At 40.5% G+C, this 72,089-nt stretch overlaps 2 protein-coding genes and 1 pseudogene across 9 annotated transcripts; 1 reads left to right on the plus strand and 2 right to left on the minus strand.

Moving 5' to 3' along the window:
• Positions 1-411: 411 nt before the first annotated feature.
• Positions 412-34,897, plus strand: Nbn (nibrin). 3 transcript variants are annotated; one of them, NM_138873.2, is given in 16 exon segments: positions 412-483; positions 4,861-4,994; positions 6,446-6,594; positions 6,926-7,085; positions 8,139-8,242; positions 11,536-11,653; positions 12,828-13,021; positions 13,778-13,875; positions 17,020-17,149; positions 20,698-20,970; positions 25,362-25,803; positions 26,359-26,427; positions 29,194-29,346; positions 31,599-31,712; positions 33,288-33,337; positions 34,532-34,872. In NM_138873.2, coding segments are annotated over 16 exon segments (2,253 nt in total). In that variant the 5' UTR covers positions 412-446; the 3' UTR covers positions 34,560-34,872.
• Positions 34,898-41,150: 6,253 nt separating this feature from the next.
• Osgin2 (oxidative stress induced growth inhibitor family member 2) lies at positions 41,151-60,087 on the minus strand. Of its 6 annotated transcripts, XM_039110950.2 has the most exons (7): positions 59,887-60,087; positions 52,445-52,599; positions 49,970-50,106; positions 48,965-49,156; positions 45,737-45,828; positions 43,450-43,482; positions 42,916-42,935 (listed from the first exon to the last, which is right to left on the minus strand). In XM_039110950.2, the coding sequence occupies exons 1-6, from the start codon at positions 59,928-59,930 to the stop codon at positions 43,464-43,466; spliced, it is 639 nt and encodes a 212-aa protein (XP_038966878.1). In that variant the 5' UTR covers positions 59,931-60,087; the 3' UTR covers positions 42,916-42,935; positions 43,450-43,463. The 6 variants fall into 6 exon arrangements, with proteins under 6 accessions (NP_001386498.1, XP_006237981.1, XP_063143649.1 ...); NM_001399569.1 differs by lacking the exon at positions 43,450-43,482 and having other exon boundaries at positions 41,151-42,935; positions 59,887-60,051; XM_006237919.5 differs by lacking the exon at positions 43,450-43,482 and having other exon boundaries at positions 41,151-42,935; positions 59,716-60,045.
• On the minus strand, positions 52,609-59,707 carry Tuba2l-ps1 (tubulin, alpha 2 like, pseudogene 1; annotated as a pseudogene).
• Positions 60,088-72,089: the final 12,002 nt, after the last annotated feature.

The following is a 72,089-nucleotide window of genomic DNA, read 5'->3' on the forward strand; positions in this document are numbered from 1 at the left end:
GGAAAGAGTGGAGAAGATTAAACATACTGTTGGCTCTGACGTGAAATGTTCATCTTTGACTGACACTACCACAAATGATGTAAATTAAGGCATTTTAAATACAGCAAATAATATACTCAACCAGCACTTTGATGCATTTAATTTAAAATCCACATCATTTCCGAGATTTTAAAAGACTATTACAGTTCGTTGATAAAAGCGTGAAGTGAGTTTGGGCCATCACCTTCCTCCCAGGACACTTTCTGCACTGCACCGCTGCATCTTCAGCACCAGGTGGCGCCCGCGCTGGCGGCGCGCTCTGGCCCCATTCCCGCGTTTCCGACGAACTTGGCGGAGTCCTGGGAACGCGCACGTCCCTGAGCCCGCGCCAGTGCAGCTCGGTGGCTGCGCACGCTGGGCAGCCGCGGTTGGCGTCGCATGTCGCAGTGTTCTGAGACGCCGGACTCATGTGGAAGCTGCTCCCGGCCGCAAGTGCGGCTCCAGGTAGGCGCGTAAAGGAGACGGCGGGGAGTTCTTGCCCGGGAACTGCTGAGGGGAGGTGGGGGTGGGGAAGCAGTGGATGCGCTTCCGGTCCGTCCTCCTAGCCTTCCGGCGGACCCCTAGGCGGCCGAAGCTGACTGAACACGGAAGCTGGGTGGTGGGAGCAGAGATAGGAGCCCACCGTAATTCGGGCGGTGAGCTGTGCGTGCCCGGGTTGGACGGCTCCAGCTAGGCTGCGAACTGAGGGGACAGAACTTAAGCCCTTAATGGAAACACTACGCGGAGTTAGCCCAGGCGCCCAGCCAAGGGTGGGGACTGACACAGACCACAGCATAGTTGTGAGAAATCACGTGACCCCATAGGCTCACTTTAAAGTTTTCACAATTTCGCCTTCCACCCCACACAGTTTTCCGCAGTGAAAAAGTTATCACGTGTTAAGTGGTTGTCCCCTTATATAGTCAATATTGATGGAAGATTAAGTACTTGCCTGCGACTGTATCTTGTTCGTAGGGAACTTAATGAAGATGCAGTTTACTAATAGCTTAAAGGGAAGGATGAAGTCTGAAAGATTGTCCATGTGGGTTGGGCCACTGCATAGGTAGAACGCAAATTTGTGTTGCTGAACAAGTAGGACTCTGAATAATTAGCCTTGAGCTTAGCTAGCTCTGTGGGTGTCTGTAAAATAGAAACATTCTAGAAATGGTGGTGCAGGCGCCCAGCACTTGGGAGGTTGAGGAAGGAGGACCCGGAGTTAGAGGTTATCAGCTACATAAGTTTGAGGCCTGTGAGCTACAAGAGAGCCTGTCTCATAACAGATAAAAACCTGCCAAATTGGGTAAAGGGAGGATATTCGAATTGCTTGTCATCTTGAACGAGTAGAGTTTCACAGAGTTCCACACGACACCATGGTCAGGCAATATTTTATAGACAGAAAAGGAAATAACTTAGAAAAACACCTAGATTCAATTTTACTTCAGCCACCCCACTTGAGGGGTGTTTAAAGAGGCATTTACAGTATAAGGATTCTATCTGTTCCTTTCATAGTCTGGACTGGCTGATACCTGGCTGTTAGAAGGTATCCTTAACCCTTTGTTAACATGAGAACAGAATAAATATGCTTTTAGAACCAATATCACAGATGCATTTCAGAATCTGATAGAAGCTAAGGGATTAGTTTTCTTTTTTTTTTCTTTTTTTTTTTCCGGAGCTGGGGACCGAACCCAGGGCCTTGCGCTTGCTAGGCAAGCGCTCTACCACTGAGCTAAATCCCCAATCCAAGGCATTAGTTTTCAAGTTAGTTGGTCACCTTTGTGTTACAGCAGAAACTAACAGAATATTTATTTGCCTTCCTTGAAACCTTTCAAGTTCATCTCTGGTAAACTGAGAGTGACAGTTCCTGCCTGTAATCCAGCTCCAGGGAAGCTGAGGCTGGGGGATCTTGAGTTTGAGGACAACCTGGGCAGCATAGTGAGACTTCCTCTCAAAAATGAAATAAAACAAATGGAAATCTCATTGACAGGACTTAACTCAAACTGTTTAGAAGGATGCCAGGGTTCTGCTGGACTCTTGCTATTTATCAAGTTGTGATAATTACCAACTGGAATCGAAGCCCACGCCTCCAAATGCCACAGGTCTCTAGCATGACTGCTGTTAGTCCAGCAGTTGCTGATTTACAACTTTAATATTTTATTGACTCTTTGTGAATTTCATAGCCTGCACTTCAGTAACTCATCTCTTCATCCCTCTATATCCACTCTCCACCCTCCCCCTCACAAAAACAAAACAAAACAAACAAAACAAAATCTCACTCTGGAAGCTTCAGTGTGTCACACAGTATAGCCCTTTACCCAAACAGCTATTCTTGCAGATGTTCATTGCTGTCAGTCATTGGTCTGGTTCGAGTCCTCTGTCTTCTGCTACACTATCAATACTGGATCCTTACCAGGACTCCACTTGGATATTCTGTTGTTGCTGTTTGCTGTGGAGATCCTGCAATTTTGGTTCTGGGGGACCAGCCCCTTACTATGCTTCTACATCAATGGGCTAGATGTAGGGTGAGCCAACTCAAAGCCCTGGGTCTGGGTCAACGTTGTAGCTGAGTTGGTCAGCCTGACAGCTCTTCAGAGTACCACAGCTGGTGAGGGGCGGGGCCAGCTTTTACAGCCCTTGGACATCAACATGGCCCTAGCTGGTAGCCCAGACTAGGGATGTCCCCATGGGCTATGGACATCAGCACAGACCCCCACTGCTGCAGGGCCATGGACCCAGACATGGGCCTCATGTGGTATCACAGGCACTCACTTCAGGCTGTTTCTCACTACTTTCCAGTCTCCAGCTCTGCCTTTCTTCATTGTAGCACATCCTTCTGCTTCTCTTTCTCTCCATCTCCCTACTTGCATCTTACTTGTACCAGGGCCTCTGGGTGTCTTCTTAGTGGTCCTTGACAGAGGTCATCTCTGAAGTGCTCTCTGCCCCACCATTCGTCTAGGCACTGGGTAGGGGGTCAACACAACTTTTTTAAAAAATAATTTTCTCACTAATTTGAAGTGCAACTGTTAATAGTAGAGCATAAGTCTTCCAAAGGTATAGTTGCATCTAACCTGATTTTAATTGTATTAATTTAGTTTTTTTTTTCCTGATCCATTGAAATATCTTTAGACTGTAGCGTTTTGGCAAATTTTGCAATCTAATAAGGCAAATTCCTTTAATATGATTATAAATTTCAGCATCATAAGAGCACTGGCTATCCTTCCTGAGGATCTGGGTTCAAGTCAGCTATAATCTGAATCCTCTGGATTCTGAGCACTGCATGAGTGTGCTACACAGACATTCATTCAGGCAAATGCTCATACATATAAGTAAATTATTTTTTTGATAATTATTTTCTTGCCAACCTTTTTTTTTTTTTTTTTGAGAGGGTCTCAACTATATCAACCTGACTGGCCTTGAACTCACAGAGATCTGCCTGGCTATGCCTCCTGAGTACTGGCTTGAAAGGCATGTGCTTTTTAGGTCCAGCTTGCTTGCTTTATTTTTAATATATTTTCCCTCTTACATTTTACAATCATTTAATCAACTCCAAAATCAGTAGTGTGATTTTGTTTTATCATATATTAAATTTATGTTGTGTTGGAGGGAGTATTGATTCAGTATTCCCTCTGTAAAATGATAAAGGTACCCATGTATTTAGATAACCTTTCATATTCTTCGGGGAGGCTTTATTAGGAACGAGGACATGGAGCTAGAGAGATGGCTCAGCAGTTAAGATCACTTGTTACTCTTGCAAAGAACCCAGGTTCAGTTCCACATGGTGACTCACAACCATCTATAACCAATTCCTGGGGAATCCAATGCCCCCCTTATGACTTACAGGGGCATCAAACACATGATCGTAGAGGACACAAAAATCCTTGTGCATACAAATAAGCACTAGGAAAACCAGGAAAGTAAAACATGAAGGCTTATCTCTTCAAAGGAAGGAGATGTTTGTCCATATCCATTTTCCACTTGGAATGCTGGGGAAAGATGTAGTTCACCTTCAAAACCTGGTGCTCTTTCCTCTCTATAGGGCCAGACCTCACCCACATCTCCCAGACTAATGTTTGTTTATCCGGCATCCTTCCCTAAATCTTGAGCATTGCTTCTTGGTCCATTAAAGCCATCCTTATGAGCAATGTCACTTGTACTTTTCAACAGCCTAAGTGACTTCTATGTTGTCTTAGGGCCAGGCCAATCCTGACTCCCACAGACATTGTGTTACCTCAGTCATTCTCCCTAGACCCTTATCTTAAGCAATGTCTCTAAGTCAACACAGCCCATCTTTATGGAAGAAGCCATGTGTACTTTATAAAGAGTTTCAGTGTAAACAGGTCTTAAGCTTTGTTGTACAAGTAGAACTGAGTTAATTGTCATCAGGAACTTTTTCAAAGTTGTGCTGCCCTTAAATATGGCTAATGTCAACCACCTGGTGTCAGATGCTAGAAGTTTGGACCAGGACAGGCTAACTAAGTCAAACTGAACCGGGGTTCATCTTTGCCTCTCTGTGAATTGTTCTGCTGTAGCACTGGCAGGGACCCCCACACACGATGCACACGATGCACATATGTAGATGTAGACAAAACACATAAAGCTAGCAAATTTTTTGATAGGAAAAACTCACATTGGATATATATAATTTATATAAATATACACATGCATAATGTCAAGTTGCTTAGTATTTAAGTGGCAGAAGTATGAGTTATTTGTAATACATATATAGTATGTCCTGTATCATGGATGTGTGTGTGTGTGTGTGTGTGTGTGTGTGTGTGTGTGTGTATGTGTGTGCATGCACATACGTGTATGTGTACCTTACATTCATTTACTTCTGTTTTCCCTTAGGAGAACCATGTCGACTTTTGGCTGGCGTAGAGTACATTGTTGGGAGGAAAAACTGTGCCATTCTAATCGAAAATGATCAGTCAATCAGTCGAAATCATGCTGTATTAAGAGTAAACTTTCCTGTAACCAGTTTGGTATGCTGCTAACTCTATTTTACTGTCTTTTTTTGCTTGTTTTAAAATTTATAATTTTATGCATATGAGTGTTGTATCTGCATGGACACCTGAATGCCAGAAGAGAGCATCAGATCATGTAGATAGTTGTAAGCAACTATGTGGTTGCTGGGAATTGAACTCAGGACCTCTGGAAGAGCAGTCAGTGCTCTTAACCACTGAGCCATCTCTCCAGCCCCTATTTTACTGTTTTGTTAGCAGATAAGACAAAGCAAAACAAGAAACAACAACGGAAAAAAAGAATAGAAAGCTTCCATTTGAATAGTTAATTGCGTGGGGGGTGTGATTTTGACATCAGAAAAACTGTTAGAAAACATCCCATGTTAGTTTTTTTGCCATCATGATAGACTACCTAAGAAAAAACAGATTAAAGAGGGACATACAGACTGTGGCTCAAGATTTCAACCTGTGGTCTTTTTGCCCACTAAATTGGATCTGTGTCCCGTGCCATAAATCATGGAACACTTAACAGGAAGTTACTTTCATCCTGACAACTAAGAAACACAGCAAAGAGTGGAGGCCCCAGAACTTCTTCCAGGTTACCCTTCCAGAGCTTACTTCTGTCCACTGGCCCCAAGGCTGACAGCTAAGCCTTTGACCCATGATTCTCTGGAAGACACTCAGATCCAAACTGTTAGGCAGTGAATGGTTTGCACCACTTCCAGGAATACAACAGTGAATTACCTTTATAACCCACTGCCTTAAAGGACTTCATGTGCTATATTGACACTGGCTTTTCCTGTGTAGCATATTTTCAGAGTAGGAATTTATATATGTTACTAGGCCGGATCTGAGTATGTTTTATCACAACCATAGGTTGTAAAGGTGGTTAAGTATTTTTAAATACCTGTGCTTCTGTCAGTATTTGTGGTGCAAGAACAGCTATTTTTTGTGCACAGAGTGCACATGTATAAATGCTGGATGTGCTTGGAGAAATTCAGGTTTTAATTCTGTTCTTTTAGGGATGGAGAAAATATTTATTCTTGAAATTCATCTAGATGAAGAAAACAGTTGCATTCAGTCAGAAACTCTAGCCTTTTAACCTCCTCGTATTCTCATGGGGTTAGTTTTTACTGATATGGTGTTGATAGTGTAAACAGTGTGCAGGAGAGAATACACCTGGCATGTTAAACACAAAGCAGCCTCTACCAAAGGAAAAGCCTCAGAAGAACTGGTTGAAGTTCTCGGGAAATGCCCACAGCCTTAGCAGTGAGATCTGTTCTCAGGGTAAGGCTTTACTTTACGAAATGACCTTAGGGAAAAATGCCAGGTGAGTGACTTCGCTGAAGGGGGCCTAAGTGGAAGCATCAACTACTTAGTTTCTGCTTCCTTAGAAAGTTATTCATCTTGTGAGATCTACTGTAATTAGTAAGTACTAAATGACTTTAAATCATTTGATTTTTTTTTTTCAGAGTCAAACGGATGAAATTCCTACATTAACAATAAAAGATAATTCTAAGTATGGAACCTTTATTAACGAAGAAAAAATGCTGAATGGCCTTTCTTCCACTTTGAAGACAGGAGATAGAGTTACCTTTGGGGTGTTTGAAAGTAAATTCAGGTAAGAAGTTTCAGAGTTAATGTGAAATCCACAGCTGTGTGTGAAACTGTAAAGGAAGAGACTTTGGATAATGAGTTGTCACTGTGTAACTGAATGGGTTTGTATGGGCCCTGACAGTTGTAACAGGGAACTCACTTGTTTGGGTCCTCATGGGTTACATGTTAATGTTAATTTGGGTCATTGCTTTTACTTCAATAGGACTCAAGACTGAAGAAATGATAATTTCTTAGGAAAAATAGATTAAAATTACGATGCCTGAGATTTTAAAATCCTATACGCTGCTGTCCCAAGCGCCACAATCTGACTGGATGTAACTCATTTTCCTTTGCAGAGTAGAATACGAGCCTTTGGTTGTTTGCTCTTCTTGTTTAGATGTCTCTGGGAAAACTGTTTTAAACCAAGCTATATTACAGCTTGGAGGACTCACTGCAAACAGCTGGACAGAAGAGTGTACTCACCTTGCCATGTCATCAGTCAAAGTCACCATTAAAGTAGGTTGGAAGTCTGTGTGTGTCGGGATCAAGTTCTGTCAGTTTACCCTCAGTTACTTAATATGCACAGACTTACAGTCATTTACTTTGAAACCACCAAAATGGCTGTAGATTTATGCATGGCTATCCCATGTTTGTATTTGGGCTTGAATGGCTTTTCTTTTTTTCTTTCATTCTGTATTTTTTATTTATATTTCAAATGTTATTCCTTTTCCCAGTTTCCCCTCCAGAAACCTGCTATCCCATTTGCCCTCCACCTGCTTCTATAAGGGTGCTTCTCCCACCCACCTGCCTCCCCACTCTGACATTCCCCTACACTGGGGCATCGAGCCTTGACAGGACCAAGGGCCTCTCCTCCCATTGATGCTCGACAAGGCCTTCCTCTGCTACATATGCGGCTGGAGCCATGAATGGCTTTCATAGTTTATTATCTCAGAGAAGCAGAAGCATAACAAATTATATTTCAGATTTCTATTTGACATTTTAAAAAGGGTTTTATGTGGTCCTCTACTATGAAATGTATTTGATTGTATAGATCATGTTTCAGTCTAAGGCAGAGACTACAATTAGTGGGCTTGCCGCTCTTGAAGGTTGGCATCTTATTTCTCCTGTGTCAAGTTGTCTCTCCTGTCCTCATACCATTCATTTCACCTACTATTCATTTCATGATACCACACTCCTCTTTTGCATTGAAGGTTCTATTCATGAGGACTGTGGAGTCCTTGTAGTTTAGTATTACCTCAGTAAGTCTCACCAACCTGGATCTGTAGATATGTGTGTGTGCTTTTCCAATAGTGATTGAGGGATCTCTAATTTAAGTCTTTGTGTAATGGTTTTATAAACCTAAGCTATGACCAAGGACTGACTTATTTTAGAATGTGTCTCCTTTGTGCATTAAGGAATTGGAAAGGAGAAATAGTGTAAATTTTTTTATTACATAATTTATATATAATTAATTTATAACATAACTGTCTTTTAAATAAATGTATGTATATTTAAATATTATTTATTTGAATGTATGTATTTATAATTACATTTGATTTTCCATTTTAGACTATATGTGCACTCATTTGTGGACGTCCAATTGTAAAGCCAGAATACTTTTCTGAATTTCTCAAAGCAGTTGAGTCCAAGACACAACCTCCAGAAATTGAAAGGTATGTAACTCAGGTTAAATTTAATAGCCTAGAAATGAGTAGGCATTGGTTTTACTCATATTAATCCCATGTTAAATATTTCTTGTTGCTATGGAACAAATCTTAAATAAGTGTCAATATTTAAATAGCACAATGTAAGGACAATGAATGATCCTCATGTGTGGTCAGAAGAGCATGCATGACAGTACCTGGTATCATCCGAGAGGATGCCCAAAACTGTGCTGTACAGCAAGACTCTTGAAGTCAAAACTCTGCTGTCTGTTTCCTCATCCAAAAATGTGGCTAGGCTGATATAGAGGCTTAGCCTCCACACTCCTGCTCCAAACTCAGCAGGAGGCTTAGTCAGAAGGATGGTGAATTCACAACTAGCTCGAACTGCTTGGTGAAACCCTTTCTCAACCAAACGAAGCACACCTGTGTGTCATGGGTGACAAATACTTCCTAGCTGAGCTATTTTCGATATGATAGTAGTATGCAGTGTGTAAAGTCTGAGTATGTTGTCTGATACAAGTGCTTGCTGCTGCTAACTAAAAATATCTGAATAGGTTTGTGCTCTTACTTGCTTTTGCTATTCTGTCAAATATTGACCAACCGTCTTAGGAAATTTATATATATATACTTTGAAGTAATACACATTGTGATTAGATAGGAAGAAACCTGACGCTTTTCATAGGTTCCATGGTAAAGCTGACTGTTGGTGAGCTTATCTTTATAGGTTACTATGTAATGTATGGTACGTGTGCCACGGTAGACGAGAGGATATCCTTCCACCACATGGGTGCCAGAGATTGAGCTCAGAGCATCAAGTTTAGTGGCCAGTGAATTACACACAGAACCATCCCTCCTGCCCCGATGTTGTCTTTGATTCAGGGTCTCATATGTCCCAGGCTGGCCTGAAACTCATGTGTTTCAAAAGATGACTTTGAACTTGTGACCATCTTTCCTCCTCCTCCTGGCTAGCAGGATTACAGGTGGAGTTCCACAGTTCCCAGTTTCTGTGGGGCTGGAAGTGAACCCAAAACTTTCTTGCGTACCAGGCAAACACTCTACCAATTGAACTACGTCATCAGCCTTAAAGAAAAAATTTTAATTAAAATGTTTTGCAAGTTAATTTTATTATCAATTTTAAACTACCTAATTCAAGTAATTTTTTTTCCAATACAGATTTTTTTTTTAATAACCCTGGCTGGCCTGGGTTGTAGCCTAGTATGTAGACCAGGCTAGCCTTGAACTCACAGAGATCTTTGCTTCCTGAGTGTATTTTTGGCTCCACTGCTTGTTTTAGGAACTGCTCATGGCCCTGTTGATCATAGGTGTCTTTGTTTAACTTAGCCAAAAATTAGATCCTTCTGATTTTTTGGTTGGTTGGTTGGTTGGTTGGTTGGTTGATTGGTTGGGATGATTGATTTGGATTTTTATATGTACATAATTTTTATCTAGGAGGTTTATTTTATAATCTGTTTATCAAATAACACAGTATTTTGGATTCTGATCAACAGTGATTCTTAACCTTGAGTCTTACAGCCTTCTCAAAACAGCTTCAGGAAGCATCCCTTACATATTTTAATTTGGCTTGTGTTTAAACAAAACATACTGTCCTTCAGAAGTCTGTCTCTCTGTCTCTGGGGAGTCTATTAAGTCCTGTCAATAGCAACTCTGACTACAAATCAGAAGCCATTGTTGATTTCAGGCTGCCTTAGGTAAGAGAGCCTGGTAAATGTTTACTACTGGATGTATGTATGTCCTGTTGTTGGACTTTTAGAATTAGCCATTGAATCATCCTTCTATTCAGATTTCTATCCAAAATTAACACATGACCATAGTGAAATAGCTTTACTCTAGGAGAACTTTGAATAACTCCTAACTCACCGCCTACTATAGGAGTCAGTTTTCTACTGGCAATTGACAATCATGTTTCTTATTAAGAGCTGGCATGGTGGTGCACTCTGGAATCCTAGCGTTCAATATGGCAAGATGAGGCTAGCCTATGCTCTGTAGCAAGACACTGTCTCTAAAAATACCAAACAAAATTAAAACATATGTAGTCATTCACCCAGTAGTAGATCCTTATATCTGTATCTGTTTTTTTGTTTTTTGTTTTTTTGGTTTTTTTTTGAAATAGTATATAGTCCAGCTATTCTTTGAGAGGACCCTAGGTTTCTTTCCCAGCCTGGAAATGGTAAACTCACAATTGTCTGTAACTCTAGTTGAGGCCTACACATAGCACACCCACATGTATGTAGGTAAACACTCATAAGATTGAAAACAATAATAATAGAAACAAATATAAAAGGGATAGCAAATAAGCTATAGTAACTCTTAATATCACTACTGTTTTAGTTCTGAAAAGGTGTTGACTAGGTCTGAATTTAAATCAGGGCCGTGATACAGTGTTAGTATGCAGCAAGTGCTGTCCTGCTTAGTACAGTTATGTCTGCATTCTGCAGGTCATCAAGAAAAAACAGTAAGACAGTCCCCAGTGTGTGTTCCTGATGTGATTTGTGATTCCTTGTTTCTGTCACCTTTAGAAGACTCGTAAAAGACTGTTAAATTGTATCATGTATATTCTGAGAGCAACGTCTACATTGTGTATGTAGGGAGGATGTTCCCATTCAGTTAGTACAGAACTCTCATGTTGTGGCATGTTCTCTCAGTTATGTCAGACAAGCCACTCACTGTCGGGAGAGTCCACAGGTCTCTAGCATGCATGTATAGCTTGCTGGCTATGTGAAGACTACAAATTCTGCCAGCCCTTTGCACAGCCATTTCTGAATGATGTTCGTAGTGGGGAATCTTGGGAGATGAAGTGGTGTCTCCTGAAATAAAGAGTGTGCTTGCTAACAGCAGTCGGATTTGTAAACGCAGTGCTCTTAACTCTGTAGCCCAGGCTATGACTGTGCCTTCTATACATTTACCAAGGAACTTGGCTGAGAAGAGATGTGCCACTAACAACTCACCTTTATTTCTCCTTAAACATGTGTCTTGTGTAATCATCTTTCCTAGTGTATTCATTTTAAGAAAATACAGGCATTATATGCGGAACTGGTATCGTATTTTAGGAAAAGTCATTTTGGTTATTTTGTTCCAGATAAAAACTCTTTGCCCAAAACAAACCCTTCAAAGTACTAGCTTTTGTTTCTACCTCCTGGGGGGTACAGACCTGTGTCAGTGAGCCTGGCTCAAGTAATACTGAAATCAGCCTTTGTGGTATCACGTAGTCACTCTGTTTGCCCACTTAATAGTGATCAGAGAGAATGGTGCATAATTAGAGTACGTTTTGATTATCTTTACAGTTTTTACCCACCCATCGATGAACCAGCTATTGGAAATAAAAGTGTCGATCTGTCCGGACGACGTGAAAGAAAACAAATCTTCAAAGGAAAAACATTCGTGTTTTTAAATGCCAAGCAGGTGACTTTAAAGCTAGCATACATTAGTATTGCTTTTTAAAAAAATTTTGTTTATCTATCTATCTGTGTATGGGTGTGGGGTTTGCTTTGTTTTTCACTTTTATTTATTTACTTGCTTTTAGTTGAAATCCAGGAAGGGTACAGCATCACACAGATTCTGTGTCCATGGCCTTTGCGGGACCATGCCACCGTTTCCATAGACCTGAATTCCTTTTCGCCAAATCACTCTTTTGGTTTGCCTCCAGGAGTCACCGTATTGTTTTTTGCTTTATACACATAAGCACATCTCTTGTCTAAATAGAACTCAGATTCATCTTGGGCATAAATATCTTCAGTTTTAAGATGAGCCCTGTGTTCTCTTTGGCTCTGGAAACCTTGCCTGTAGCCAGCAGAAATGGCCTTGTACCACAGCCTTTCAGACATATTTGCCTTTTAGCAGTCCTATTCCCAGCCAAGGTACCAAGATGTGAAAAGACGTGTATGGGTGGTTTTTCTGCATGTCCAGCACATGCATGCCTAGAACTCTTGCAGGTCAGCGGAGGGAGTGAGATCCCCTGGGACTAGAGTTACAGATGGTTGTGAGTTATTACCATCTCCGGTCCTCTGGAAGACCACCCAGTGCTCTTAATCCCTGACACATCTGTCCTACTGATACAGTACTGCTCTTATCGACAGCTGGTAGTGCTTCCCACTTGGGGTTTTCCTATAGATGTGTGAAGGAAGATAAAAAGCTACCTGTGCTAGGCCCTGCCCAGTGATTATGTGTCTGACTCTGGTACTTCATAACACTGGCTAATGGACCTATTTCATTTACGTGAACACCTTAGTGGGGAAGACAGAAAATAATTTAAGTCCTAACTGGTTTCCTAACAGAACATTTGTGTTTGTCTTTTGTGTTCCAAAAATGTGGATTTCAGAAGTTGATGTTATGAACTATGGAGTTCACCTACCCCAGGAGAACCGTCGGGGGGTGATGAGAAAACAGTGTAGACATGTGGGCTACAGACGGGGCTGCTGACCCAGGGGCTTTCAAATGGACGCCCAAGTTCCCAACTGGGAAGGGGATGACACTTCTGTTTTCCTTGCCAAGTTAAATGTGTGCAGAATGAGAGTGTATTTAGAACCCTCACTGCAGCTGGCTCTTTGCCTTTTAAAACGCTTCTTCCCATTTCCAGCATAAGAAACTCGGCTCGGCAGTTGTTTTCGGAGGTGGGGAAGCCAGGCTGATGGCAGAAGGAGGTGAAGAGGAACAGAGCTTCTTCTCAGCTCCCGGAACCTGTGTTGTTGACGTAGGAATAACAAACACACAGCTCATAATTACAGACTCCCAGAGGAAGTGGATTCATTTGATAATGGATATACTTCAAAGGTACACAGCTCTTCACTAATTACAAGTGAAAGTAGGTTTTACATCAGCCCGGTTAATACAAAAGAATAAACAAGGGCTTATCATGCCATGTTCTCGAGAACTGTGATTTGAGGGGCTAGGTAGTGGAATATCTGTGTAATTTTATCTAGGTACTTTCTGTCTTTTGCTTCTCTAATAAAATCTATAGAATTTGCTTCTTTTGGTTGTTTTGTTTTGTTTTGTTTTGTTTTGTTTTGTTTTGTTTTGTTTTACTGAGACAGGACCTTACTGTGTCGCTCTGGCAGTCCTACAGTTCACAGTGTGGATCCAGCTGGTCTGGATCTGCCTGCCTCTGCCTTGTCTGAGTGTGAAATGAAAGGCATGTGCCACCACACGCCGTGGTTTGTTAAACGTAATCGACTAGTAGTTTTTAAGTGCTGTATATTGCAGCTGGGGTTAAAACTCAGAAGAATATTTTCTAAAAGTATGTACAATTGAAAAGTTTGCCCTTCATAACCACTCGTACTTATATATTTGATAATATATAAAATTTGGAGGGTATTGTTTTGTTTTTGGATTTTTATTTTATTTTACTTTTTGAGACAGAGCTGGTTTCAAACTTGCTATGTAGCCAAGGATGACCTTACTTTTCTGTTTATATCATAAAATTTTAGCATCTCTTTGGGAAGAAAAATACATTTTTGAAACTCAATATTAAATTAATGAAAGTTGTTAGTTTTAATATACGACTATATTTAAACTATTTTCTTCTCATAGGCATGGCCTCAGACCTATTCCTGAAGCAGAGATTGGATTGGCTGTTATTTTTATGACTACAGAGAGTTACTGTAATCCGCAGGGCCAGCCTTGTACAGGTAAATCAAACATTTTATTAAATCTTTACAAAGTGTGTGTGTGTGTGTGTGTGTGTGTGTGTGTGTGTGTGTGTGTGTATACACACTTTACTCTGGTCATACTTGGCAAAGTGTGACTGTATTACCCTTCTTTTAAAGCCCATCTATTTATACGTCCATTAATTTACTCACTCGGTACCTGGTTCTGCTGTAATGCTGACGCTGCTCTGGTTGCTGAGGGTTCATTAGTGAGTGGAATAAGCAGGGCCCCTGCCCTTCTGAACTCTCTGTTCTAAAGGTCAGGATGCAGACAGTGCACAGGCAGAGCACACACCTCAGTTCAGGAGAGCCAAGTGTGAAGAGGGAGCTGGCGAGGCTTCGTAACCCTGACTGGAAGTGTGCAGGCTCAGACTGCATGGAGGACGAGGCACTTGAGTCTCTGCAGCCTGAAGTGCTTAGGCAAGGCGGCTGCACGGGGCCTGACAGAATTCCAGGCAGAGCGATCGCATGGCTCTGGTGTAGCAAATGGATCCTGGGGGTCCAGAATGGAAATGCAGACTGAAGACTACTGTGGAGCTACTCAGAGATGGCCTCAAAGATTGCTCTGCTACGTTTGGGTCTCTGTCTACAGTTCCACCAAGTTACCAATCCAGTCAGAATTACTAAAGATACTTAGTATAAAGGCAGGGGAATCATAAACCTAAGGTGTTTGGATTCATATGAGTTCCAGGCTAGCCTAGACTATACAGCAAGACCCTATTTGAAAAATATAAAAATAATGTTCGTTTTTGGAGAAGAGTTTTGCATCTATTTATATCAACTTATTTTTTTCTGACATATTTCCCCAACCAATAGGACAATAATTGACTTAGCATTTACAATGTAAGTAATCAAGGTCTGCTATACACATACTGTGCCATTTTTAACACAAGGGACTTGGTAATACCTGCTATGAGGAACAGTGTCTTAGAATACAGAACAGCTGAGGAAAACAATATATTCCTATATCGGTCTTTTTGGAACTAAGTTGATTCATTTATAATTATTATTTTTAAAGAGTTTGATTTTTTTCATTTTACTTTCGAGACTGTAATATAATTACATCTTTCCTCTTTCCTATCTTCCCTCCAAACTCTCCCATAGATCCCTCCTTGCACTCTTTCAAATTCATGGCCTCCTTTTTCATTAATTGGTGGTGGTGGTGGTAGTGGTAGTGGTGGTGGTGTGGTGTGTTTGTGTTTGTGTGTGTGTGTGTGTGTGTGTGTGTCTAGTTTTATTTGTATGTTTGTAGGAATGACCACTTGGTACTGGATAACCAGTTGGTGTGCTCTTCTCTAGAAAAGACAATCTCTCCCACTCAGTTGCCTGCAGTTCTTTATGTAGGGTTGCGGCCTCCTAGGCTTTCCCCTGACCACTGTGGCATGTCTATTATTGTTGACCTTATTTAGGTCACATTTCAACAGTCGTGTTGGTGAGGCTATGGGCGTTTGTCTGGCATTTCTAGGAAGCGCAATCTCTTAGCAAACCCCTGATCCTTTGGGTCTTGGCTTTGGCTCTGCCTCCTTTTCTGCAGTGTCCTCGAGCCTTAGGTACAGGAGTTGCTATGTCCCACAGGACGGGATTTCAGAGAGGTTTATGTGTATTTCTCCTGATAGCTTTTCTTTGCCTGCTTTCATGAACAGTTTTTGGACTTCAGCTAGAGGACATGGTTCCTACTTATACTTGGGGCTGCTGTAGTGTGTTGACCTGTACCCGTGCAGTTGGACACTCTAATTTAGTATGTTCTGCAACCTTGGTTTAAATGGATAGGGAATATTTGAAATTAGAGTTTGGAAGGAGTGAGCCACTGAAGGCTTAGTGACTAGGGTTCAGGTATAGAGAGACTGTGGTACTGATTAGCAGTAGTCACTGCTGCCTTTGCATGTACAGAAGCCATCAGAAACATTTTACATGCATCAGTACAACTCAGCTTGAAACAAGAATCTTTTTAAGGGTGTTTTATACATTGTATAGGTAAGGAAACATTGTAGAGAGAAGGTAGCAGAGTAATGGGAGTTCATAAACCAGCCAGTCCACTCAGCCAATTCTCACCTCCCAGCTGTTGTGACATCGTGCTGCATTGCAGCCGTTGTGACATCGTGCTGCATTGCACACTTGTAGTCTGATGTGCTCGCTGAAGCACACTCGTTTCTTCTCCTGCTGACCAAGTCCTACAGACATAGAGTTTGAAGTGCTTGGGTTGTTTCAAACATGTAATGTAACTTCTTCTGCTGGAGTTGTGTCATGATTAATATTTTCCCAAAGTTCATGAATAAAATTCCCAGAATTGATCCTTAGATTAGAAGCTAAAGATGAACTCTTTACCCTTTAACGAGAAAACTAACATAGCTCCCTGCAGATCACCACATTCTTGGAGAGGCCATCCCTTCCAGTCTGTTACAAATCTGTCCGACTTTTAGAAGTGGCATGTGCTGTTTGTTTTGTGGTTATTATGGGGGTGGGAGCCAGAAGTATCAATCATTTAAGGCATAAACCATAAACATGAAAATAGCTGCTGGTCCTGTGTCAGTACCCCCTTTGTGGCATCTGCTTTCTGTTTCTTTTTAATTCCCAACTATATATATATATATATATATATATATATATATATATATATATATATATATATATGTATATGTATATGTATATGTATATGTATATGTATACACACACACACACACACACACACACACACACACACACACACTGCAGAAACAGTTTTTACTTTAAATTGGGATTCTTTAGTTCAGAATATTCTAGGAAGTAGCCCAGACTATATATATATATAAGTAGCCCAACTATATATATATATATATATACACACACACACACTGCAGAAACAGTTTTTACTTTAAATTGGGATTCTTTAGTTCAGAATATTCTAGGAAGTAGCCCAGACAGCTGGGTGCTTTATTTGGTTGTAAGTGCATGTTTTGCACAGTACTCAAGAGCCACTGGCTTTTATGTTCAGGATGACAGCTAACAGTGAGACAGTCCCGCTGGCTTCTCAGCGAGTCCTTATTGCCGTCCATATATCTGTTTATGCTGCCCCCAAAACATAACTTTGTATAATTGCTTCTGTCTTATGTGTAATAGTTGTGATTTTGTTTCTTGCATGATGTACAGAGGTAAAGACGACGACTCCAGGACCAAGCCTTTCCCAGGGCCTGTCAGCCAATGGAAAAGTCATCCCCAGTGCGCCAATGAATATGACCACATACGTAGCTGACACAGAATCAGAGCCAGCAGATACATGGTAAAGCATCTCTTAGCTTGCTGTTGTAATTGTTTTATCAATTAAGAGCATATTCAAGAAAAAGTTGCTGTCTTTATCAAGACAAAGCATGGAAGACGGGGCTGCCAGGGAAAATGATATCTCATAGGGATCAGCAAATTTTTTTCTTTTTCTTTTCTTTCTTTTTTTTTTTTTTTTTGAGATAATTATATCATTTCCTTATTTCCATTCCTTCCTCCAAATATTCCTGTATCACTACCCCAAATTCATAACCTCTTTTCTTTATGATGCGTGCCTATGTGTCCTCCTAAATGCATACCTACAAGCCGGTCCGTCTGTACAGTGTCACCTGTATGTGTGTTTTCACAGCTGACCATTTGGTGTTGGATAACCAACTGGTGTGCTCTTCGTTTCACGGGGAGACTTTCTCCGACTCAACACTCCTCTGTTGGATGTAGTACTTTCAACGAGGAAATTTTCTTGACCTGTGACATTTGGATCTTTGCTGTCATTACCTAGCTCTGCTGATGTAGAATCACAGTAGTTGTAGGCGGCACGCGGTGGTGGGGGTGGGGGTGGGGGTGGGGGTGGCAGAGCTGAGGTAGGCTACAAGCTACTCTTTCACTGCTGTTGGGTAATTTTTATTAGTTCTTTAAATGTGTCTTAAAGAGAAAAAGTATTTGTGACTAATGAAATAAATTTGAAATATAGTAGCCCATACATATGTATTTTTAATTACCCATAGTCATATCATTGTCTAAACTTATGGAACGGAAAATTGCTGAAACTAGAAATTTCTAAGTTTTAACTTACACTTCTGAAGACCATGATGAAATATCATAGCACAGCAGTTCTCAACTTTCCTGATGCGGTGACACTTTAATACAGTTCCTTACACTGTGGCTACCCCAAACCATAAAAGTATTTTTGCTGCTACTTCCTAACTGTAACATTGCTACTGTTATGAATATCTGTATTTTCTGATGGCCTTCAGCGACCCCAGTAAAAGGATCATTCAACCCCCAAAGGGGTTGCGGCCCACAGATTGAGAACCACTGTCAGGTTATCTTGCCTACATGTACATTTTTCCTTTGTGCAGCGGGTCCATACTGTATATGCTACCCAGCCATTGGCACTACTAGCTGCTGTGGTTTGGAGTGACTGTCTTACATTCATGTAATTTTTACATAGTGGCCTGATGCTACTATTTCACAGTGCCTAAACCATTCATCTCTTTAATCACATAGTGATTAAATGTCTTATGTCTTATCACAAGAAGGGTGAGTATAGTGCAATAAAATAGTTTGGAAGACTCCACATTCATGTAACTTTTATTATAGTACATGGTAATTACTAATGGTTTTTTTTTTTAGTTTCTACTGTTAACCTCTCATTTATGCCTACTTTATAAATTAATGGCTGTATACATAAAAATATGTATTTATAGAATTTGTTTTCAGGCCTCAAGTGCCCAGTGGTGTTACGTTGCAGTTAATATTAAAAACGCCCTCAGACCCTCGCTAGTTGGCCTCGTCGAGCCATATGGCATTAGCGAGGTGTTTTCATCTCAATCAGCAAAGTGTCTCCCCGCTAAGCTCCCAGTCTCTATCCCACGCTGCTGCCAGCTATTGTCTGAGCCCAGCAGACAGTCCCCAGGGCGGGTCACTGCCACACCAGTTTTATACAGAGACTGCCTATCTCACATCTCACAGCTTTCTTACTGCGGACTCTGCTCACTTTCCCAGCATCCCAGCTAACCACACCCTGCTCCAAGCAGCAGCTCCCCTCTCACAGCGCTCTGCTCCTGCTGTTTATGTTCCCGGCAGCCGCTGCCTAATGGTTATAGTATCAACTCCCAGCAACCCGTTCAAATCAAAACTCCAGATGCGTGTAACTTAACAATAAGATATAAGTTAGCTAGGTAATTCATCTCAGTAAATTCATACTCCACAGAATGAGCACACAGTAAACTCAGGGCCAATTGATGATATAAACTAGATGGAATTGATGATGATTCCACGTAGGTAGGATGAATTGACCTATAGAAATCCATCCTTTAAGAAATATTCAAGACTACCTGTGGCTGTTCAAGGCCGCACGGATCTGGGTCGTCCTTCTCTGCCTCCATCTTGGTTCTCCTCTTCCTTCTCCTCTCTCTCCCCTTACCAAAACTCTGTCCCAGCCCTACTTTTTACTGTCCAGTCATGGGCCTCGCCCCATCCTTTGCCAGCCCTCACCTACATAAAGACACTAATCTATAGTCTTAGAATGTATTCCTCATGAGTTTGGATATATTACTATAAACATGTCAGTCTGTATAATTGCTACAGATATTCCTCCAGAGATGACCACACAGGCACATTGTGTAGATAATTGGAAGGTTTTTCCAGGCCCCCTGGACTACATTGAAGTATTTGGACCTAAGTGTAGCCCTAAGCATTTAGACCAGGAGGCTTTTAAAGGCACAGCCCATATCCTGTTATCTTGCTCAGCAGCTGTGGGGCAGGGAGTGCTGCACAGACAGACAGTTTAACAGAAGCTAAACTGAATTAGCTGCAGCATCTTGGCCTTGGGTCCTGGAGTAGAGCTGGGTAATTTGCCATGTGATTCTCCACCAAGGAGATCAAATTCTAGTTAAACCTGAATACAGGATAGAGGAACTTCTGCACTGTTTTGCTCTGTTACATAATACCTATAATTCAATATTACTTATAATTTGGGAGCTCATGTTATTAGGTCAACTTGGATATCCAAATAGTTAATATTCGTCCATATATTTCATTTTTCAATGTTCTTATTGAAAAATTCTGGTTTTTTGTTTTTGTTGTTTAACAGAAAGGGTTACTGTTTTTGTATTCTATGATAATTTTTATTTACGTCTTAAAGCATTCTTCTATTAAGACATTTAATAAACTATGTAAGATCGTGAATACATTTTTACTATTATATTGTGTGCAGAACTTGTAAAGGAAACTGTTAACTTGTAGTAGTTGCTTGAAAGAGCTTTATTTGATTTTTGGTCCATTCAATCATATTGCATAAAACAGTGTACGTCTTTAAAGTATTTTCTAGTAGTCTGAAGTTCTGTAGCACAGCATCTGCTGTGGTAGCATCTGGTTAGTCAGATATCAGTCTGTCCAGGGTGATTTAAATGCACACATAGCAGTCTATGAGTGACTCTGGAATGATATTGTTTACTTGATTTCCTGTAGTTTATTGGAACACTCTCTTTCATGAAGATACTGTAAATGTTTAAATAAAAATGACACCGGCCTACTACCTAGTTTATTATACAGTAGGAGACTAGGTTAGGGTCACGAGTGTATCTGGCAGTGTTTCTAGGAGAGTGTGAAGGTGTGTGCTGTGGGGAGCCTGCTGAGCTGTGTGCCAAGAGTGTGATGCCATCCTCCAGGCACTAGACAGCAGGATGCTGCTCTTTTGGAGTGGGAAACTATGTTAGCTGAATTATTCTCTACTCTTCTGAAGTTGTATTTATCAGAACATTTGGAGAACTTTGTCTGTAAATAAAAGTTGTTCTAATTGTTTGCCTCTCTGTCCTGCTCCTCTAGTATGTCTTTGAGTGAAAGACCAGAAGAAGTAAAGATCTTTGGACTCGATCAAAACTCTAGAAAGCTTTTACAAGGAACATGCAATATAAAGGAGACCTCTAATCAAAGCTCCAATTCTAACAATGCAGCATCAAATACACTGGTTAGGGGAAAGGCCCCGAACTATCAGCTTTCACCAATGAAATGTCCTGCTGCAAGTAAAAATAAAGATTGGTCTTCTCAGCAGCAGCTGAACTCCATCAAAAACTACTTCCAGCCATGCTCCAGAAAAAGGTATGTTGTCAATAATTCCTCTACTGTGTCTCTGAAAATGATGGTTAGATTGATAGATAAGTGTAGAGCAGCATTTTCTTTAGCCAGTTCTATTGAAAAAGAAACAGAATGTATCTATAGAAGGTTTGTATTTATGTTAGAAATTATTCTCTCCCTCTCTCTCTCCCTCCCTCTCTCTCTCTCTCTCTCTCTCTCTCTCCCCCTCCCTCCCTCTCTCCCTCCCTCCCTCTCTCTCCCCTCCCCTCTCTCTCTCTCTCTCTCTCCCCCTCCCTCCCTCTCTCCCTCCCTCCCTCTCTCTCCCCCTCCCTCTCTCTCTTTCTCTCTCCCTCTCGCTCTCTCTCTCCACCCCCCCCCCCCGTGTGTGTGTGTGTGTTAGAATGTTTTTGGAGATCAGAAGATAACTTGTAGGTGTCAGTTCTCTCTTTTCACCATGTGAATCCTTGGATCCACTGTAGATTGTCAGTGTCTTAGTAAGGGTTTCTATCACTTCAGCAAAACGCCATGACCGAAAAGGCACATTGGGGTGTAAAAGGTTTGTTTGGCTTATACTTCAGGTAATAATTCATCATTGGAAGAAATTAGAACAGGAACTCAAGCAGGGCTGGAACCTGGAGGCAGGAGCTGATGCAGAGACCATGGAAAGAATGCTGCTTAATGGATTGTTTCCTTTGGCTTGCTCAGCCTGCTTTTTTTTTTTTTTTTTTTTTTCTCTTTTTGATCCATCTGATAAGATATAGTTGCCCACCTAAACATACAAAGCCATGTACACATCCATCATCCATCCCTTAAGAACATTCATAACAACCTGTAAATATACAGAGAGGAATCTTAACATCAGCCTCCATGTTCTCTCCGAGGCTTCCCTCCTTTTCCCATTCCAGTCTCCTTCTCGTCCCTCAAACTTTTCTCCCACCCATCCTTCCTTCTCGTCCAATGACAGGCCTCGTTCTTTCTTGTACCTGCCTTCACCTGCGTAATGACATCATCCCACATTTCACTCTTTTTATCTAATTAAAAAAAAATAAAACTTCCTCAAATATAAGCTGAGTACAACCATTATCATTTTGTAATTAAAAGCATAAAATATACCTAACACCCAGTCCAATATTTTATCAGTTAAACAGAATATTTAGTTATTCATTCTAGCTTAAGAAAGGCTTAAAATGTATGTTATATCCTGGCTAGTTTGTATACTATCTGATAACTCTGATAAAAAGCCTGATAGGCTGTGAAACTATAATCAGTCTACAACTCCGTTAGAAATCTGAGAATGATCAAATATCTATACACATGGGAAGCCGAACACGGCTTCCAGAACTTAGAGGTTGTAGAGACAAATCTCCAGTAGCACAGTCCTCTGTTAGCAACATGTGAGCGCAAGTTTTCAGCTTTCTGGCCCAAAATCATCTGACAGACTCTTGAAATGCAGAAACCTCGAAGGGCTGATAATTCTGGCTCGGTAGAGATTATCAGCCAACAACTATTCTGCATAAGGTGTCCTTTTTTGGACAGTATTAGTCTGCAGATGAATCAGGAAGTTTCTACCCAATGGCTACCTAGCCACAAAGTATTCCCTCACCTGGAGGTAGAGATACTCAATTTCTTCATTAAATCTGCCAAAGGGGAGCCGTTGGGAGCAGATATGTCTCAACCAAAGATAAATAGCTTTAAATCTCATATTTTGTGGATTTCTGACGTTTTTGAAAGCATCATAAAATCTATATAAGGTAATCTGGTAAAGTTGTCCGTTAACTATCTTATTACCTTGAAAGTATTCTAACAAGCTCAGAGCCATGAATTTGCTATTTGTGCCTTAACTCACATGTATAATCAACTCAGAAGTTTGTAATGCCATCAATAGAAGGACTGGCTCTAAACCTTGTACTTTTAAATTTTTTAACAAATAAATTCTATACCAAAGTAAAGGTATGATTTAGCTTAATTGCCAAATGAGATTATGGCTGTACAACTCAATCTAGCTAATTCCTCCCTGTTAAATTATAGCCATTCCTAAATTCCTCATGAAAACAGCCTTAGAACAACCACTTTCAGCCCCCCAAAAGTTCAGGGAATTGTGGCGACTACTCTTCCATAACTTCTTCAAGCTGTACATGGGCGTTGAGATAGCCTTGGGGGTAGGGGGTAGGAAGAATGAAGCAAATATTGTAGCTGGATTTGTATCTTGACTGGACCCAGCTGAAAGTCCTTGAGACCAGGGATCCTAGTAGGTACATTCTGTAAAATATAATTCTCAAGACAAAAGTTTAGAATAATAATATCTTTTTGTTTGATTCTCTTGAATCTAGTTTTTAAGGTAGTCTCCCTCTCTCAAATCTGATGAGGTTTCCAGAGCCCAATCACTGTTTTTAAAAACATAAAAACAAAAACTTTCCCCCAGAATATTGTGTTCCCTAGTCTGTAACCAGGAAAGCTTGTATCTTGCACTCTCTCCCAGAGTAATAATATAACCATAAAATTCATATAAAGTAATCATATAACTCATAAAACCATTATGAAGATTAAACAATTTAAAAAAGGAAGTAAGCTAAACAATAGTGTTAAACAATTAGCCTGATAGGCTTTTCTAATCTGTCATATCAGGAAATTAACCCAAAATTCCTATGGAGCTCACGTTAAGAGAATCTGAACTTCTTATTGTGGAAAATATCAAAAATAACCACAAACCCTCGCTAACTGGCGTCAACGAGCCATATGGCCTTTAGCAGGTACATCATAAAACAAATTAAACACTTTCTATCAATTCTAATACCAATAAGCAACTTATCAAACCAGGACTTTAGCCCAAAATATATCAATCTGTCAAGCTCTCTACCCGAGCCTCAGATTTTTATTTAACCTTAATACCCAAAATATATCCATCTGTTAAGCTCTCTACCTGGAGCCTCAGATCTTTATTTAACCTTAATAACTTGTAAATATCACAATTCTCTACTTAGAGTCAGTGACTAATTCTCCCTATCTAAGTTCCAAACCATGGATTAAAATCCCCACACGATTCAGGTAATCTCTACTTTCTTCTTAAAAACAAACTTGTTCACCTTCTATTAATACCTGTCATTAAGAAGTAGCTTGTCTAACTAGGATTTCAACCCAAAATTCCCGTGGAGCCCACATTAGAAGGAATATGAGTATCCTGAAAGACTTTCTAAATAACTTTCTTTAAAAAGCAGTTTTAATCTCTAACTCTGAGCTGTCACTACTTATCTCACAGCAGAGGACCTATAGCCTGCTAGCCCAGGCTGTTTCTATTTCTTTGTTTAAAGTTCTCACACTTGAGACATCATGTGATTCAACATGGCGCTGGCCCCCTCTTACTTAGAAATTAAAACTTTCTCTCAACTCTTAGAATTACTAGTGGATTCTCGCCCAGCATGTTGATTCGCCATCTCTTGCTGTAAAATTATTAAAAAAAAGGCTGTCTTTTACCCTGCACTAGATCTGGCACTGAAGTGCCCCAAGATACCTGGTAGACATCTTCATCTCAGTCAGCAAAGCCTTTCACCGGCTTTGCTCCATCCCATATCACACTGCCGAAGGCTTCTCTCTGAGCCTGGCAGCAATCTCTCTACCTACCTAGTTCCCAAGGCAGGTTGCCACCATGCTAGAAATATACATCCCAATTCTGTGGCGACTTAGTGTCTCTGACCACCACCATATACTCTTAAACTTAAATCGCCACATGAAAGAACACACAACACAATAACCTCTGATCCAGTTGATAAGATATAATTGCCCACCTAGACACACAAAGCCCTGTACACATCCATCCCTTAAGAACATTCATACTTAGATCTTTGACAACCTAGAAGGCAGAGTTAAGTGTTACTCCTCCCAACTGTTGTACAACTTGTGTTAACCAAAATGTTTAGTACTTCTTGAGCGAATGATGCACTGTTGCATAGAATACTGTTAGCGACATGGTCTCATAGTATTCAGTTGATGTGTGTTCTAATTTTAGCCTGTTTGGCTTGATTTCTTGACTCCAGCTCTCATTAACTCATCAGGTTATAGTCCCAGGTATAAAGGTTTTAATTACCAATGGATTCCGAGTACTACTGGATAAGGTGCTGCCTTCTGCCAGTGGGCCCTGTGTATTTTTATGTAATTTCTCTTTTCCCTCACATTGATTTATTGGATGATTCTACATTAGCAGAGAGGACAGGGCTCTTCAATTGCTTTAACCACAGGATCCATTAGTTCTGTCAACACAGTAGAAAGAGTATGAAGCACATCCCATTGGGAAAGCTGGTTTTCTGTAATATTGTTAATAAAGTCAGGAGAAAGTTGTATATTACATGGACTGAATATTAAATAATGACAGATTAAACAAAATCCCTCATTCCAACTTTATTTTCCTTTTTAAACCTAAGGGAAAGGGATGAAGAAAATCCAGAACAGTCCTCATGCAAATCGTCAAGAGTGGAACTGTCTTGTTCTCTTTTAGAACAAACGCAACCTGCAGGACCCTCACTGTGGAAAAGCAAAGACCATGAGTCTCAGAGTGAGACTCTGGACAGGGCATCCAATGCCTCATCTGTGGGTGGAATAGACATAAAACCCAATGGGAAGAGTCCTGACAGTAAGTCATTTTCCACAGAAGATCTTAGAGCAAGAAAAAGAAAAGAAGTGGATTTGTCTACAGAAGAGGAAGTGTTGGAAGAGTTACTCAGGAGCACAAAGCCAGAGCTGGCAGTTCAAGTGAAGGTTGAAAAGCAGGAGGCAGATGTCAGCATCAGAAAGAAGCCCAGGATGGATGCAGAGAGGAATCAGCACCTGAACGGTGGCCCAGTGCCAGAAAGCAACAGCGCACTTGTAAGTAACGGTTTATTTTATTTTATGGGACGAGATCTCATGTTCCCAAAACAAAAAACAAAAACAGAACGAAGACTCCACCTTCTAATTTTGAGGTAATAGCTGATTCTCTTGTATGTGGAAGAAACGGTGTTGAGAAGATCGATGAGCCCTGCAGTCGGTTTTCCTAGTTACATGAGCAGCATGATACGCTATGGCGTCACTTACAGGAATGGTGTGGTTAACCAACCTTGCTCAGTGTTACGCTTATTCTTCATTTGCTCTTCTTAAACCATTTTGAGGATTTATATTTGTAAATGTTTATAAAGAAAGGTTGACCAGCACTTCGTTGATATTCTACCATCCCAGCCAGATATAGTGTCTTCATAGTTTTTTTACGATATAGATTAACTATTAATGTAATTTTCTGGCTATGATTTTATGACCTTATGTTGTATTTACATTTTGTTGGATATAATTTCCTTTTACTTCCAGGGTCCTAGCAGAATTGTCTTTGAGGTTTTTAAAGAGATTGTTTATTTATAACTGCTATGAACAGTGTTTTTTACTTTTTAGCAAGAAGATGAAACAGGAAAGAAAGATGAGCTTCAGATAGAAGCATGGTCAACAAAACGTGAAGTATCTGTAAGGAAATTCTTATTTTATTCTTACATTTGACGTAAGTCATCATATACTTTTCTGTCACTTTACTTTTTCCTTTTATAATTCTGCCCCATTTTGGGGTGTGCCTCTTCTGGAAATAGATTCTGCTAGAGCCATGAGACATTGAAGAGTATAGAGAATCTTAGGTTTAGCCCCTTCTTCTGTACTGCATGGACACAGTCTTGAGCAAATGGTTTTCTTAAGGAAAGTTGTTTATCAAAATCAAATTCGGTAATGGATATGTGGTACCTGTAAGTTCCAAAAGGACTAGGCCAGTTTTACTTAAGTAAGGTTCTGGTTACAATTCCATTATTGTCAGATGGGCCTTTATGGGGGCTTTTCATTTTCGTTCCTTCTATCTGCACTTATCTAACATATAAATTATACAGTTCATCAATTGAAAGAATGAATAGCTGGGTGTGGCCTATGCCTTTAATCCTAGTAAGGCAGAAGCAGGTGGATCTCTGAGTGCTAGGCAAGCCTGGTCTATGTAGTAAATTTCAGGTTAGCCACATTTTCATTGTGAGACCCTTTCTCCAAAAAAGAAAAAAAGAATTAGGATGGTCAGTCTTGATGTATAAGTATCAGGATGAATTAGATCAGGTAAGGATTAGATTAGAAGTAAAAAGAATTGCAGATCCAGGCTGTGAATATCACACATTATAGTTATAACTAAGTTCAGACACATCCTTGTTAATCAGAATAGGAACTACTATAATCAATACCTTTTTGTCAGTGAGAAAAGAGCATAAAAACCAGACTCAAGGAACTCTTGGAAAGCATTATCTGCTGATGGTAGTGTTTCCCTGTAAAATGGTGGCAAGGTGCCTGAAGCTGGCAAGAGCATGGTGGATGGGGCAGCCTGATTTGTTTCAACTTTGGAAGTGTTGAGTGTGTGACGTGCAGTTAGATGTTGTCATGGAAAATCGGGACCCTTTTATAACCTTCGTAGCTTTGGGCGCATCTCATCAGTTTGCTGCGCATACTTTTTTTATGCGATGGTTTTACTAGGAATTAATTGAGAAGCTGTACTGGTTCAGGCCAGCGGCATCTGGCCAGTGGCACGGTTTCGGGTGCAAGTTTGGCTTTGGTGAATGATGTGCCCTGGAGTGTCTCAGTCCATCCAGTGAGACAATCATCACTGATTGTCATGTACAATATACATTGTGATGCATATCAGAGTCTGATTGAAATGGCATGTATAGGGTAAGAGAGGATGATATTCAAGTTGATATATTGTTTACTTATTACTATCATCATCATTGCTATGCTCACAAGCTCACAAGGCACCCACCCCCGTTTCACCTTTCCAGTTTGCTCCAGATGCTGAAAAGTAGTTGAATGGTCCACACTGACTCACTTCAGTAACTTTTCGTGTAGTTGTATAACCTTCTTGGCCATGCTCTCTGATGGCTGCCACCACACTCCTTCTTTTCAAGCCCCCGCCTCTTTTGCTAAACCTCTTAAAGCATCATTGCATTATATGTTCACTGTATGTTTATGTGTCCCTGGGTCAAGTGTGTTGCATGTACTCTCTGCTGCCTGATGAGCCATTTTGAACTCAACAAACTCACTCAGATTTGCTTTTTGTCTGACATCCTTTTTTATAATATAAAATGAGCAGAAAATAGAAAGTCTTTATTAAAAATACAAAGCAGTAAACCTACATGTACCACCACGGAACTCTGTCCTAAGTGTAACTGTCAGCATCTTGGAACCATGAGAAGAACACACAAGCAGATGATTGGCACATGCCTGGGAATTATCGGGGTACAGTGAGAAACCCAATTGACCCCTCTTGAAAGTGACAAATGATGCTTTGAAAATCGCCAAATAAAAACAACTTTTTAAATTTAGAATTCTAAAAATAATTCTTCAAAAAGAAATCTCATTTTCAAACTGAGATATATGACGTGGTTTTTGTTGTTCTTCTTGTTGTTATATAAGCCATAAAAATTCCACTCTAGAAAAAAAATGTATAAAATAGGAAAAGGAAAATATACCTACATATAGCCCCACTATGAAAACATAAGGAGTACTTCTGAAAATAGAAAACCCTTTAAATTTGAAGTCAGAAAGAATGCTTTCTTGGTGTGAGTGTTTGTAAAATGCTGAAACACTAATAAATTACAGGCAAGCATGAAAAAATACAAAGCAGGAAATATGCATCACAATTCTATATTCGGTAATCACCTGTCTTAAGAATGTGTTTCAATCTCAGACAGCAGATTTTAACAGTGTAAAGCTGCACTTACTGCCTATGTGACAGTCGTAAAGTACATAAGCACTGAACCTCATTGAACAGAATCAGTTAATGACCACGTGTGTTCAGATTGCTTTCTAGATGTGTTAAAAAGATAAGTATAGTAGTTGGGGGGTCTATACAATAGAATATTTAATGGCATGGCACACAGTACTTATGGGAAAGAAGCAGAATGATGACACATGTCAGGAGAATATCTATAAGAAGGCAGCTTGCTGAAGTCGTGCCCAACCCTCCAGGTATAAAATACCGTGCAAATTACCGTCTTCTAGGTGGACATGCTACTGGACGTTTTCAGAACTGTCGAGCTCCTGAGTAATTTTCCGATTTTGAAAGAGATATGACTGATCCCAAACACAAAGTTTAGGTGCCAGAAACAACTCTGTTTTCCCTTGGGTGTTTGGGCGTTTTTCTGTAGATTTCTAAATGACAAGTAAATTTCCCTTCCCTTCTGATCGTATCTAACCATTTAATCTCCACTTAAGAATACTGACGAGCTTCCGGACAGCAGTGAGGAGCTTCCAAGAAAACTGCTGCTGACTGAATTTAGGTCACTGGTTGTCCATAATAACTCTTCCAGAAATCTGTGCGTACTAAATGGTCGTGGCGAACTGAAGAATTTCAAGAAATTCAAGAAGGTAAGTGTCTTTATTAACTCTGTCTTCAAAGGCCAGTGTTTGGATTGTTGAAACACCACTGGTACTAAATACAAATAAAAGGACTATTTAATGGATTATTGTGGTTTTTTGTTTTGCATTTTAAGTTAATTTATTTTTTGTTGTATGTTATGTGGAGGTTAGAAGACAGCTTACAGGAATCATCACTTTCCTTCCACAGTGTAGGTTCTAGAGTATGAAGTCTTGATTGTCAAGTTTGAAAACCTATTCTTTATCTTCTGTTTCAAAGTTAATGAAAAGAGTTGCTAAAACACAACACAAACTATTAATAAACATAGGACATTTAGAAATAAATGTACTTAATGATAATTTAGTTCTGAGGTGCTGTTGATCCAACTTAAGGATTAAGTAGGCTTTATCTCTTAGGACAGGATCATCCTGTTCTAATGTTGATCCGTGACTACTTGAAAACAGCATTCTTCACCTCAGGACTTGATGAAGATAAGAGATTAAGGGATAATATAGGTAGAACTGTGTACTCTGTCACTATCAGATCTGATATGTGTGCACTGTATTACATCACTTCCCTCTGTCACTGTCAGACCTGATCTGTGCACTGCCTTACATCACTTTCCTCTGTCACTGTCAGACCTGATGTATGCACTGTATTACATCACTTCCCTCTGTCACTGTCAGACCTGGTGTGTACACTCTGTTACATCACTTCCCTCTCTGCTGACAGACCTGATGTACGTGCACTGTATTGCATCACTGCCTTCTGTCACCGTCAGACCTGGTGTGTGCACTGTATTACATCACTGCCCTCTCTGTCACTGTCGGACCTGATGTGTGCACTGCTTTACATCACTTCCCTCTCTGCTGACAGACCTGGTGTGTGCACTGTATTACATCACTTCCCTCTGTCACTGTCAGACCTGATGTGTGCACTGTATTACATCACTGCCCTCTGTCACCATCAGACCTAGTATGTGCACTGTATTATATCACTTACCCTTCCCTTTACTCCCCAAGTCCTCCCAATTCTTCCCACTCCTTGTCACACTCAGAGCCTCTTTTTCTTCCATTGTTCTCCACACACAAATTAATAAGTACAACCTACTGAGTCCATTTAGTGGCACTCCTTGGGACTGTGAACACTAGTCTTTAGAAAGGAGGCTTCCAGATAAATCCAATTCCGTTTTTCTAACTCTTGAGTCTAAGCTCATGGGGTCTTCAGCAGTGGGAATTTATGCAGCTTCTGGAAGCAAGCAGGGCTATGGCGATGGCGACGGTCCATATTATTTTGGGAATTGCTTGGGTTCCTCTGACCAACAACTTACAAGGAGGTTTCTCATATCTGGTACTGGGGTTTTCGTTAGTGTATGCCTCTTGGAGGGAACATTTTTTTACCCTAAGTAGAGTAATTTCATTTAAAAAAAAATACATGAACATGTGCACATGTGTGCGCACATGCTCAGACACATTTACACACTTATACTTGGAACTTCTAATCCTCCTGTCCCCACCCAGTCCTGTGTATTGAGGTTCCAAGAGCGTATCATCCATGTGTGCCCTTCACCCATGCTAAGCAGACACTCTGCTCCTGAGCTGTAGTTCTGATACTGTTACTCATTTTATTTTAAAACATTTATGCGAGGTTTTTTTGCTTGTTTGTTTACTTATTTTGTGTGTAAGGGTATGCACATACCACAGCATATATGTCTGGAGGTCACAGGACAACATGCGGGTTATGTCTCTTCTTCCACTAGATAAGCCATGGGAATTGAACTCAGGTTGACAGGCTTGGTGGCAGGCACCTTTATCCCCAGAGCCAGCCCCATTTTTGCTTTTTGTGAGAGAGTATTACATGAAGTATGAGCTTGCCTGCAACTTGATGTGTACTCAGACTGCTTTAAACTGTGTAATCTTCTTGCCCCAGCCTTTCAAGTGCTGGAATTATAGGTTAAATTTTGAAATACTTAGAATAAGATACAGTGTTTTAAACTATAGTTTGCTTTCCTTGGGTTGCTTTGATTACTAGGTAACGAATTAAAGCAATCCTAGCGGCCTATCTGGCTGCACAGTAACAGCAGAAAAGGGTGGAAACACATGGATCTGCGCAGGTGTATATCTCTGTCTCATTTTCACTAAGAGATTTGCACCTTAGACGGTTATGCACAACTTACGCTGATTGTATTTTCTTTTTTTTTTTTTTTTAAAACTAGTTATCTTACTTTACGAATGTGTTTACCTCACTGCTTACTCTTTTGCAGGCTACGTGTCCTGGAGCAGGAAAGCTTCCACACATTATTGGAGGATCAGATTTAATAGGTCACCATGCTCGAAAGAATACTGAATTAGAAGAGTGGTTGAAACATGAAATGGAGGTGAGTGGGAAGTGAGGCCCTTGTGCTTGGGCTCGCATTTTAGCCTTTTGTGACTCTTTTTGTGTGGGTGATACAGATGCATGTGTAAATATGTGTAGGGCAGGGGTGGGTCGGGGATGGGAGGCTGTGCACATGTGGCAGCCAGAGGTTGATTTCAAGCATTGTATTATTCCCTACCTTGTTTTGTATGTTTTGTTTATTTCTGAGACAGGGTCTCTCACTGAACCGGGAGTGCTGGCTGCTCAGCCATCTCCTGCCTGGGTCTTTTCCCTGGTGCAAAGGTTCCTGGTGTGTACCCAGCTCTTACGTGGGTGCCAGGGCTCTGAACTCAGGCTGTCATACTTGCACAGCAAGCCCTTCATCCACAGAGGCATCTCCCTGTAAATATCTTACAAACAAACTCAAGTGTGACATTAGTTCATCCATTTATGAAAATCATCCCATTACAGAGCATTTAGATTACTCTCTATTTTTCCATATTTATTTTAAGAGAATTACACATTTTTGTTAGTTAAAAGCAAGTGGGATCTGAGTAGATTAATCGTAATTCCTGATGTAAACAGAAAAGAAAGACTGAAGCCAAGGAAAATGGAAGAAAGCGTGGCGCTGAGAGAGATGGCCGCAGGGCATGTGTGTAAACCGTCCAACTGGAGCTGCCGTCCAGCGGTTCTGAATCCCTCTTCTGTTTCCTGAGCTCTGTCATTTTCCTGTTTTCTCTGTCGTGTCCTTCTGCAACCCCCATAAGATTTTATCAGTCTTACTATAATTTTGGTAGTTTCTCTGGGTTGTCGCAGTTTACTGTTTCTGTCTTCAACACTGACCGTCCACATCCAGCGTGGAGTTCTAAAGACGTGGGTCTTTTCACTGCTGAGCCTCTTTTGTTTTCCTCAACTCTTCCTATTTTCTGCATATAGTTTGCCAATGAATCCAATACCTTATCTATTTTTTATTGTTTGTCTTACGAGTACAAATGTTTTATGAATGCACATTCTTTGCTGGCAGTGCATAAAATAATGAGGAAGGTAAAACCTAAATCCAGCTTCTCTTTGTTGAGGAGGGTGAGAGGCAGAGGCAGAATGAGAGCAAGGGAAAGACCAAGGAGAAGGGAGCCGCATGGCCCCCCAGCGTGCTCCCAGATGCTTGGGGGAGTTAAACGATGAGATAGCTGCTGGCCTTTCCCATCTTCTGTTGGTCTCCCTAGGCATTAGAGAGGGGCTGCATCTGTGTTGTCTGTGCACTGTCAAACGCCTGGTTTGTTGCCGCAGTGGTTTCGGCGCTCGTCCAGCTGCTGCATACACACACCTGGGCACACCACATGGTGACATCGTGCCCCAGGTTTACCCTCACCACCTCGTCTGTCATGGGGACTCTTGTTCTTTACCCTTTCTCTCGTGCTGCAAACCCATCTTAATTTTCCTAAAGTTTCCTTAAACACCAAGTAAATAGTGAAGAAACTGACCTTGAAAGTGACTGGATGTAGACAAACAAATGGAGGGTGTCTTTCTAGGCAGAGGGAGTGATCAGTAGTTACGCGTTTGCTGCTGAGTTAATGAGTCATTGTGTTAACTCTGACAGGTACAGAAACAACAAGCGAAAGAAGACTCTCTTGCTGATGATCTGTTTAGGTAAGATTTTACTTTTCTCCCACGGCCATTTGAGATATGTAGATATAATTCAGTTATGTGGGCTGGAGAGATGGCTCAGTGGTTAAGACCACTGACTGCACTTCAGAGGTCCTGAGTTCAATTCCCAGCAACCACATGGTGGCTCACAACCATCTGTAATGAGATTTGATGCCCTCTTCTGGTGTGTCTGAGGACAGCTACAGTGTACTCATATATAATGAATAAATAAATAAATCTTTCATTCAGTTATGTTCGTGACAATTAAATATTTGTTTCTTCTGACCTTATAAGAGGTATGCAATGTAAAGGATGTTTGACTTTTAACTCGTGTATTTTAATTATTTGAACACATTGATTAAATTTCCTGGCTAAAGACTTAAGGTTGATTCAGTTTTATCATAAGGTGTTTAAATTTTGCATGTTATCTTTCAGGCAAAGGAAGATTCCAAAAGTATTTCAATCATCAGTCTGTGTGAGGTTTTTGTTACAGGAGAATGAAAGGAACAGATTTTGAAATCAGACAATTAAGAGTCCAGACCATTTGTCTAGTTTTAATTTGAAAATGCATAAAAATGAAAGATTGGATGAGAGATCCAAAACTGGTTGTGTTTGCTTTATGTCAGGTTTTAGAGAGTTGTGAAGAATTTATAATTTAATATATTCAGAGATTTCTAGAAACCCAAACAACTTTGCAGTGGTTATCTCTCGAATACTAATGAGCTACCATATCAGGCAGACGCCGGCTGCGGCAGAGTGACATTCTTTCTCAACCTAAAGTACAGGGTGCATTAATCTTTCTTAAACATACTTACTGTGTGCATGTGCACACATTTATCCATAGCTGCGTTTGTGCACACGTGTGTTGAAGCATGCACACAGTGAGTGTGTGGAGTTCAGAGAACAACTCTCAGGAGCCAGCTTTCTCCTGCCACGTGGTCATGGGGACTGACCTCAGGGCTCCGGGCTCAGCAGCAAGAACTTTAACTGCTGAGCCATCTTGCCACCCCCACTTCTCCTTGCAACCAGTTTTACAATTTCATTGACTCGATAGTTGATAGTGTAAGTAAATGGTAAGAATGGTGACAATACTGACTTTTCACAAGTACAAGAAGAGTCCATGAGACATCTGCTGCCTGACAGCCCATTAGTGGAATCCCTACAGAAATGTCCTTTAACGATTTTTTTTCTTTGCAGATATAATCCTAATGTAAAAAGAAGATAATTGAACCTTATAAAGAAAGCTAGAGAAACACATTTCTACTTCAGACCAACTGGGATACGTGAATATAGTACATAGAAATTACCAATGCTTTAAGGCTTCAGTTTATTAAATAAAGCAAATTCCATTCCTTTTGTGTGGTCTCTGGGGTAATAAATAATTTCCCCCCTCACTTTAAATGTGTTTCTTACTAAGTAATTACCACAATCTTAGTGTCCAAAATCCTGAAACTACATTAAGGGTAAGACCAAAGTCTCTTATCCACTAGCTGATTGATTTCCACTGTGGGTTGGGGAGTTATATCTATATACAAATAATAAATACAGATGTAGATGTACTTACTTCTGTGACTCAGTCTTTTTTTTTTTCAATTTATTTCTTTATTATTATATATACAGTTCTCTATGTGTATGCATGCTTACACACCAGAAGAGGGCACCCGATCCAAGATTGTTGTGAGCTACCACGTGGTTGCTGGGAATTGAACTCCGGACCTCTGGCAGAACAGTCAGTGCTCTTAGCCTCTGAGCCATCTCTCCAGTTCTCCCTGACTCATTCAAATTCCTATGCATTCCTTTTCAGGAATTTACTCTGTACCTTGTTCATTTTCACTTTAGATTGGAGGAGAGGCATATCAGTGTAAATTTTTCTTTCCCATTATTTCTGTGGCTTCCCTAAACTTATGTGACCCAATTCCACTGGCGTCGGTGAGAATATATCCCATGTCTTTCAGAGACTGAAATAGGATGCAGCCTTCACACTGACTACATCATACCAAAGAGAAAGATGGACCCCTTTTGGGAGGTTTTACTGAGCACGGTGACTCTGTCTTGGCTTCTTAAATGTCCAAGTATGTCTGTCTATAAAGTAAAGGCAGAAAGGTTGTCCTCTACCAAAAAAGGAAAATAACTGGAAATGAATTCTTTCTCAAATATTTCAATATAGAGAAGTGGATCGCAACTCTAGCTGTGTATTATATATTATATTCTAGAAAGTGTAAGAAACCTTTTAGGAACTGAAAGCTTTCTGGTCCGTGTAAACTCTGTCTCCCTAGCAGCCTCACCTTTATGGAACACTGTATATCCCTTTACAGTTATATATAAGTTATATATAAGTTATATACCTTTGACCAGACCTCAGAACATATGACTTCACTTTGTGAGACAAGTCATAAATACGGGCTTTTACTCTGTTCTCATCCTTCATTCCACTTTCAAATTCTCCATTTGTGAAATAGTAAGCACATGTCTAAAGCATTGCTCTTGTCAGCACAACGCAGGAGTAGGCACTAAAGGTCTCTAGTTTTAGATCCAGGGCCTTTGTTAAAATTCTGTTTATGGACTGGAGAGCATTTGCTGTGGTGCTGAGAAGAATCTAAGACTGTGTGCTAGGCAAGCACTTCCAGATGAACTACATCCCCTGCCCAAACTTTAAATTTTGAAAAAGTCAAATTTATCTATTTCCTTTGATATTTTCCTATCATACACATTCACTAAAATAGCATTTAAATCTAAGACTCAGGGTTAGTTCATAAGGTTACATTTTAGTATTTCCATAAATACTAATGTAAATCTCGAGTATGATGTAATACATGGGCCAGAGGCAGGTTTTCCCCCTATGAACATCAAACACTATTTATTGGAAGAAGTCTTCTGCATTAAACTATCCTGGCAACTTCATCACACATTCATTTTGAATTATTATGTTTACTCTCCCTTTCACCAGACTACTCTTTCTCGAATTACTATAATGGCATGCAAGCTTTGAAAACACATATGTATGTGCAGGCTCAAAGCTGATGTTGAAATACCCTGGTCTACCTTACTCACTTCAGTAGGGATTGTCTCATACCGCAGCTCAGATATGGCTAGCCAATGTGTTTTAGCCATCCCATCTCTGCCTTCTGGGGGTCTGAATTTCAGTGCTCAGTTTGTGATGCACGTGCTTTAATCACTGAGCTGTCTCCCCAGTCCTGAGGCCCAACACTTAGTCCTCCTAGCAAGCCAGTTCCTGTTAGGATTTTAATTGAAGTTGTACTAGAAGTTAGCTAAGAGAGCCTTTTCAGGGAAGGGAGAGTTTAAGACAGGTCTCTGTGTACCCCTGGCTATCCTGGAACTGTTTGTAGACCAGACTTGCTGGCTTAAGTGAGTTTCCTGCCTCTGCCTCCCTAATGGTGGATGGGATTAAAGGACTGTGCCACCACACCAGGCTAAGAACTGATATCTTTAAAATAACCAATCTATATATTTTGTCAATTAAATGCCCCATATCAATATTTTTGTACTTTCATCATTCTGAGCTTGCATGTTTTAAATTAAACCCTAATGTCCTTAGTAGTTTGGCATTGTAAGTTGTGGGGGGGCTAGCCTCAACACAGGATCAGAGTTCTCAACTGGAAGCAGGGATATCTGGAAGGCGCATAATAAATAAACACAGACTACTTCTCAGGTACAAACTGACAGGCAATTTTTCAAAGTTTCTGCTCCCCTCTCCCCCCTCTCCCCTCCCCCCTCAACTGTACACACACTGCATTCTCTTTCTCACTCTGCTTTTCTCCTGTGTGCTTTTCTTTTCTTGAATTCCTACACTCCTACACACCTGTGCGTTCCCTTCACTCACACACACTCTACACACACACCTCATACACACCACATGCACTCTTTCACTCTCACACTGGCTATACATATCTCACATTCTCTCTTCACTCACCTTTCACACACACACACCCCACTCTCTCCACATTCACCTCGCATGTTCTCTAGCCTTTCTCTTGCCCCAGTCTTTCATTGATAATCCAAAAGCAGGTAGAAAAAAAGACATTGTATAATAATTGCCAAATCAAATTCAAAAGAATAACCACATCCCATAAAGAATTAAGAATTACAATTGTTCCCCAAAGTTCCAGTCTTTCCCTATACCCAGGCCTGTGGCCAAAATAATAATTGCAAACTTATCATTATTTAAACTTTAACTTTTGACTTATTATACTTCAGAGCTCAGAGCTCCGAGGTCAGCTACTTGCATTTTCCTGTGAAGCTCTAATGATAAATGACATGGGCAAAGCTGCCAGGCAGTGGCCAGAAAGAATCAAGTTAACCCTTAACTCAGTGGTTCCATTGGCTTCCTGCTTCTGCACATTGCACACAATGACTCTCCTCAGAGTCCCAGTATTTTTACTTAGTTTTACTAGTATATAATTTTATGCATTCTATACTTTCTTACCCAGGAACCACTCTCAAATGTTGTGAAAAACTTATTTCCTAACTTCAATAACTTTTTTCCTTTCTTGGGGTCCCAATGTTGGCTCTAATTCACTAATAATTTCTTCAAACTTTCTTTGCAAGTCAAGCATTAATCTGGAGTTACCATTGTGCAGTTATTACATTGTTTCCAAGATGAGAACACACAGCCTGCAGCTGGGCCATTAGGGCTGTGCTGTGCTGTGGCCCATGCCTCCATTTCCAATTGTTTAGGAATCACTACATCGAGGAACATCTAGTATCTCAGAGTTCACCAGAAAGAAATAAAAAAGTCAGATATAATAGAATAATTATGCACACCAAGGCCAACTGAAAAGCAGTCACACACAAATGAAATCTATACAGCCATTGTCCAGGGCTAAGTTTAGGAGAAATGGAAACAACCGGTTTTTACAAAGAGCTGCCTTGAGCTACTGAGACTTCTCCATCCTGGCCTACTGCTGGCAGTCCCTGTCATGGTATGCTGTTCCCAGCAGTAGATGATCTTTCAAAAAGTTCATCCTACAATGATTTATTGCTTGTATAGGGAACTTTTGGTATAATGATTGTGGAACCCTTTAAGTAGCTAAATTCACCTTAATATAAATTTTTCTAGGGTTTTCTGGTAGAATTTTTTGGGGTCTTACATGCACATCATTTGTGAATAAATTTTGCTTTCCAGTGGGTTTGCCTTTTCTCTCACCTTATTAAATTGGTTGACCATTAAAATGTTGAGTGTTATGTTGAAGACTCAGAGGAGGGCCATGCTGACTGCATACCCTATTATGTTCTGTATGTTATGAGGTTTGTCTTCAGAAATTCCACAACCATTAAGTGTCACTTAGTACCCATCCAATTAAAGGCCAATATGAACTGTTGTGTCTAAAATAGCTTGAGTCAGAGCTGACCAATGGGCAGCCCTTCCTATGAGCTCACTGTGGTTTTTGTGGGTTTAGCCTTGATAAGCTGGCCCTGGGAAATGTTCAGGGTCGTAGAGTCAACTCTCCAAATCTGAACTACATCCCTAATCTTGGGGTGTGCATTCAGTAAACTATCCCTGTCTGACTGAGACCGGTGGTCACATGGTTTGTGGGGCAACTGCTCAACCCACATTATACCTGAACATAGCTATTCACACTTTCTTGTTTTAGGTTTGTTAGTTTGTTTCTTTCAAGGGCTTTATCCATTCTCTTATACTTTCATAGTAAGTTCTCCATTTCTATGTTCTTCTGGTATCTCCTTCTCCTTTCTCATTACCAGCTTTGTTCCTCTCGTCTGGCTGGCTGGGAACATATCAAGTCTATTAAGATTTTAAAGGCCATTTCATTGGTTTTGTACTCTGTGATTTTCCTTATTCCCTTCGCCATGTTTTAATGTTAGTACCAGAAATTGTCAGTCTGCATTGCTGTGACATCAGTGACAGCTGTGTCTCAGTATTCAGTTTTTCCTCGACCTTTCAGCCTTTTCTTACTCATTTTAGCTCCTGAACTGGTTTTGTGGCTTTACTAGTTTTTAGCTAATCTTAGAATGTATAACAGCCCACTTTAAACTAGTTTAAACTAGTAAACATTCAATGTATACTAGTTTAAACTAGTAAACATTCAATGTATACTAGTTTAAACTAGTAAACATTCAATGTATACTGTAATAACATAAAAAAACTCTCTTCTATTTCACAACAAGGAGTTACCAGAACTTCCTTTTTGAAAATAAATTTAGCAGGTTTTGTCACTTCCTATGAATTACTCCATCATGGTGGTTTGAATGAGATTCTTCCCCACCATCCACGGCTTGGATATTTGAATGCTTGTCTCCAGTTCGAGGCTGTTTGGGAGAGTTAGGTGTGGTTCTGTCTATCATAAGACTGATGTTTTAAAGTCTGCACCACTCTAGAGTGAGTCGTTTCCTGTTTGTAGATCGAGACGTGCACCCTGAGCTGCTGCACCAGTGTCATGCCTGTGTGCCTGCCTGCTGTCATGTCCCCCACCAGGGATAGTGGTAGACTCGTTCCTCTGTAACTGCAACCCAAATACATTCTCGATTCTGTAAATTTCCTTGGTCACAATTGTTTTCTCACAGTAATAATAACGAAACTAAGACATTTATATCTTAAAATCTTTTTCACCATACTAGTCTTTCACATCTATTCATACTAAAGTCCTACATGTGTGCGTCTTAGGGGTTCCTGGGGGTGGTGGCCTTGTGTATTCATTCTGTTGTTTGTTTTTAATCCCCGTCAGATACTTTTGAGCATTCTTTCAACAACTTTAAGTATGGTCTTTTCTCACATGATATTAGGTGGTGCTTACATGCTAGAGGTTAGGTGCTTAGCTCATTTAAAATATATCTAATACTAAAAAGGAAATGAAATCATGGCACAGAGTTGACTGGCAGGTGTACATGAGACCTAACGCTTAAATGTGATGTTCTATGCAGACAGCCAGTACTGACGGAGTTGTGGGAAGCTATAGTTTGAGAGGGGTTCATATGCCAGGTTTATTTTAGGACTTACTGAATTTCTATGGCATCTTATTCTTAAAATGTGTAAGTTCATTGCCTTCCCAACAATTGCAATGAAGTGTAAAACAATCTCCTGAAATGGAAAGGAATGCCAACCAGTCTTATTTTACCCCAGAAATTACATTAATAATACTGTTATTTTCAATTTACAAAAGACATTAAAGAAAAATATCCAACCCAACCCAGAGCTCCAGCACAGGCAAGGAAGAGACTACTGAAGTATATAATCAGAAATGTATCATTTTAAAAAGGGGTAGAGTTGCTCTGAAGATAGTTACATTTTTTAATAAGGAGCTAGAAGTAGACTTGAGGGTTGTAGCACAGTTGATGGTTTCCAGGAGGAGTGTTAGCTTCTGACACAGTTGTGAGAAGCAAACTAAATAACACTGAGGCAGAGTCATGAGCACACAGCACCGCAGTTAACACGACACTCAATGGTAGGTCGTCCATTTAAGAACTGGAGACAGAAATTCAGTGAGCACATTCTAGGTAAAATTATATCCCCCAAAGGAAAAAAACTTTGAAAGACTCAATTTCCCAAGAACTCTGGCTTTGTTTAGCAGCAACACATTTTACAATTTATGTGAAAATGCAATTAAGACTCTTAGAGGAGATAACTCTAATAACCACTATGGGCTGCTGCATCATTTCCTACAAATGAACACTGTTACAGATCTCAGAGTAACCACTTTGAGAATGGAAAAGGGCACAGTCTGATTTTCCACATTAACCTGTAATAATTCTGCCAATACCCAAACAATACTCTAATTTTACAACTTACCGTGCCCCAAATCCTGTTTCATTAATAGAAATTAACTCAGTGTTCACACAAGGGTAAGTAGTTCCATCCACAATTTATTGAATTACAAATCAGATTCATTAGTTGTTATGACGGCTAAACAGAATAAATCTCTAAAAAGTATCTTGGTGGGTTCTTGCACGTCAGCATTATTGAAATATTAAATTATGAGAAGTTAAAGATGTCAGGTACCTATCTGTCACAATTTCAACTTGTAAAAATATTTTTAAAGATCATCATATTTGATAATAAATTAAGTTTATATAACTGATAATTTAGAAATAAATAAAACCTGAGTTGCAAATGCTTCCTCCTATCCTACCTCAGCACACATATTTATAGCCCATTTTCATTTAGACCAGTGTACTTCAAGCGTCAATGAATACACATCTAATCCTTGGCGTTCTTATGAAGGTGTATAAGTCTGAATGCCTAATGAGCTGCTGAGGAAGCTGATGCTGCTGTCTCTTGGACCATCTCGAGCACTAAGGTGACCCAATGTGAATTAAGTGTGATTTCTGTTTGAATGCCTGGCTTTCTAAATGCCACGGTAGAAAAGAATGTTCTAGTTAAATGAAAGCATGAGTACACCAGGTTGGCAGTGTTTGAGTTTGTCTGAGAGCAGCGACACCTTTGACACACTTGAATACAACTTGGGACACCAAGCTTCGTTAACTTTCGAAGAGAGACAGCTGGAGGCTCTTCCAGTTAATTCAGGCCAATACACTGCAAACCACTGTTAAAAAAATCTTTAATGGTTAAGTGTCCATTTAAATTACTTGTGAACTTTAAGCTACCCCATCTCCTCCTCCTCTTTGAACAAACAAATGCTGCTTTTTCTTCTGTCTTGTCACCAAACAGCGAGTAACACCCAATGCCCCTCCCTTTAAAAATCGAACGAAATTATCTCCAACCAAAGGGCCCAAAGCAAAAAGATTGGCTTCTTTAACACATTCATAGGTGTATGCATCAATCTCCACAGGGTTACCCTTGCATGATATTGGCTGGCTTGAGTTACGGCCTAGGTAACACCCTTGTTCCTTCAGAAAAGACAGGTTAGGATGAGAACCTATCAAGATTACAGCTGCGGACAGCTTAAATATTTTCTTCAATCCAGAGACACTTTGAAGAATGCATTTCATGTCTGACTTAAAGGAAAGCACACGGTGCTCAGGAAAACTGGTATAATCAGATAAATGATCTGAGTCTGCAGAGTATGATTGAGTACACATCATATGATAGACTTTGTGATACTCAGGATACAGCTTTTTGGGAAGCTGTTTGAAAATTAAGCTTGGATCAGTTACTCGTCGGCGAAACACGTGGATCACAGGTATATTATTGTTATAAGCACAGAGCACTGCGTCAGCTGCAGTAAGGCCGGAACCTACAATTAGCACTGGATCCACTCTGCCACAAAGCTTTCCGCTGTTTATAGCAGCTCCAAACTCAGGCATTGAGTGAAATACAAAAGGAAACTCTTCCCCTTCGACTTCCAGATGGGCGGGAGAATCCAACGTTCCAGTTGCAAGAGCTACATTCTCTGCAAAGAGGCAGAAGGGAACGTGAGAGCCACCGGCTACTCGCTGATAGCCTCTGATTTCCCAGTTTCTCTTGATGAATTTTGACTTCTGGTTCTGTAAATGCTTTGCTGAAATATCTCTGTCTTGACTACCATTGTCACCTTGATCTCTATAGAGTCTTGATACAGAGGTTATGTAAGTATTCTCCCGGAAATTCTTCTGAAGTCCCATGACCTTTACATAGTGCTTGTAGTAGCGAGCTATTTCCTCTGGCATAACACGGTCCCCCTTTAAGTTCCTGTCGGATGAAAAGGAAAAATACCGTATGAGGAGAGTACTTGATCACTTTTCTATCTAGCAAGCTTTTATATTTTAGTTCTTTCATGACTGTGTTAGTTAAAAATTATCATTTTTATAAAAATTATTCTCATGCTTTGTTATCCTAGTCAGACCGGCAGTCATTAGTAAACGCAGCCACAGACGCTAGTAGGGCTGTGGGTAAAGGAAGCATTGCTGGTAAAGAATTCAGACTAGTATGGTAACATCTAGTCATATGTGTGGAGAGTTCTCCAAAACTGAACATCAGATCTTTTATGACACTGTTTTACCACACACGGGCATTTACACACAAGGGTTGCAAGTCAACATATCACGGGTATTAGCACATCAATATTTTTACTGGTCACGCCAGCCAAGCTATGGAACCAAGCAGTGTCTAGCACAGAAAAGAGGTAAAGAAAACATAGCATAGAAAAACATTGGCTCCCCTCCCCAGACATGAGTAAAGTCATGCAACAGGAAAATGGATGTACCAGAGATAACCATATTAAGTGAATCTGACCAATCTGAAAAGAACAAATGTTTCTCTCATTTATAGCAGCTAGATTTTACATGAGTACATAAGTTCATAAAATAAATGACAAAATAACAAACAACACTCCTTAGGGGATTAAAAAAGGCAAGTGAGAAGGGGGCTGCTTGATAAACCTTCAATTAATAAATGAATTAAAATGTAGACATTTGAAAACCGGACTATTTTATCTTACGCCTGTAACTCCTTAAATGACATCACTAACAAATTCCCATTTAAGGGCCGGACAGATGACTCAACAATCAGCAGCACCAGGTTAAGGCCCATATCTTTAATCCTCTGGCTAATTTAGAAAGATAAATGCTTCTGGTAGAAAAAACAAGCAAACCCTTTTCCTTTTGATACTCATTTTAACAAATCCAAGAATATGCTGAACCATTTCGTTTGTTTACCAAATGAATTCAAACAACTTGACTCATTTTGCAATTTTAATTTTCAACCTCTACATATCTCAGTTTTAAAAAGTTTAAAGTTAACGTTTCACGATTTAACTTTTTGTTCCATTTACTTATTGCATATGTCTGAGTGTTTTTCCTGGTATACCTATGTGCAGCACATACATATCTGGTGCATATGAGCATCAAACACTTTGGATCCTCTGTTACTGGAGTAATGATTGGTTGTGGGTCACCATGTGTTGGGAACTGCACCTAGGTCCTCTATAAAAGCAGCAAATGCAACGTGGTGGGAGTGCATGGCTTTAATCCTGATTAGGAGGCAGGGGCAGGTGAGTATGAGGACAGCCTGTTCTGTGCATTGAGTTCCAGGTCAGCTAGGACCACACAGTGAAACCCTGTCTCAAACAAAACAAAATGGTAGAAACAGAGACAGAGACAGAGACAGAGACGGAGAGGGAGAGAGAGAGAGAGAGAGAGAGAGAGAGAGAGAGAGAGAGAGACAAGACAGAGAGAGACAGAGACAGAGAGAGACAGAGAGAGACAGAGACAGAGACAAGACAGAGAGAGAGACAGAGAGACAGAGACAGAGAGAAGACAGAGAGAAGAGAGAGAGAAGAGAAACAGAGAGACAGAAATGAATGGAAGGAAGGAAGATTTGGGCTGAAGAGATGGCTTAGCAGCTGAGTACTGACTGCTCTTCCAAAGGACCCTGCACGCACATGGCAGTTCACAAGTGTCCGTAACTCCAGTTCCAGGATGACACCCTCATACAGACATACATACATGCAGGTAAAACACCAATGCACATAAAACAAAAATAAATCATTAAAAGCCTTGAACTCAAGATATCCACCTGCCTCTATCTCTCAAATGCTGGATTAAAGACACACCACCAGGATGATCTAGATCTACGACTGACGTTCTTAAATCTTTTAAAATTAAGGAAAATTTATATGAATTAAACATGGTTGCTACCTAGCAGGGTGTCATTACTCAAACTTTACATCTCTATTCTAACAAAGGTTAAGTTCCTGCTTTAACTTACTTCCATTAGTAGTAAAATTAGTTTCTCTGTATTAGAAATTCAAATCTAGTTTGTACATGAACCTGAAAATGACATGAATTCTTACATTTCTCCTTTTGAATTTTATATTCTTTTCCACAAAATGAATAAGAACTGTATTCTTCCAAGGAGAAAATTCTGTTAGTCCTACTTAAAGTACTCATAATTAAATATTGATTTTCTTATAATTATAAATGACAAATCATAATAAGTGTATTATTACCCTTCAAAACAAAATCTTTACCTTTCAGAAACAAACACTGTGCTGGGTGTGGTGCTTTAATTCTAGCAGATTTAATAGCCTGGGCAGAGGCAGACAGATGTCTGAATTCTAGGCCAGCCTGATCTTCAGAATGAGTTTTAGAACTGCCAAGGCTATGTACAGAGTCTGTCAAAAAAAAGTCCAAAACTAAACCAAACAAACAAAAAACCCACCTTAGGCATGTATACACCTAGTATATATAGTGTAAATAAATAAAGTCACATACTCATTGAAAAACTGACACATTTGGGAAATAATGCATGGGTAGGTGAGAATGTAACTGATTTAACAGGTTAGTATAAACAGGAAGGCCCCTGTACACAGTGCTTATGTACACAGCTTTACAGCATCCTAAATGGAAACGAGCTCATAATCACTGCTTCACAAAAGTTTACTTAGCAAGTGTATTTCTATTCATGTTATACAAGATCACAGATATTGTGAACATTCACTGACAGTCCCTTTATTCATACACCAGAGAATTTTAATACAGTTAGGTCTTTACCTTCGCTTGCTAGATATCCAATCTTTAAATTTAAGTCCAGGTAGCTCCATCCAATTTCCAAAGCTGATTGTCAACATAGAGCCTTCCATATTCTAGGTTAAAATAGTCAAAGAAAATGCAATGAAGCAGTATTTATTACCTTGTGCAAGCAAGCACATCTTATTTACATAGATATGTAGATCATATAAAACACGTTCACAAGAGTCCAAAAGAAGCAGTGGTATACAAACGGTGGATTTTAGCTTCAGCCTGAAGAATAACAATCACTCAATAGGAAAAGATGAAATGGGAGGTAATCCTATTAAGTGAATTACCGCATTTTCAGAACCACAAGCATCTTACGTTTTCTCATTGTAGTACATTTCCTCTGAAATTCCATCCTAGTAAAACTTTCCTGTATTTTAACATTTGGAATGACCTATAGTCATACATTTTGAGGCAAACATAGCACTAGTTTTGGCCTATGATCTATAATTAAGATATACACGTTAACAAACACATCAGCATTTTTATTTCTTAAAGAAAAATGTTCACCAATTCCCAAAATTTTGTTTTTTCACTATGGTACTTTTTTACAGGGTTTTTTTTTAAAATTGGAAAACAACTTTTCTCTATCAATTATAATTCTGAAATCTGGACTAGGCTAGATACAACATAATCACTTTCTAAAAATAGAAAAATAAGCAGTGGTTGCCCGAGAAACAGACTCAGCATTGGGGTTAATGTTACCATCAAAGAAATAAGCCTCTCTTAAGAAAGAAAGCTACTTCTCAAGCTACTTCTGCTTCCCTCAAAACAAAGCAGAAAAGCTAAGTGCCAAGGGGCCTACCCAATCACCAACCATCCCATTCAGCTCTGTAGACAACGCTCTCCTCTCACAACCTGCCCTGTTTCTACACAGCCCAGCACTGAGAATGGGCAATTTTTATTCATTCACTGACATAATTCTGACAGGGTCTCATGCATCTCTGAGTAAGAGATGAGTACATTTACTGACGTAATTTTCTAGCACATGATCTCATATGTGCCAGTCTGGCTGGGCTCTTAGCTCTGTGATACACAAAGCATGAATGCCTGCTGCCACTGGGATAGCAGTGTTCAGAAAGGGGCAGATGTGACTCAAGTATTGTCCAAGTGTACGTGAAACGGTACGTCTTCAAAGATGCAAGTGGGTTTTGAGGAGTGTGTCATTAGGAAGGGAAACTATTCCAGGCAAAATAAAAACTGACGTGACAAATTAATAATGAACAACATCATCAGTGTCATTTGGGAATTAAAAGAAACTAAACCGAGTAAGAAACAATGTACTCTGCAAGCCTGGGCTACTCCAAGGTTTCACATTTCTAAAAATGGCCAGTCTCCTACAGCTTCTTAGACTATCTCAAACCTTCAGAATCTTCTGAATCAGTTTGTATTTGCATGCCCGATCCTTAGGCAATGCTGTGCTTCTGTGACTTCACAAGTTTTACCCTAAGGATGTGATTGATGGTGAACACTAGTGCTCTTGAGACACCAGTATGTGTGTGGCTGCTTGCTTTTACACACACACACACACACACACACACACACACACACACACACACACCCCTGCCCGCTTGCTTTTATACACACAATCTCTGAAGGGATTGGGGCTTTGGTCTGGTTGATAGAACACTTGCTTAGCATACATAGCTCTGTGCTTTGTCCCCAGGGTCTCATAAACTAGCTATAGCACATCTGAAAGGAAACTGAAATTCCACTATTTGGGAAGTAAAGGTAGGAAGAGCAGAAGTTCAAAGTCATATTTGCTACACTCAAGAGTTTAGGGCCAGCCTAGGAGATTAAAAATATATCTATCAAAGCCAGCCTAGTCTACAGAGGGAGTTCCAGGACAGCCAGGACTCAAAACCTACTCTGTGTGTGTGTGTGTGTGTGTGTGTGCATGTGTGCATGTGTGCATGTGTGCTCATTTATTGCCTCCTTAGTCAACAGTTGTTTTAACTACTAGGAAGGATTGGGATATGAGGAGGTACGTAGCTGGGTTTTAAATGCCCTTGCTGGGCCACTGTTCTCTTTCCTGCTACCTGTGAACCAGGATGTAGATCTCAGCTATTTCTCCGGCACTTTGCCTCCCTGAATGCCACCATGCTCCCCACCATAATGATAATGCATGAGTCCTCTGAAACTGTAAGCAAACCCCTAGTTAAATGCCTTCTTTTGTAAGACTGCACTGGAAGTGTGTCTCTTTGCAGCAGCAGAACACTACGACAGTCATTAAATGGGGTCCAAACAGGAGCTTTCCAGGCTCTGAAATAGGGAGAAATGTCTTTTGTTGAAATCAAACCTTTCACTTACAATATTTTTTCTTTAAAATCTTAAAAATACATGGAAAGACAGCCTGGAGACATGGCTCAGGGGTTCAGAGCACAGGCTCTTATTCTAGAGGACCAGGGTTTGATTCCCGGCACCTACACGGCAGCTCACAACAATTAATAATACTAGTTCAAGGCATGTGAAGTCCTCTTCTAATTTCTGTGGGCACCAAGCACCCACATAGTGCATAGACATGTGTGCAGACAAAACACTTATACACATAAAATAATGTATCCTTAAAAAATAAGAAACAAAATACATGGAAATAAAAGATACTGGTTTTCAAAATACACTGTGAGATTGTTCTAAGCTTTAAATTATTGAAATTTAATTTACTATGAAAAGTATTCTTCTTTTTCTACACAATTTGTATAGGTTAGTAGAGATAGGCTTATTCAAAGACTACCATCATTAATAAAAATCTGGCTTAACTACCTATAATGTATGCAATACAAAACAACAAAAATAAAATGGGCACGTTGATGCACACCTTTAGCACCAGCACTTAAGGCAGAGGCAGACGGCTCTCTGAGATCAAGGCCAGACTGGTCTACAAAGTGAGTTTCTAGGACAGTCAGAGGTACACAGAGAAGCACTGTCTTGAAAAACAAACAAACAAAACATCCCCATCCCCCCAAAAGGGTAGAATCAAGTTAGAAGCTGGCATGGTAGCACATGCCTTTAATCTCAGCACTTAGGAGCAGAGGCAGGTGGAACTCTTGAGTTTGAGGCCAGCCTGGTCTAACTATAAAGTGAGATCTAGGACAGCCTGGGCTATGCAGAGAAGTCCTGTTTTGAAACAAAACAAAACAAAACTCAAGTTGGTTTTTTTAGGGCAATATCTAACACACACTAAAATGTGAACAACATACTTACATGCCATGCCCCACCAGGCGGGCCCTTACCAAGAACTAAATGAGGGATAGAATGGTGCTGTTCCAGTTTCCAGTGCAGAATGGACGGGGAGTCATACCCAAAGTCAGCATCTGGGTGAAGAAGGGTGTCAAAAAGTACTGCCACTGGATTGGACGACCGTCCCTCAAGACCCTCGGACAGGTATTCTAAGTCCTGAACCAAAGGAAAAAAAATAAGTGAGTTTGAAAAGAATCAAGACAACTATGTTGATGAAAGACACACCAAGTCGGTAGCTTCTAAGAGTGAGTTAGAGAGCATGCACTTTCCTTGAATTCTCTCGTACTCCATATATTCCTTGGTGGGATAATGTAGGCAATGTGTGGATTTAAAACAAAGGGTTTTGCTTTATTTTGGTTGGTTTATTGTAATTAATCATCTTGTAAGAGCTGAAGAAGCCTCTGGCATATAAATGTCAACTAGATGTAAAGGGAGCACTTCCCAAATGAACTTCAGCATCCAGAACAGTTTAAACCCTCACCAGAGGCTGCAAAGTCAGCTCAGTCAGGAACATGCTTTCCTCACAAGCATGAGACCTGAGTCTGATCCCTAGAACCCACAGTTTAAAAACCAGGCATGTGGCCCATGCCTACGATCCCAGCAGTGTGGAGGTAGAGAGGGGAGGGTTTCTCCAGCTCACTGTCTAGGCGGCCTAGCCTAGGTGAGATTCAGGCCTACAAGAAACCTCATTTCAAAAGCCATTCTGGACAGTTCCTGAGAAACAGGATAAACACGCGGATTGCACACACTCACGCTTTCATATGAACATGCACCCAAAGCCATATAAAATTTGTTAAAGCTCCTCCAGGAAATTAGAAATGTTTGCTCAAATATTCAACATAATTTAAAGGCATCAGAATGTATTTATAAAACTAAATTAAGAATGAAGGATTTACAACAAAGAAATGCATAAATAAAGCTAGTAGTTTCAGCATTAAAATGTTTTAGAAAGCATGTAAGATATAATACCTGATCCACAATGGAGAGATGCCGTGCTTCTTCTAGCTTACTATGTAAGATTGCATTTGGATGTATTGCTTCAGATGATAAATATGGTCTGTAGCCCGACAGCATATACGAAAGGCATATTCCAGAAGGGCCATTTCCTATTTAAAAAAAAAGCACAGTGATGTAGTTGGTCCTCTTCTTGGCTGGGTCCCCTTCCCTGTTCTTCTTCCTCCAATCGACTAAGACCTGGCACTCCTAGGTTGACCTCTCCGTTCTCTCTCAGCGTTTCAGGATCTCATCTACTTAATGCTTCTACTCTATGCTACTGACTTCCAAAGTCAGCTGTCTAGGATGACCTGTTCCTGAGAAATACATATTTTCATAAGCTACTTCCTTATTACGATTGATGTGGAATCAAAAACAAATTAGCCAACAGCAGGAGAGATGGCTCAGCAGGTAAATGCACTTGTCACCCTTCTTAGCAATCTGAGTAAAATCTCTGGAACTCACAGTGGAAAAAAAAACTTTTTGCAAGTTGCCCTTTGACCTCCACACATGTACTCTGGCACACACACACACACACACACACACACACACACACACACACACTCACACACATTAAATCAATAAACTAACAAAAATAAATATACAAAACAAATCTTAAAAAAGATATTTTAAAAACCAATTCCTATGGTTATATCCACAAATGCAAGGAAAACCATTTGACAAAGCCAGCATCCATCCAGGATTTAAAAATATATAGCATTTGAAAGAGGAAAACTTCTTCAACATGACTAAGAACATGTTAAAAAAAACACAACAACAACAAAAACAAAAACAAAAACAAAAGAGCAGCATGATATACAGCCTGAAGGAATGAAATAGGAGATGCACAATTTGAGAAAGGAGAGAAACACCATTTGCCGGGGCCATGGTTATCTACATAGTAACACCCAAGAAGTGAGCCTCAAGATCTCGGCATCGGCAGTTACAGGATGGTCAGATACAAGTCAGTGCGCAAAAGCCAACTACTTTCTTACAGCAAAAATGAAAAAGGGGAAATTTGAAACAAAAATCACACTATCATTCGAAGAAATATTTTAGAATAATTTTAACAAAATGTGTTATGAGTTACATAAAGAAGCCCGATTATGACTCAAGAACTAAATTTTAAAAGGCCCACATAGATGGGAAGAGACGCCATCTTCATAGATAGGAAGGCTCAAAATTATTGTTAGTTGTTCTTGACCTGACCTGTAGACTTAATGCACCTCCAATAAACAATCAGGATAGGCGATCAGAAAGACAAACAGCTACCACAATGCTATCTTCAGATAGGTCTGGCCTGACTTCCTGAGCTTGAGTATTAGATGGAAAATATAAACAGCAGGTAGTTAAATATAATTATCAAGTTTTAAAAATCCCAATTATTGAATTTTAAAAGCTGTACATCCTATCTGTTGAGGTGATACAAAGGATATGAGTGGCTATTATAATTTAGGTAATTATAAATATTACTGCATAGCACTATAATGTCAGATGGCATGAATGACTGACTTACAGTGTCATTCAGTTTATAAGTCTGTCTACAGGAGCCTAGCCAATACGACAGAGCGGGAGGGCTGAAATACAATAATAGCAAACACAGAATGACCTGCACAGAACTCTAGCAACACTGGTCCTCATTAACAGCTATCGTCACCAATTCAGTGAAAAGCTATTGTACCCCAAATTGACACTGTAATCATATAAGCCAATCCTTCTCCAAAGACCTGGTAATGGTTATTAACATGTCTAACAAGTTAATACTTCATTACAACTCTCTCCTTTATTACCTGCCTCTATTCACTGAAGCAGCTCCTTTCATTTTTGTTCTTTTAAGATACTTATTAATTACATGGTAGCTGTACATATTTGTTAGGCAAAGTGCAGCATTTTAATGCATATACACACTGTAATGATCAGATCAAGAGAACATACACATGACTTTAGATACATACCAATTATTTGAGCTGGGAACATTCAAACTGCTACATTCAATGAGTGGAGCGTTTTCCATACCGTGGAAGAACATATAATGCCTTAGAATTACCAAAGCAACAAGGGCAGTAACTAGCTTTTTTTTAAGCTGGCATGTTAGCTCGTGTCTTTTTTTATTGGATAGTTTATGTATTTACATTTCAAATGTTATCCCCTTTCCCCCCCTCACTCCCCCTTCCCTCACTCCCACTGCTTCTATGAAGATGTTCCCACTCCCACCTCAACACCCTGGCATTCCCCTGCACTGGGGAAACGAGCCTTCACAGGACCAAGGGCCTCTCCTCCCACTGATGCCAGACAAGGCCGTCCTCTGCTACATATGTGGCTGGAGCCATAGGGCCCTCCATGTGTACTCTTTGGTTGGTGGTTTAGTCCCTGGGAGTTTTGGAGGGTCTCGTTGGTTAATATCGTTGTTCTTCAGTAACTAGCTTTAAGAAACAAAAAATAATAACTTACCAATTATTACCATAGGCAAAGTCACTGATGAATCTTCAAGTAAAGAAGTTTCTTCAACTAATGGCATCCCTTTAACTTTTGGCCCCAAATTGTCACCAAGATATTGCACTAAAGAATTAAAAATCTCTCCTTCAGTTTCAGTGTCACTGTAGTTTCTTTAAAAAAGAAAAAAAAAGTAATAGTTAATATAGGCTTTATAAAATCCAATTCATTCTCATATTGTATTTAGGCAAAATAAAATACCCATGAGTTACATAATGCTTTCAATGGTATGTCACGCAAGTCCACAAGTCTGAAGTAGCCATTTATCTCATATTAACATCTTAAAGCACTTAACTACCGAGTAAGCTTGTTTCTGGGCTAGGGAAGGAGCTCAGTTGGTAGAGTACCTGCCTGCATCAGGACCTGAGTTCAGTCACCACAAACCACACAGAGAGTCTGATAACTGTATCCGCTCCCTGGGGCTCAATGGCCAGCCAGTCCAGTACACTTCGCAAGCTCCAGGTCAGTGAATGATTCCGTCTACAAAATATAGGTGGACAGTTCCTAAGGTGTGCACTCACAGCTTCCGTCAACCAAAGGTAATTATAGGTGAGATTCTGTAACTCTTTTTTTGGGATGCCTAGAAAGAGCTGGTTTCCTCTCTACTTTTTTTATCCTCAGGCAGGTGCCAGAGACAGGTGAATCTCTAGGCCAGCCTGGTCTACAGACTGAGTTCCAGGAAAGCCAGGGCTACACAGAGAAACCCTGTTCAAATAAATAAATAAATAAATAAATAAATAAATAAATAAATAAATAAATAAATAAATCTAGTTTCAGTTTCTTGGCATTCACTCAATAACAGTAGCATAGCATTCTCTGAACTCAATTAATGCTGTCATTTTTTTTAGATTACTTCAAAACAAAATCCTCAAATTACTTTTCATCTCTAGTCAACAATTTCAGTGTCTGGAATGGTTAACGCAGTACATGTTAGCTGTGGTTATTAGAACTTTCTGAACGACAGATGTTATTTCACAGGACTAAGGTAAAACTGTTAATCCCAGAGGGTTGATAATTGGAACCTTGAGAGGCTCTATCCTGCTTTTGATGGCTAATCTCTACTGTCAATTTGACTGAGTATGAGGAATTTTCTAGATCTGATTATTTGAAGTATGAACACATACCAGAAATGTGGGCCACACCTCCTACTAGGAGGCCCAATAAAAGAACAGGGAAGGAAGGACATTTGCTTTCTAGCCTGTTTGCCCTCAACCTCCTGGCAAGCTTCTCTACTATCCTGTGTGGAAGCGTTCCTTCACTGGTCTTAGAACCAGCCTCTTTAGGTTCCACCATAGACTACAAACCAGCAGCTCTCCAGGAATCTTCCAGCACTTCAGTCCCAGTCTGGGACTGAGACATCCAGATTCATGGACTGAGCAACTCTCAGGTTCTCTGCTTACCCAGCCTCAAACAGCCATTTTCGGACTACCTGGACCATGTAAGCCAATTTACTAAATTTCCTTAATAACCATTCCATCAGTTCTGTTCATTTAGAGAACATAATACACTACCCCAGGTAGTACAAAGTTATACTAAGTACCCAATACAGTAGCCCAGGAGAATACAAAGTTTCATTAACTATCCAATACACTACCCAGGATAGTACAAAGTTACACTACTTAATACTCTACCCTAAGATAATACAAAGTTACATTAGTATACAATACACTACACGGAATAGTACAAAGGTTAGTTAAGAGACACTAACCTTTCCTGGCTCTTAAGGCAACTTAATAGCAACCAGTATTATTAGATTCCTATGTTTTGTATTGCTTTGTTTTAAAGACAGGGAATATTTTATTTAAAAACCCACCAGTGAAATGTACAGCTTGGGTCTGTGACAAATAATTCATGTTTCAAGTCTAAGTCAGTAACTGTATGGCCAGACCACAACTTTCTTGTTGAAACAGAATAAACTCTTTCTAAAAGTTGTTTGTGTCTTTGTGAAATTTAATTTAGTATTCAGCTTCTTCCTCACCCTCTCTCCTCAACAGAGTCCATCCAATTTCCTCATAATCCTTACCTAGAGCAGCTAGGTCCTCACAGCCTCAGAGAAGTCCTCCTCCTCTATGCCCTCACCCACATACCAGTACATGAAGTCACACTTAAATACATAAGACCAAACGTGATCTAGGCCAGCCCAGGCCATAATAATAGCTATGTTGCTTAGCATGAACACAGCTCTCTTTGCCAGGTCTCCACCAGATACACAGTTAGAGGCTGGTAACTAATGCCAATCTTAGACAGACAGACAGACAGACAGACAGACAGACAGACAGACAGATAGATAGATAGATAGATAGATAGATGGATGGATGGATGGATGGATGGATGGATGGATGGATGGTTGTGAGCCATGTGGTTGCTGGGAATTGAACTCAGGACCTCTGGAAGAGCAGTAAGTGCTCTTAACCACTGAGCCATCTCTCCAGCCCAACTAATGCCAATCTTAAAGCGAGTGGGGCACCAGTCAACAAACTGGATTGTACACTTGATCTTGATGGTGGTAATGACAGCATTGACATCTTTGGGGACCGCATCTCTGCTGTACAGTAGGCAGCAAGCCGTGTATTTAGCATACTAATGGTCACAAATCACTACCTGCTTGGCTGGCTGAAGCAGCCATTGGTCATTTCTGCTAGAGAAAGCTGCTTATGGTAACTTTCCCAGCAGACATGATGGGAACACAGTGGCCAGAGGGAAGTGGATTCAAGGACAGGGCACCAAATCTGAGACAATTGGTGACAGAAGATACAGTTTGACCTATCATCCTATTTACGTTAGTTTAAGTTGGGTGTTCAATGTCAAGATTTCTATAACAGATGTCATAGATGGCCCCATTATCTTCCATGAAGACACAATCAGAGTGCTCCAGGGTGGTGCAGGTGGTGAGGCTGGAATTGTAGGGCTCAACCACAGCAGTGAAAACCTGGGGGTATTGAGTAAATGGAGAACTCCAGCTTCAATTCCTTCCCATAACCAAGAGAGACCCACTCCATCAGCAGGGAGATGAATTCAAAGCCAGATCCCCCACCAAAGCCATGGAAAAGCAAGAAGCCCTGAAGATCTGTGCACTAGTTAGCCAGTTTAAGAGTTCTTTCCAAGACAAGATCAATCATCTCTTTGCCAGTGGTGGAGTTGCCAGGGGCATAGTTGAAGGCAGCATCTTCCTTGCCTGTGATGAGCTGAGCTGCTCAGGGTAGAAAAGCTGGCAGTAGGTACCAGTGCACAATTCATCAAGAGCTGTGGGTTCCAGGTCTATGACCACTGCCCAAGGCACATGAGAGCTAGTGCCTGTCTCACTGAAGGAGGTGTTGAAAGAGTCATCTTCTCCCCTAATGCTCAAGTTACTTGGCATGTGGCCATCAGGCTGGATACCATTTTCCAGGCAGAAGAGCTCCCAGTACATACTGCCCATCTGGACACTAGCCAGGCTAATGTGGATGGAGACACACGCACACACGGTTACTACTTTGAGGTTGCCAAGTGAATGGGGGAAACAGGGAAGCAGTACTACTTCTCACAGCACAACTCTTAAGTAGTCCATGTGATCGAACCTGCCACTTACAGTTCTCTTATGCAGAAAGCACATACCTTGTTGGCATGGCTGTTATCCATCCTCACATGCAAGCCTGTCCCTAGAAGGGTGTTGATGCTCAGCCCACCCCATTCAGAATCATTCCACCTACACCTCTAGGATTCGATGCAGATATATCTGCTGCTTCTCTACTTCTGCTTCTTGGAAATTACAGTAAACCGGAGTGGTTTTTCCCCCTTGTGGAGATATTTTTCTAACGTTTAATATAACTCTGACAAGTCTCAATCACAGGATGTAGCAGAGGCTGGCCATGAACTACTGATCCGCTTGCCTGTACTATTCAGGTGCTGGAATGACAGGTGTGCAATGCTCAGTTCAGCCTAACTTGAACTTCTTATATTATCACATTTATTTACTCTGCTGGGGGAAAAGGGGAAGGGGGTGTTGCAAGTGTGCCAAGGCACTTGTGCAGGGGTCAGAGGACAGCCTGTGGGAGTCTATTCTCTATGTGCATGTGAGTAGCAGGAATCTAACCATGTGAGTAGCCATCTCTAACCTGAGTGTTTTATGCTAGTGGGTATGAAGGAGAAGCCCTCTTTCTTTTGCAGGCTTCTATCCAGTCATTTTGCCTACACAAACCCCATTTATAGTATTGCTGTTGTAAAGGTCACAATTCTGTCTTGGGACCTGCCAACCTTCCTTTACTGTATTCCAGCCATCCTTACCTTAAAGACCGATGATTGCTCCTACAGTAAGGTTTTACCACCTAGTTCTATTGCACTGCCAACAGCAGTGTTAATTACTTAGATTATTTTGGGGGCCTCTGGAGTCTCCCTGACTAATAGCGTGTAGGGAGATGGCCAACGTCTGGGCATTGGGATTTTCATTTAACAACCTATGGGTTCTGGGAGCAACCTTATTTACGCACATAGGGCAGTGCTATTTTAAACTCCTTAAAATGTGTGTGTGTTGGTGGAGGGGTGCACAGAGGCAGTGGGAGTGGGAGGAATACTGGTATTCTCTATTTAGTCTTGCTGAAGCTACAATGTATACTTTGGGGCTATGCTACCAGCCACCAATCAAGTTTTTAGTCTGTGAACATAAAATAATTTTCCATACAGTCATGTTTTCAGTAAAGGTGTTCTGAGAAACGCACAGCTATTTCCATCCCTATGTTGACACTGAGTGTATGATACACAAATTGAAATTTATGGGAAGCCACGCCTGTATTCAGTTTGTCACTTCCTGCCTGCAACTTCAGGTAGCACACTTAGACCCTAATTTCTTCTAAGGCTTCCTGCCTTTCCTGCCTTATACTTTTTGTTAAATTTCTTTTACTTTTTTAAATGAAAATTTTAGTGTTTCATTTTTTACACTAAGTGGAACTATTTTGTTAATGTCCCTTTCTGGTTATCCATTACTGCTGTACACAAGTATAATTCACTCTTGCACGACCAATCTTGTATTCTGAAATATTGCTGAATTTGGTATAGGTCTCAAGAAAGTTTGAATCAAACATTTCCTACGACTTGAGGATAAAAAGAATCGAAGTTTAGCAGCTCTAAATTCTTTGTACATTAGCCTACCTGAATTCCACAGTAAAGGCAACTCCTGATTTCTAAGTCATTAGTATAATCTTTTAGTGTGGCAAACCATTGCCACATTTCCAAACTCTGGTTAACTGGTTTTGCCTAAAGCATTAATAAAATATATGTGCATCAGTAACTATGTACCACCTGAATTAGGAAGCTATAGTTGTGGTTATGTTCTTACAATATATTTATGCTATTATAGTTCAGGGCTATGAACAGTGTTCATTTGTACTTGGGTTTCCAGCTTGATAAACAGTCTATATAAGACAAACTATTTTCAGGTGTTTTGTTTTTTGTTTTTTTAATCCACTGTTTCTTTAATCAGGGCACGAATAAAATTGCAAAAATTATAAAATAACACATCAGAACTAGTAAAGAACATGCATGAAGAAATGTTAGCACACTGTCAGACAATAAAGTCAAGACCATTTGCTACGATGTTGGAAGCCTTGCACATTTTGCTTTGGAAACACTACGGCCCAAAGTTACTAAACAGGTAGTATAGACATAACTTTTGGCAATAAAAAGCTTCTACTCAATTATAGCAACACCTTTTTAAATAATCAAATAATACAAATCTGCATCTCAATTTTAAGGGAACTGGAACCACAATTTTAGGTTTTCTCAAATGGACACTCCCACACTAAAAGGCTCTGAGGTACCAAATAAAGGCAGTCTCACATTTTATTTTCCAGAATAGAATGTGTGAAGTCTTCTCCCTTGAAACATTCTGTCATGGTGCCTATTAATGCAGATTTTGGAGAAACCCCAAAATGTAGTTGTTATCACAAATTGCTTTAAAATAAGTCTCTACTAAAGCTGTGCAAAGGACAGCATCCGCAGCTGAGGTTGGCAACGCAATGGTGGAGCACTGACTTCATTAGCGTGGCCCCTGCATTTCATTCCCAGCAACACAAAAATCAATGAACGAAAACATCACTAGACTAGAAATGTTCCTGAAGGAGCTGGAAATCTTTTAAAAAGAAGAATCCCAGACCTAACAGAAATATTTTATTTAACAATGATACATTTAATTATAATAATCCAGTAGACATGCTTTCTTCTCTCTCAACCTGAAACTGTAGCAAATACTTTTCACTCCCTCCCCTAAATTTCTCTGCACAGAGATAAGAGGGTGGTATTTACCACATAGCCTCAGAGTAGGAATTCCAAGCTCTCCCCTCACCGTTCAAACATACACCAAAGGTGCCAGGAGAGTTATTTTCTAAAAGAAATGTAGCTTCCCAAGAGGCTTCAAATTTTCACTAAAACCTGCTTTTTACAATACTCATAGTGGATCGTTTGTGAAGTATATATATCTGTCTAGAAGGTAGTATCCAGCAGTCTGTGGCATAAAACTCTTTTAGGATCTAGAATTTGAAGTTTCATTACAAACTCAAGAGGTTGGGCAGACCTAGCTTGTTGCTATTACAGCAGGAGTCTGCTTTCTCTACACCTCACATCCCCTTCTAACCTCTTCTGTGAATATTTAATACACACAACACTTATCTATATTAAATAAAATAAGCTCTGTGGTTTGTATTGATGACAGTTACAAATACTGTGACATTAGTAATGAAAGAAATGTTAGTATTTTTTAGAAGTGATATTAATATCCTTTCCACCCAAGTTAATATTTCAATTAAATTCTATGAGCTTCTATTAAACAACTCTTTATTACTTTATCCTCTAACATTCATATATGTAAAGCCAGGCTCTGGAGTCCCTACTAAATTTAACACTTCACTCCACCCAGTTCTAGTACTTTTGACCTTTTCTGTAATTCCCCGAAGTGCTGGTCAATTGTACTGGATCTAGAACACATGTTCATTCATATTTTAAAACTATTCTTTTTCTCATCTTAACAAACTTTCATCATAATTTGAGTATAAAACCGCCACTTTCCAAATTTCTCCATCCTAACATGGCTTTAAGTCACTAATACCTTAGTAAGTCCCAACCCACTGTCATTACATGACACAATCTTCTTCACTTCCCTTCAAGCCAGTAACTTATGTTCCTAGAGCTTTAAAAGATCAAAAATTTAAAGGAGGCTCTTCACGGATTTTCAAATGTACATTTACATGTAACCGACTCACCGCCGGCCTAGCCACTCTCGCCGTCCTGTGACCCGCGCGGTCCAGGAACAAGAAGAGGGGACAAGAAAAGAGCAGGGTCCCCGGAGCTCCAAGCAGCGCCGGCCCAGCGGGCGGCGGCCGAGGAGCACACGCGGCAGAGCCAGCTCCGACCCATCCCGAGAGGAAAGTCACCTGAAATGACCGGCCAGGGAGCAGCGGCAGCACCACACAGGCATGGAGAGCGGCTGCTGTCCTCCGGGAGGGCCGACCGCAGGCTCGTCCCGGCGCGCGCCTAGCCTGCACCGCGGCTCACAGGCGCGGGAGTCTGTCCCCGGACAGTGGCTTCCGCTCCTCCCCGCCGGCGGCAGGGCGGCGCAGCGAGTGATGAGCACCGCGCTGGGGGCGTGACCGGGCGCTGCGACGGCGACGCGCGGCTCCGCCCACCAGGAGCGGCACGTGGACGAGGCCGCCAATTGGTGGAGTCGCAGCGAGGGGCGGGCCCACGGAGGGAGATGCGCAAGGCCATGGAGATGCGCAAGGCCATGGAGCTGCGGTCGGGGTCCTCACGAGGCCTACACTCGGGGCCTGTGGTGCGTGCTCGGTACCCGCACTTGCGGTTGGGAAGCAAAAGAGAAGGGGTTTCTACCTCCGGCCTGCGGGTGTCAGGAAGTCCGGCCACGAGAACCTACCTGAGCTCACGACCTCGCACTGTCTCGGGTGCGTTTGGCTTCGGCCCCCGCATCGCGGTCACCCAGAGAATCCCGCAAACCATAGGTGCTCCGGCCGCACGCACGGCGCTTCTCCGGGCCGGGTTCAGCCTCCCTTCTTAAAGAGCGCAGATCCAACATTCCCCAGAGGGGGGAAGGCCTCAGCCCTGCAGAGACGTGTGGGAAAGGGGCAGGGCCAGAAGGTGTTTTGATTCTCTTCAGGTGTCTGTGATTCCATTGGCAGTCAGGAAAATTCTGAATAGGAAGTGCATCCTATTTGATATTTGTGCAAACTTAGAAAGTGAGGGCGGACTCCTTAGGAGCGAGTGATCACCTGCTCTTATACAAGGACAACGCCCCCTTCCCAGTAAGCCATGATTATTGGGGGGCCATTAACACACGTGTAAGTTTATGTCTTTAAAAGAAGTTCTCTTTAAGAATGGTGGAGTCTTTGCATTTTTTAAAGAGAACTCATCCTGGCAGAACATTATGGTCCATGCCTTATCTTTAGCACTGGGGAGACAGAGGCAGGTGGATATCCATGAGTTCCAAGTCCAGCCTGATCTACATAGAACAGTCAGGGCTTTATAGAGAGACCCTGTCTCAAAAAGAACGAACTCAGCCTGCCTTCAGGACTTCATATCTAAAGGTGTATTTACCAGTTTATAAGAAATGTACTTCATCTCTTTGAAGTAGTAGCAGTATGACAGTTCATTTTGCTTTTAATGTGTTAACAGTTGTGAAGGAGAAAGAAGCTGTGTCTGCAGAGACATAGACTAGAACTGCAGTGTAGTCGAAAACTTAGAATGCTGCAAGTCCAGAAGCTAATTACCTTATGTAGGTTAGATCTAGTACTGCAGAACAGCAGTTCCTTGCCCAACTCTGTGAACTAACATCTTGTGACTAGTAGATAAAAACTTTTAGAAATCTATTGACTTAATAGACCACTAGCTTCCACTAACCAAAAGTTAAGATTGCAATAATAAGATAGCATCCTGAGACTATAGAAAAGCTTCCCTCATCTGTACCTGTCTCTCTGGCGTACTTTAATAAAGTTAGAACAATGGCTTTTACACTTGCCTTGGTTTCTTTGTTCTATGATACTTCACAAAACTGCTTCCAGTTTGAACATGGAATTTGAGGTAGTTTAAATCTGTGTTATAAATTTGGGATACTATAAATCTGGGCTAAAGGCACTCAAAATGACTCCATAATACTTCCCTCTTAATTCTGTTTAAGAGGAACACTGTGGTTTTTGTTGTTGTTTTCTTGGGTTTTTTTTTTATAAGACTATGCTTTTTTCTAATATTCATACCACTATCATTTTGTACATTTTCCCCTTAGGCCTTTGTTTTAATTTGTAGGGTTTTTTTTTTCCCCCAATGGTTGCAGAACAAATAAAAACCATCAGATTTCAAGTTTATATTGGTTTGAATTTAACGTATTTTTAACAAATATTTTTGGTCGCTTGTGTACAAGGTGTGTAGGGCAGGAATGAGTATTTGAGTGCAGATGCATACAGAAACCACAAGAAGTTATGGGAGAACCCTGGAGAAGTTACAGGCATTTGGGAGCTGCCTAATCTCTGTTCCCAGAACCCAACTTCTGCAAAGCAGTTATATTCTTAAACTTGAGCTATCTCCCCAATGTGTCAGAGCTGTGAGAAAACAAATTCCTAGCGTTTGAGCCTTATGATCTGTAGTATTACACAGTACAGCAGCCTAAGCCAAGATAGTATGTTTTTGCATTTTCTACAAGCAAATCATTCAAAACAAACAGTTGCATTTTATATCATTGGGCAAACCTGGTAATGGGCCATGTTATAAAAGCCAATAATTTGGTCTTGTTAACACTCAAGATTTTCCAGGGAAGAGTCTAGAGATGGTAACATTAGTTTGAAGCTAAAGACCCTTTCAGATTTGTTAATCATCAAGACCATTGATTCTTTTGATACCATGAGCATCTGTGTCTATCTCTGATAAAGCTGGATTTCTCATCCCTTCAGTTTTTTGCCCTAGAAAGGAATTACTGAGAATACTTCAATGATTGCATACAAAACTGGGAATGGAAGCTGTATTAAAGACTACAGATGAGGTTCGTTCAAGGGACAAATCTAACAAGGAGGCTTTCCTCTTAAATACACCTTTTTAAAGTTTTTGTTAATAATACCACAATCCAGTTCAGCTGCAGAGAATTTGCAGAAAAAAAAGATCAAAATAACTTCATACATGATATTTTTATAAGGGTTATTTTATAGAATAAGAGGGCAGAAGAAGCCTAGTGAGGGGTGGGATTCAGAGAATTGCCAAGTCACACAATAGTATTCCATCACTGTACACTCAAGCTACAGCTATGTCTGACATGCAGGACCTTAAGGTGCTGCGTGTTTCCCTTCTCTGCTACAAAGTTAGCTTAGGAGGTCAGAACTTTGTTTCTTTGTTCACTGTTACATAGCAGAATGTGGCTTGTGGTGGAACACACAGGTAGCACCCAAGTAAACTCAGCAGGGCTGAAGTCGGAGTGTCTTGAACTAAACAGAAGGAATGAGTGCAGTTTGGAGAGACGTTTACATGTTTTACAGCTTATTAACTCAATATGTGGGCACCATTTGCATTATTATAAGATTAGGGGAAAGAAAAAAAAATGTGGCATCTCATGGGACAAAATGTACCAGATTTTTAAAATAAGTTTCAGAAAATGAGAGTAGAAGATGTTGGAAGAAATGCATAGCAAGAAAAGTTTTACGAAGTAAAAGAAGCAGGGTTGCTGGTGCACACCTCTAATCCCAGCACTCAGGAGGCAGAGACAGGCAGGTCTCAGAGTTCAAGGCCAGCCTGGTTTACACACGGAGTTCCAGGACAGTCAGGAGTATAGAGAGACACTACCTTGAAAAACAACAAGGGAGGAAGTAGTGAGAATTTTGGTTTCTTTGAAAAACACAAAAATGTTATAGGAATGTGTTTTCATTTTAGTCCCGGGTGTGGGATATGGGGCTGCTTCAGACTGTCCACAACAGTTCACAACAGTTGACTGTGATTTGCCTCTTGCTTTAGCAGGGGTGTGGTTTTGCCACATGCAAATAGTTTCTTAGAGTATGTAATCTTTGGGATTCTGGGGACTTTTCAGAGGGTAAATAAATGTGACAGCCCCAATATGGTTGCCGGTGGCGATAGTGAGCTGTTGGTTGGTTGCCATTGATTGCTGTTGGTCACGGTTTCTTAAGTTTGTTAAGTAGTCACGTTCAAAGAAGAAACAAGAAGAAATTAGATATCCAGCCCCAGCAAGGAACTCGACACCGCTAATCAGCAGGAAATAGTTTAATGATAACATCACTCTCTTTCCCCTCTCTCTCTTTTCATCTCCTGGTGTTAGGGAGTTCAAAGGGTAGAAAAGGGGTAGAGAAGGGTGGAAGGAAGAACCCACAATGGAACTAATGCCAGTTACAGAAGAAGAGAAAGCAGAAGGAGGAGGAAGAAGAAGAAAGAAGGACTCTGCATATGCAGAAAAAAAGGCTTGAACGTATATTGTGGAATACGTTAGAAGAGCAGAAGAAGCGAGAGTCTAAAAGCTCTATAAAGGAATTAGACTTTGACTAGCATCGGCTTGTCACCAACAGGACTGAGTCTTACAAGGTAAACTTTGAAAGCTCCAGGTTTCCAGGCCTTGAGCCTGGAGCCTGTTGTCTACACTAAAGGACTACAGGGATATAAGGAATAACTGCCTGTAGAAAAAAAGGAGTTCCTAGTTATGACAGTATCCTGAGAATATCTTAAGGACCTATGCAAATGATGCTGCCATACATGTAGACTTTATTGGCAAAAGTAAAATTGCACTCTGTAATCCAATTAAGATGGCTTTGTGGCAAAAAGATGTCCCAGAATGAACCTTGCCTGGATGGGGAATGTTGTTTATATAAAGACAAAATAAACACCAAGCCATTTTCAGATTTACATCCTGTAAAGGTAAGAAGCTCTTCATTATCCTCACCAAGCTGTTTGCAAATGTTGAATGCAGTGATGTAAAGAAACATGGGAGATTAAAAATAACGGTAGTGATATAATTAGGTGTTGTGGGTAGAGAAATTCTGGGATCGTTTAATGTGTTACATTGTGTCTGTTAGGAAGCTTAGGTAAGATCTAACAAGAATCAAGAATCAGCATCATTAGGAGCTGGAGAGACGGCTCAGCAGTTAAATGCACTAAGCTCTTCCACAGGTCCTGAGTTCAATTTTTCCAGCAACTACAATGGTGGCTCACACTCATCTGTAATGGGATCCAGTGCCATTTTCTGATATATCTGAATCCAGCTACAGTGTATGCATATACATAAAGTAAATAATAGATAAATAAGCCTTTAAAAAGACTACCATCATAGGCATATTTCTTACATATAAGAGGGTACTGGATGTAGCACATCTCTAGGTAACAAGAGTGGAAGGGTTGTGCAGGCTCTCCATGACACAGGGCAACAGCAGAATATCCGAGAGGGGTCATGGAGGATCCAGAGTAGAGAGAGCAGCAGAAGCCAGAGGCGTCAAAGCAGACCAGTGATCATTGCAATGAACATTTGCAAATAAAGACGTGGACAAAAGGGTATCCTGTATGACACACAGTGACACACTGCAGCTTCCACAATGAGATTTTTTTTTCTTTTCAGGTGAAAGAAGTTGCAAGGGCAGAGGGCTGATATGAAGGGACAGGGAGATGAATAGGGTTGGGGTGCATGGTTGTGAAACTCACAAAGAATCGAGAGAGAGAGAGAGAGAGAGAGAGAGAGAGAGAGAGAGAGAGAGAGGAAGAAGAAGGAGGAGGAGGAGGAGGGGGCGGAAGGAAGGAAGGAAGGAAGGAAGGAAGGAAGGAAGGAAGGAAGGAAAAGAAAGAAGGAAAGGAAGAAAAAGACTGGAAGGCTTAGGGAAGGATGAGTTAGGACCTCTTGTTTTTCCATTCAGCCCACTTCATCCATGTTCCACATTTATGCCAGGCTCACATGTATGAAATTGGCTTTTGTGAGGACTGAGACAGAATATTTTCTATCATGACAATTTGAAAATGTATGACTGAGTACTGGCCAGCTTTGTCCTTAACAGCATTAAAATCATTTAAGTCATGCCATTCCTGAACTGTCAGCCACCAAGCTGACAAAACTGACCCCCATCTTTTAAGGGGAATGGAGGATGAATATTGCTAAGCTGTCCTGACTAGCCTGAAAATTGCCATGTTGACCAGGCTGGCCTGAGATTTACAGTAAACTTCCTTCCTCTGCCTTCGGAGTGCTGGGATTACAGATACGACCTACATTCCCATCTCAACTCCCCTTTTCCCAAACATTTTCATTTTGATATTTGTAATAAAGTTGAAAGTCTGAAAAGGAAAAATTATACTCACTCTTTTCTCCCAAAGCCTTGTGTTGTTTGTTGTTGTTGTTGTTGTTGCTGTTGTTGTTTTCGAGACAGAGTTTCTGGGTGGCTCTGGCTGTCCTCGAACTCACTGTAAACCAGGTTGGCCATCAACTCAAAGATCCACTGCTTCAGCCCTTGAGTACTGGGATGAAAAGCTCTCTCTTTCTCTCTTTCTCTCTGTCTCCCTCTCCCTCTCTCCCTCTCGAGCTCTCGAGCTCTTGTGCTCTCTCTCCCCTCCCCTCCCACCTCCCCTCACCCACCCTCTTCCTTCCTTCCTTCCTTCCTTCCTTCCTTCCTTCCTTCCTTCCTTCCATTCAACAGGGTTTTATGTGTCCCAGGTTGGCCCTAAACTCACTAAACTTACTATAGAGCTAAAGAAGATGCTAGATATCTGAACATCCTGCCTCTACCTCCCCAGTGCTGGATTTATACATACTTGCCACCACTTAAGGTTTATGAAGTGTTGGTGAATATGAACAACAGTGCCAACCAACCAGAGCTTCCAGGGACTAAGCCACTACCTAAAGACTATACATGGACTGACCCTGGACTCTGACCTCATAGGTAGCAATGAATATCCTAGTAAGAGCACCAGTGGAAGGGGAAGCCCTGGGTCCTGCTAAGACTGAACGTGATTGGCGTGATTGTTGCGGGGAGGGCGGTAATGGGGGAAGGATGAGGAGGGGAGCACCCATAGAGAAGGGGAGGGGGAGGGGTTAGAGGGATGTTGGCCCATAAACCAGGAAGGGGAATAACAATCGAAATGTAAATAAGAAATACTCAAGTTAATAAAGATGGAAAAAATTATATTATGATAAACTCTCAAGGTATGTATAAAACATAAGTGATTTTCATGCATAGACTTGAGTCCCATCCCCCAAATACCTTATATGTATGTAACTATTCTTAAGTAAAAAAAAAAATCTCAATCCCCCCCCCCAAAAAAAAAATAAAAATGAAGTGTTGGTGATCCAACCCTTCATATCTTCCATGCCAGGCAAGCACTTGACAAGCTATATGCTCAGCACCTATGCACACAGTTTTGGCTTTTTATAAGTACAACGTATATAGAAAACATGTATCTTCTGTTTTATTGACAAAGTTAATCCTGCTCAAAGCCACCCCTCCCAGCATGCCTTTCTCCGATTTCCTGTAGCAAACATCAACTGTTGTCCACATTCTCTCATTCCTCTCTCACATCCACCAGTTTCCACTAAGCAAGCTCTTAGACTTTTGTACTGCCTGTTTCCTCTGCCTGACACACCGTATGCACACAGCGAAATCTCTTACTCCTGGCTGAGCCCATGATCCTGGCTAAAAGTACATCCTTCCCTCTCTGTTAAAAATAGTACCTGTCAATGGTACGTGCTGGGTGTGGTAGTGCTCACCTTTAAACTAAGCCCCAGGAGGCAGAAGCAGGAGGATCTTTATGAGTTCAAGGTCAGTTGAATGATCTATACACCAATTTCAAGGATAGCCAGAGCTGCATAAGAGACCCTGTCTCAAATACAGAACCAATCCTCTTCTCTGGAACCCCCAATCTCAGTCGTTTTGCACATTGTTTATCATAACATTTCTAATATAATTTCCATACTTACGTCTACTATAATAATGTTTGTTTATACCCCCCCAGAATATAAACAGTAACATGATAAATGTCTCTCATTTTATTCATTAGTAAGCCTTAAGTGTCTGAAACACTCAACACCAATGAACCCTCAGTAAATATTTGTTGAACATCAGTGTCCTCTTCAATGGCATTTGGCTCACTTTCTTCCCAGAAAAAAAATGTGTTTAGCCACATTATACTATGTGTGTTTAGAATGTGCTAGCATTACACGGTTGCATAAAGTCTTTGTAGGAATCCAGCTCTCCCCAGGCAAATGTTCTATCTCCTGGGGGCTGGGCTGGTAGTCAGAAGTCCTGACCTGAAGTCTTTCTGTATCTTTCTGTGAAGTGTCTATAAAGGGTTGGTCAAGTTATTTTATCTCTGTGAACTTTAGTTATGTAATGTATAAAAGAAAGAAATTAACAAAAACCAATGGTGATTTGTTTTTCTATTAAGTTATGAGCTTGAAACAAGCGGTTAATATTGTATTTTCTTTTTTTATGGGTTGTTTTCGGTTTTGAGACAGGATCTTCCTAGGTAGTTCAGGGTGAGTACGAACTCAGCATCGTCCTACATAGCAAGGTATTTTAAGAAAGGGATCCCTCTCCTACATTCCAATATATAAACTTCAGAATTCAAATATATGCCACCAAGTATATATGCCTTTTCCCCCTTTTATCTGTATTGTTGCCATTCTGCTCTTCCCGTTTATCTTTTAAAAAAACCAATCTCCCCAATTCATGCAAGGATTTTTTTTTTTGATTCTTTTTTTTGGAGCTGGGGACCGAACCCAGGGCCTTGAGCTTCCTAGGTAAGCGCTCTACCACTGAGCTAAATCCCCAGCCCCCATGCAAGGATTTTATAGCCCAGTCATGCATTGGTACCTGTAATGTTCTTCTGTGATCTTAGACTATGGAACACCTAACAAAGACTCCTTTTGAACTTCTGCTGCCTCTGGGAAAAGACAGAGAAGGTGTTTTACTGTGACTAAACCCAAGGCTTCCTGCCTGCTAAGCCAGAAACCTACCAATGAGCTACATTTCAGCCATATCTAACAGATTTAGTTGGAACTGTATATAATCTCACAACTCCAGAAGTAGAAGCAGGGAGGGTCTGGAGTTCAAAGCCTACCTTGGCTACATAGAGAGTTCACAAGTAAGCATGCTACCCTATGCTGAGAGAAACTTAAGAGATTATGTGTATGCACGTGCATGTGTTGTGTTTGTGTGTGTGTATAATTGTATGCGTTCTTATTGAGTGTAGGCATGTGGATATGTATGCACATGTTTGCACACACGTTTGCAGGTCAGATGTTATTTTCATGTGTCTGAGTCTCTTATTGCATCTGGAGCTAGACTGGCTGGCCTGTGAGGTCAAGATCCAGCATCTCCACTCCGGTAGCTCTAGTATTGCAAATGTAGATCACCACACCCAGATTTTGTGTGAGCCCTGGCCTTCATGCTTAGACAGCAGGCACTTTATTGACTAAGCTATCTCCCAAGCCCCAGAAATTGTTTAGTTTTTAATTCACATAAGGTCTAACTAAGCTTCTCCAACAGGCCTTAAATTTGCTATCTTACTATACCAGCTTCCCAAGTAGCTGTGATTATTGGCATGTACCAATAGGCCCAGTTTACTCACCACTATTTTGTATTTATTTCCTAAGAGGGTGTCTTAGTCAGGGTTCTCTAGAGTCCCAGAACTTATGGGTAGTCTCTATATAGTAAGAGAATTGGTTGATGACTTAGTCTGTAGTCCAACTCACCAACAATGATCAGCAGCAGCTGTGAATGGAAGTCCACGGATCTAGCGGTGGCTCAGTCCCACGAGGCAGGCAAGTGAAGAAGAATCTTCCTTCTTCCAGTGTCCCTATGCAAGTCTCCAGCAGAAGGTGTGGCCCAGATTAATGATGTGTACCACCACGCCTGGATCTGGGACTTGCTTTGTCCCAGATGACCTTGAACTCAGAGATCTCCTTGCTTTAGGCTCCTGGGATTCATAGCCATTTGGCCTCAAGATCTCCACACCAAGGTCTAGGTTAGAAACTTGTATCTCCCAGCCTCAAGATCAAGATCAAAGGTGAGCCTCCCAATTCTGGATTGTAGTTCATTCCAGATATAGTCAAGTTGACAACCAGGAATAGCCACTACAGGGGGGAAAAAACCCTGAGACACGCAGTATCATGTCAAATACCCAGAGAACAGATTACTCTGACCTGCACCATTATTTAATTTATTTTAATATGTTTTATGGTAAAGCAGATATTTTTACAATTCTCATCATTACATAATTTATTTTTAACATGTTTTATGCGAAGGTAGGAATTGCTAATATGTTCAGTGCTTTAAAACCTAACTTAAAATATTAAGCTTTAATATTAAAAATCATTTCACTTATGGTGATGCTATGAGATGTTGAGTATTACTATTAACGGTATAGAATAACTATATCCTCATCTTTGTTCTCAGTCTAACAATAGATCTTTGCAAATCCTAAACGCTTAATCTTCAAACATAAGTAGTATTTTGCTTTGGGGTATGTACCAGTCACAATTAAAGGAATCATCAGATTAACTAATAGCCCGTTAGACTACAGTGTTTGGCAAAGTGCATTTTTACATTTGTTTATGTATTATAGAGAAATCATTGAAAACTGACAAATGTGCAATTTAGTGCGGTCTCCTGAACTTAAAATTAGCGTTTGAGGTAAATTGAAACAAACAGCAACTGCAGTGAGAACCAGGCCTACCTTTCACATACAATTTCAATGGGGGAAAACTAATCTGAGATCGTATGCATACGAGAGTCAATTTCCAGACTTAAATACCACAAAACTCCAGTGCTTTAGATAAATTCACGAAAGAAAAGCAATTCGAACTTCCTGTCTACTGTTCTCACTTTTAATTGTTTTCTTTTGGTTTTGCGTTTTTCTTTGCGAGGGGATTCTGTTTAGCTTCCTTACAGATCCTCCTGCTCTCATTTAAACCACTCTCTTGTTCTTTTTCGAGGGCTGCATTCTTCTTCCTTGATGTCAAAGTGCCTTTGTAAGAAGACTGTGCTCCTTTTCCAGTCCTTGCTGTACAAACTCTTGTTGTGTCTACGGACGCTTCATGGGAGTTACTCACTTCTTCACATTGTAAATCATCTCCAGCAGATCTCGGCTGGCTGCCGTGTGCTTAGGACATTGAGTCTCAACCATAAGCAGTTTTGCATTCACCTAGCTTGGGTGGATTTTGTGATATCCTGACCAGTCACCATGCAGGCAGACATTTGCTTAGGATCGTTTGAGCCAAGCACACAGAATAAATTTGTACTCCACAGCTAACCACAGGCTGAAGTTATGGCTGGCTTTCTTTTACGTCAGAGACTCAATAGAAGATAAATTTTCTTGCTGATTCAGAGGCGTGGTCAAGGTCAGCGATTTTCCCATATCACAAACTGCTCGTTTCCACGAAACTCCTCTGTCTGTGCAATCAACTTAGTCACATGTTGGTCATGATGCTCTGAGGACAGGTTTGTCTGTATCCCAACATCACACTCATAAGCATGATATTAACTTTCAAAATATCTGTTTAGCTAACAAGAGCTGATACCTAATCACCTACGTCATAGCGCTTTGGAAATAGGAAAGTATGTTAATATTAATTACTCTGGAGAAGCAGATATGAAAAAGACTTAGGCCTAAACTGTCACATCTATGGGCACTGCAGTGTTACAGGATTTGTTTTGTTTGTTTGGTTGTTGTTGTTCTGGCTGGCCTAGAACACAATATGTAGACCAACAAGCTAGCATAGAACTTGTACATAACTGTCTGCATCTGCCTTCTCAATTCTGAGGTTGTTAGCAGGGTTTTTAATTTCATTCCACCTCACAGGCTCTGCCTTCCGTTTTCTACTCAGTCTTTATTTCTAACATCTAGAAATGTTCCTCTTAGTTTCTAGCTTAACAGTGCATCGGCTCTTCCATTTTTATTCATGTTGACCACACAGTCGCAGTATTTGTATTTGTATTTCTATTATCAGCTTATATTTGATGTCAACCTAAAAATATGTAGGTTTCTTTAATATATAAAAGTCTTTATAAACTTTTACTTTTCTATTGATTCTTGTGAATTCTAGTTAGATCTACTAAGTAGCTGTTTTTTAAAAAAAAGATATTTAGCTTTTTATTGATTTTATGTTACCATACAAAGTAATGGATTTCCTTATAAACATTATAATTATATCTACTTGTATCAGATACAAAGAGAGTAAATTGGCATTTTTTTTTTCTTTTTCACCTTGAAAGAATTGACAGATCGAATCTATGATATATACTTTCTGAATGCTCATGTTCCTAAGGTACAATTCTTTTTGGAATTCCCTACTGAAACACACAATACTTAGTACATTATTATTCTTTGTTGTCTAATTATACCTAGTAAAACTACTTTGGCATAATATACATTGTAATGTTTTTTACTTAACGTAGGTGCTGGGAGACAAGCAAAAGCTGAGATGATCCCCAATAGACTGAAGACCAGAAAGACTTCTAGGAAATGACATTAACACAGAGAACAAAGGGGCCCTCTTTTACAATCTAAATTAAGGCCAACTGGACACTAGAGTTTCCTGCAATAGAGCCCTAGCGCCAGACTAAAGATACAAAGTGGACAGGCTGAGCAAATCCACGTGTACCAAGTG

This window comes from Rattus norvegicus, chromosome 5 (assembly GCF_036323735.1).
Source record: "Rattus norvegicus strain BN/NHsdMcwi chromosome 5, GRCr8, whole genome shotgun sequence".
NCBI lineage: Eukaryota > Metazoa > Chordata > Mammalia > Rodentia > Muridae > Rattus > Rattus norvegicus.

What these genes read in the sequence shown, in the direction of transcription:
- Nbn (XM_006237916.4), top strand. Translation starts at nt 6,521, where the DNA reads ATGCTGAATGGCCTTTCTTCCACTTTGAAGACAGGAGATAGAGTTACC. An exon ending in ATAATGGATATACTTCAAAG is followed by an intron (nt 13,022 to 13,777) that starts GTACACAGCTCT and finishes TTCTTCTCATAG; the next exon opens with GCATGGCCTCAGACCTATTC. An exon ending in CAGAAAGCAACAGCGCACTT is followed by an intron (nt 25,804 to 26,358) that starts GTAAGTAACGGT and finishes TTTACTTTTTAG; the next exon opens with CAAGAAGATGAAACAGGAAA.
- Osgin2 (NM_001399569.1), bottom strand. Translation starts at nt 59,930, where the DNA reads ATGCCTGTGTGGTGCTGCCGCTGCTCCCTGGCCGGTCATTTCAG. An exon ending in TTTGCCTATGGTAATAATTG is followed by an intron (nt 50,107 to 52,444) that starts GTAAGTTATTAT and finishes TTTTTTAAATAG; the next exon opens with GAAATGGCCCTTCTGGAATA. An exon ending in CGCCTGGTGGGGCATGGCAT is followed by an intron (nt 45,829 to 48,964) that starts GTAAGTATGTTG and finishes ATTTTAACCTAG; the next exon opens with AATATGGAAGGCTCTATGTT.